General features: G+C 34.2%; 5 protein-coding genes across 5 annotated transcripts; 2 read left to right on the forward strand and 3 right to left on the reverse strand.

Annotated features, from left to right (window-relative positions):
* Positions 1-6,554: 6,554 nt before the first annotated feature.
* On the forward strand, positions 6,555-7,496 carry LOC113191263 (olfactory receptor 52J3-like). Its single transcript, XM_026400936.2, has one exon. It carries the CDS (start codon positions 6,561-6,563, stop codon positions 7,494-7,496), a length of 936 nt encoding a protein of 311 aa, XP_026256721.2. The 5' UTR covers positions 6,555-6,560.
* A 3,506-nt stretch (positions 7,497-11,002) lies between these two features.
* Positions 11,003-12,162, reverse strand: LOC113191264 (olfactory receptor 52A5-like). The gene is made up of 2 exons (XM_026400937.2): positions 11,237-12,162; positions 11,003-11,045 (listed from the first exon to the last, which is right to left on the reverse strand). Exons 1-2 carry the CDS (start codon positions 12,160-12,162, stop codon positions 11,003-11,005), a joined length of 969 nt encoding a protein of 322 aa, XP_026256722.2.
* Positions 12,163-23,927: 11,765 nt separating this feature from the next.
* On the reverse strand, positions 23,928-24,869 carry LOC113191319 (olfactory receptor 52J3-like). The gene has a single exon (XM_026401011.2). The coding sequence runs from the start codon at positions 24,861-24,863 to the stop codon at positions 23,928-23,930; it is 936 nt and encodes a 311-aa protein (XP_026256796.2). The 5' UTR covers positions 24,864-24,869.
* A 6,069-nt stretch (positions 24,870-30,938) lies between these two features.
* Positions 30,939-31,874, reverse strand: LOC113191311 (olfactory receptor 52E2-like). The gene has a single exon (XM_026401004.2). The coding sequence runs from the start codon at positions 31,872-31,874 to the stop codon at positions 30,939-30,941; it is 936 nt and encodes a 311-aa protein (XP_026256789.2).
* Positions 31,875-47,392: 15,518 nt separating this feature from the next.
* LOC144254452 (olfactory receptor 52E1-like) lies at positions 47,393-48,328 on the forward strand. The gene has a single exon (XM_077797609.1). The coding sequence runs from the start codon at positions 47,393-47,395 to the stop codon at positions 48,326-48,328; it is 936 nt and encodes a 311-aa protein (XP_077653735.1).
* Positions 48,329-53,768: the final 5,440 nt, after the last annotated feature.

Raw genomic sequence — 53,768 nt, forward strand, 5'->3', positions numbered from 1 at the left:
TTCTTTTCCTATATGTATCCCTTTAATTTCTTTCATCTGTCTAATTGCTCTGGCCAGTGTTTCAAGCCCCATCTTAAATAAAAGTGGTGAAAAAGGGCATCCCTGTCTTGTTCCAGTTTTTAGAAGGAATGCCTTCAGTTTTTCTCCATTTAATATGATGTTGGCCTGAGGCTTAGCAGAGATAGTCTTTATGATGTTGAGATATCTTCCTGTTATCCCTAGTTTTTCTAGTATTTTGAATATGAAGAGGTGTTTCAAAATCTCTAGCAATTAGAGAAATGCAAATAAAAACTAAAGTAATATTTCATCTCACTCTAGTCAGAATGGCAGCTATTAAGAATACAAACAACAATAAGTGTTGGTGAGGATGTTGGGGGAAAGACAGACTCATACATTGCTGGTGGGACTGCAAACTGGTGCAGCCAATATGGAAAACAATATGGAGATCCCTTGGAAAACTGGGAATGGAACCACCATTTGACCCAGCTATCCCACTCTGCAGTCTATACTCAAAGGACTTGAAAACAGCATACTATAGGGACACAGCCACATCAATGTTTATAGCAGCACAATTCATGATAGCTAAACTATGGAACCATCCTAGTTGCCCTTCAGTAGATGAATTGATAAAGAAAATGTGGTATATATACACAAGGGTATATTATTCAGCATTAAAAGGGAATAAAATCATGGCATTTGCAGATAAGTGATGGAGAATATAATGCTAAGTGAAATTAGCCAATCCCCAAAAACCAAATGCTGAATGATTTCTCTGATTCAAGGATGCTGATCCATATTATGCTGGGTCTGGCGGGGGGTGGGGGGGGTGGGGTGGAGGATTAAGTGAACTGTAGATGGGGCAAAGGGGGAAAGCAGAGGGAAGGTAAAGGTGGGAGCATAGGGGTAGGAAAGACAGTGGAATGCGATGGTCATCATTACCCTAAGTACGTGTATGAAAACACATATACACACACACAAAAAAGAAAGAAAGAAAGAAAGAAAGAAAGAAAGAAAGAAAGAAAGAGCATACAGTTAACCTGTGTAGAAAGAAAAGTTAATTTCTTTAAGCAGAGAATATGAATTATATTCTAGAAAAATTATAAAAAATATTATATGTATTACATTTTTATTTGGCTTATTTCAGTGTATTTACTCTGTGCTTTTATATCAAAATGAATTCATGTATAACTACAAAGAGATGATACACTTAAAAAAAAAAACAGTATGCTGTTACCAAAAAAAAAAAAAAGTTTCATTACAATCTGGCAGATGCAATGTGACCTCTTGTGTCATTCTGATTATTTTCTTATTTACAAAAGCCATTCATTCTTTGACTTGATGTTAACTTCATCCCTTCTATTTCTAACTTCTGATTCATTCAGGGATAGTTTTGTTCTGTATTGCTGTTGTTTTCAAGGTTTCTCATAAAATAAATCAAGTGTAAAAATCTGAAGGGTGCAATTTAATGTTGTCTGGTGATTTTTTGCTCTATAATATTTCTGTTAGATTATTGCATTTTGTGCATAGTGTTGGTTCATTTGTGCTTGCTCTTTTTGTTATTATTTTATTATGTTTTGTCTTATAGCTTCATATATAGTATTTATGAATTCATTCCTTTAATGAGTAAATAAATATACTTACATGTTTTATTGAAGTAGAATATTTAAGTTAGTATTTTCTTTTTACAAATAAAAGCACTATGGATATTTTTGTAAGTGTAGTTTGTTGAACACAATCACTCATTTATTTTCCTCAGAAATTACTAGTCCATAGGGGATGTTTACCTTTAATAGCCTCTTCCTGTTTCTGAACCCAGCAGTGGTTGCTTCATGTCTTTATGAGCAGTTGGGATGAGTGTTCTACTTTGTAGTCATGCTGGGTGGGCTAGAGAGTGTCACCCTGTGGTGTGAATTAGCATTTTCCTGATGAGGAATGGTGATAAAGGTGTTTTATTGTACTCATTGGATATACTTCAAAGTCCTTTAAAGTACTAGATCTTTTTTTTGTTGTTGTTCTTATTCTTATATTAAATTGCCTGTGATTTATTTAGAGATTTGTACTATTAGTACTTAATGTACTATTTTTTATGTGTGATTCATTCAAAAAATTTAATATGTCAATATATTTTTCATAATAATTATATGTCTAGAAAGAAATTATATGATAATGGGCTATGAACATAGAGTATATTTAAAATATAATTAAATCTGGTGTATTTAATGCATATATTATCCCAGTGAGAATCTCTTTGTAATCTTAACAGGAACTTTGGTGAGTAGTGTCCTTGTATTTGATTACAAACAATTTATCAATATTTTAATTTGACATTATTTGTTTTATAACAACTTAAGATGTTTGTCCAAAGGTTGGAGATATTTTACATTGGAGTTCTTTTTTTGCTATTTTAAATTAATCACATATTTTTAAAGAATAAATAGTAATGTCATTTTCACTGTCATTTGAGCTGTTTTGTATTGTATAACTCAGGGGAGGGAAAAAAAATAGAAACCATGGAGTACAAAATAGAAACTTGGGTTTTGAAATCTTAGCATGGGAACATGTTAAACTATTTTTCTAATATTATATAAAAGTTCCTTATAAATTTGATGCCATCCAATGGTAACTCCAAGCTCGTCACTTGGAGAAGGGTATTTGGAAAGATCATGAAGAAAATTTAGATTGCAATGTAATCTACATTATTAAAAAATTCTATGTCTTGTCTTTCAGACTATGCCCTTAGGTGGGGTGTATTCTCTTTTATTTTAAGAACTTAGGAAGAAAGGAGATCCAAGTTTTATTTCCATAACATTTGGAAAAAGAGTAAAACTCCTCTGTAGGTATGACTGCTTTGTGTGAACACAAGGTGTGAAATAGCTTTACAGAGTTCTTTATTGTACCTGCATGATAGGACACTAAAGACAACAAAGATTCTGGGGCAATTTGGTGTGACAAAAGGAGTAGAATTTGTGAACTTCTGAAGCATTGTAATTACATTCTATGTATTAGATCTCAAATTACTATGGAAAATACATAATATCTAAATGAGTTTAGGATGGGAATAGGAACGAAATAGATTGAAGTGATCATTTCCATGGGTTCCATAGGTTGGGGAGAGTAGCGGGAAGGAAATATGGGGAAAGTTTAATTAATGAGAAGTACATTACAGTTAGGAGAAAGAGCTTCTGATATTCTATTGCATAGACTATAGATTATGTAATGTACTATTTGCTTTTTTTTTTTCAAGTTTCAAGAAAAGATTTTGAAAGTTTTCACTGTAAAGAAATGATAAATGTTTGAGGGTATAGGTTTACTCTGAATTGAATATTAAACACCATATACCAGTATCAATATATCACATGCTATCACATTAATATGTATCATTTTTATGGTCTAGTAAAAAATAAAAAAGGACTTAAATTTTTTTTCTTATGAAAATCATCAACAATGAAAAACTACTTTTTCTTAATACTTTAATTTGTTTTAGTAATGCATATTGCTTAAATATATAAGAAAGATTTACACACTTTAAATTTCATAATAGTAACATCACACAAATGTTAATAGAAAATATCACATTGAAGGGTACAGTGGTAGGAACCTTCCCTGATCCCAATCAGTCTAACCTCCAATTCTAGCCCCTGGAAAATATCTACCCTGAAAATGTCTATATGCATATTCTGACATTTAATTCCACAATACTTGATGATGGTTTCATTTAAATATTTAGTGATTCTTTCTTTTCAGACTGGATTCATTGATTACTTGCTATATAGATAAGGATTTTGATTAATATATTAACTCAGACAACCCTACTCTTCTTCTTTCTCTCTTTAAGTAAATATAAATATATATATATATATATATATATATATATGTGTGTGTGTGTGTGTGTGTGTGTGTATACATGTATATGGTATTGCTTAATTTCTGCTTTATTTCTATAAGTAATAGCATTTTATGTTAATTTTAATCAGGGCATAGAAATATTTATTTATTGTCTTGTAAGTTTTGATAATCATACACCTTTTCTTTAATTATAAATTTATTTCACATTAATTTAATTTAAAAAATATGCATATGGGAAGTTCTGTGGATCAAACCCTAGGCCTCACACATTTTAAGTAAGTTCTCTCTCACTGAGAAACACTGCTAGCCTTAAATTTGTTTTCATTAACTTACATTTGAAGCCAATAGATTGCACACTGCATGGAAAAGATATGAATGACTTTATCTTACTTGACTCCCAGAATATACTTTGAAAATTTTTAATGAGTACCAAGACATGGATATATGTTTTCTTTTTTAGGGATGTGTACTAGGCATTGAATTTAGGAGTACTTTGCTACTGAACCGCACTCCTAGCCTTGTAAATCAACTATGCTGGACTTGTGATCCTCTTGCTTAAGCATCCAAGTTTCTGGGATTACAGGAATGGCATTCAACCATCCTTGGGTTAACTTTTTTTAATGTTCTAAGTCGGCATTATTATAGTGTCTTAGAAAATCAAGATGCAAAATTTACCCAAGAAGAGATTCTGTTCACCTCATATAAACCTATTTTAGTAGTATTTTAGTATCTTACTTTGTATTGACAATGTGCATATCCAGGGTAAGTGAGTGGGAGGTGTGTCTGTGCATCTTTCCCTGATGCAGAAAATAGCATCTTCCCCAGGAGACTCTGATGTGTAGTCTTGGTTCATAAACAGATTGGAGTTAGCTTTAATTTCAGATAGGCTGCAAGGGTTATAAGTATGTATATTATAAGACTCTCTTCTCTTTAGTAGATATAAGAGGTCTCTATCCCTGGTTCTGGTCAAGGTGAGCTTCCCATTAAATGTGTGGTAAAGATAAATAGTGATTAGAGAATCGTGTTTAACACTTATAGGTCAGACTACAGCTGAATTTATTAAGTTGACATTGTCTAGCTCACATTTATGTAAATATTTTCTGACTAAAAGAAGCCTTCTTTGAAAAACCTGGAACACTTAATTTTTTCTTTTTTTTTTTAAATTTGTTCTTTTTAGTTATATATGACAGTAGACTATATTCTGACATATTTACACAAACATGGATTCCTTCTTATTCTAATTAGGATGGATCCCACTCTTGTGGTTGCACATTATGCGGAGATTCACTCTGGTGTTTTCATATATGCATATAGGAAAGATTTGTCAGAATTCATTCACTGTCTTTCCTATTCCTGCAGAGGAAAATTAAAGTTGTGGCATAATGAATAGTTTCCATAATGAAGTTAATAAGTAAGACTATCAGAGGATGAAAGTTAAGTGTGGATTCTTGATTCCAGAGAGGGAGACAGAGAAATAAGATTGGACATGGACTTCACATACAGTCTCACAGGATTTACTGCCCTGGGAAATCTCTACATTTAAAATATCATTAATAAAACACTTCTTGAAATTTGGACTTTTCTCTGTGACTTTTCTCTAAACTCATTTATACCTGAGACTTCTTCTCCTTCCTTTCTTTCTTCACTTCACTGGTTTTCTTTCCTACTTTCCTTTCTTTGAATGCTCCTCTGTCTATTTCTTCTGTTTTATATAGTCCTATCTATCACTTCTTTCTGAAAGAACCAAAGAGAGAGGAACAGAAACAGGTAAAGGAAAGAAGGAAAGAAAGAAGGGGAGAGAGGAAGTAACAGAAGTGAGATAAGTCAGTAACACATATTTCTTCCCCTGATGTTGACCACCACTACTGTCTTTATTTCTTTCAAGTGTCCTTTCAACAAAACTTACTTCCTCCATGTAGGGAAGTGTATTGGCTGTCCCAGGATATTTTGGGGAATTTGGCAACAAGTAGAAATTCTTGGCATCTTTATTAATTTCTACCAGGATATGATTAACAAAGAGATGAATTTCTCTGTTGAAGGTGAGTTCCAACAACAACAATATTCCACATATCTGGGCAATAATTTGCATATATGAGACAAAATGCAGTGTATGTGTGGGGATACATGAGTATTCATGGGCAAGATGAGTTATTGAGGCATTATTCTAAATATAGACCATTTAAAATATTGACACTAAATAAAATAATTTAAGCTACTCTACTGCATTTTCTGTTAACCCCTGTGTCCAGGAACACTCATATTGTCGTATATACTGTTATCTTCTGCACATCCTCAGTGCCTTCTGTTTTGATGCATGCAGGTATTAGTTTGCCTTTCTGTGATTTTATATGTTGATACAATTAAATAAGATGTGCTTTGTCTCTGAAGAAGACTGTCATCACACCATAAACATCAATCTCAGTTTTTTAAATATTTTTCTAGGTTTTACATGAGATTTGAGTGAATGAGTATAAAATATGATTGGACAAAGCCTCAGAGGGAGACCCACTATGCAGTCCATGTCCCTTCTGCCTGAAGTATACTTAGTCTGTCCCTATATCTGACTTTGGACTCAATTATCAGCATTAGCTTTTCTGAAAAAGAAGAATCCAGATACAAATTAAGCTTATTGGAGAGGTTTTGAGCTAAGCATTTCTAAATCTTAATTTTCTTTCTAGGAGTGGTCAACCGCTTCTCTTCTCATTGATGGCAAGATGCTCCACACCAACATTACCATTTTCCACCCAGACACCTTTTTTCTTGTAGGCATCCCAGGACTTGAGGCTTTCCACGCATGGATTTCCCTACCTTTTTGCTCTGTTTACTTAATGGCTCTGCTGGGCAATGCTACAATTCTGCTGATCATCTGGTCTGACCATACTCTGAGGGATCCCATGTTCTACTTTCTAGCCATCTTATCAGCCATAGATCTAGCTCTCTCCACATCCTCAGTGCCTCGGATGTTAGGTATCTTCTGGTTTGATGCACATGAAATTGGTTTTGGAGCGTGTGTGGTCCAGATGTTTCTGATACACACCTTCACAGGAATGGAGTCCACAGTACTTCTGGCCATGGCCTTTGACCGCTATGTAGCCATCTGTGTTCCACTTCACTATACAACCATTCTGACACCTCGGGTGCTGGCAGGCATTACTGTGGGAATCATAATGCGTCCAGTTCTGCTCATGCTGCCCATTCTGTACCTAACCTATCGTCTGCCCTTCTGTGAAGCTCGGATTATTGCCCACTCTTACTGTGAGCATATGGGCATTGCCAAATTGGCCTGTGCAAGCATTCGCATCAATGCCATCTATGGCCTGTTTGTGGCTTCTTTCCTCGTCTTGGATTTGGCACTGGTTGGCATCTCCTATGTCCACATTCTCCGTGCTGTTTTCCGCCTCCCATCACGAGATGCCCGCCACAAAGCACTGAGCACTTGTGGCTCACATGTTGGGGTCATGTGTGTTTTCTACACCCCATCCCTCTTCTCCTTTCTTACCCACCGATTTGGCAAAAAAATTCCCCGTTATGTCCACATCCTTGTTGCCAACCTGTATGTGGTTATCCCACCTGCCCTCAACCCCATTATCTATGGTGTGAGGACCAAGCAGATTCGTGAGCATGTAGTCCATGTTTTCACTTCAAAGTAGAGGCTCTCGTTTTTGTAGTTCTATAGTAGAGTGTGACTATAACCCGAGATGCATATTTTTGGCTTTTTTCTAATGATCCTTAAAGCATACAAGCAAAAAATCCACCAGATACTAAAGAAGCAAATTTTGGAGAATGCTTTTGTGTGTTGAATCTCCATATCCGCATTTGAGTGTTTATTCTTTTGCATGTAGGCTTCCATTACAGTGCAGTAATGGAATAGGGATTCCCACGGAAGCACTTTCTGTTTTTAACTATTGAGATCAAGTGAATTCATATGTCTTTCCATTTGAAAATAAGATGATATCCCAGATTGGCACAATTGGTTGATTGCAATTTTCTTGAATTTCTGTGAAGAGAGAAACACGTTCCAATGAAAATTAAGAACAATCTTAAAACAATTCTTAATTACAAATCTAAATGAATTTGATTTTTCTGAGAATATAATGGCAATATTGAGTCTCAGTTTTTAGAAAGTATAATCCTTCTTTTCCATTTTAATGCTTTATTCTTTCCTTTTTATAAAAATCTGTAGGCACCATGTGCCCTCACTGTAAAATACTGGAAAACAGTTCTTTTTGAGGAATGAAAATATTGTTTATAAGAGAAACTTGGATGTACAGAATTCTAACAAGCCAGTTTTCAAGTTAGGGTTAATAAATTTTTTATGTTTGTGTGTGCTCAATATATTTAGCCAACCATCTCTCTATATGGGCAATTCTTCTGCTTTGAAGTCCTTTTATTTGTAGCATGCAACGTATATCCACCCTGTATGGCTTGATATTTTTCTAAAGTAGGTCAGTCCCAGACATGTTCAGGTATAAGATAACATTTTGAAGTCAGGAATTTCCTGATGTTCTTCCAAATATTTTTTGAAGTCTTATCAAGAAACTTTTAGGTTAAAGGCAATTTTTTATTGCTTTGTCTGAATTTGGTACTGGAAAAAAAGAGATATGCATAGAGCAATGAGGAAATATTAGACAAAGATGACTTCTCAGGATATTAGAAACTAATTTTTGAGTGGCACATTCATCATCTGTGGCACAAAAATGACTTTGAGTTTTGTGACATTACTAAATGGACGAATAAAAAGACAAATTAAATGATCAGTAAAAAAAAAACTTCAGAGATCAGAAGTTTGGAAAATAGATTAATTTGCTTTACAGTAAAGATCGTGAACTAGAGATTTCAGTAAAATATTTCTGGAAGGAATTAATGGCAGGAAATACAAGAAATATCTATATATGGTTATCTGAAAGATACATTTCTTATGTTTTTAGGATGTACTCCTTTCTGTCAGAGATAAAAATATTCACAAATTTCTCATGTGTCTTTTTGTTCTGGAATAACAACAGCAACAACAAAAATGTGGAAAAAGAATAAAATTAGAGAATTCTCACTTTTCGGTCTCAAAATTTATTACATTAAGAAGATAGTAGGGTGATGAATAAAGATGGATATATACATTCATGGAAGATAATAGAGTGTCTAAGGTTCCCAGCATGCTTAAGGTGCCAAGAAGCCAGACAGAAAAATTTAATCAACAAATAGTGGTAAGACAACTGAATGTTCACACTCAAAGATTTGTAACCCCAACTATCATATAATCATAAACAAAACAATAAAGAAACAAATTCAAAGTTGGAGAAAATCATAGAATTATGTATAAAAGATAAAAGCTTAAAACTCTCAATAGGAATTATAAGTGTAAATCTTTATGTCTTTGTACTGTGATGATTTTTAAAATATGAAATAAAAAGCAAAATCAATGAAAAAACAAATACATAAAGTACATACATTTAAATTTACATACATTAATTTTGCTGTATCATCAAGAGATAATACAATTTACTGAATGGGAGAACATATTTGCAAATCATAAATCTGAAAGTACAATTATATATTTAGAATTAATAAAGAATTCTTGTGACAATATAATGAAAGTTAATTAACCTAATGAAAGATGGGCAAAGGAAGATAAGTACATGAAAATTTCCTCAACATCATTAGTCATCATGGTAATGCAAATCAAAACTACAGTGATACCATTTTATATCCATAAGAATGACCATAATAACAATTCTTTAAAAAGAAAGAAAATCATAAGCAGTGGTGTGAGGATGTGAAAAAATCGAATCCCTCAGACCTTCCTTGTGTGAGTGTAAAATGAAACAGCAATTTAGGAAAACAGATAGCATTGTGAATGAGGAGCCAAAAGATAAGTTGGTGAATAAAGCTCATGTTTTATTTATTTATTTATTTAAGGGGAGAAAAAAGGATGAGTTGAAAGAGAATATTAAAATGTTGTCCATACAGCTGGGTGTAAAGTGATTCACACCTGTAATCTCAGTGACTGAGGAGCCTGAGGCAGGCAGATTACAAGTCCAAAGCCAGCCTCAGCAACGTAGTTAGACCCTGTCTCTAAATAAAATAAAAAGTTCTAGTGTGGCTCAATAATAAAGGATCATTTAGTTCAACCACCTAGTACCACATACACACAAAAAATGTGTTTGATAGAAACAGGAAAAAATATGTCATTACAAACATTACCTTGATAATGCTTATATAATGTGTGTCCTGGGGCTGTAGTGTGAGCATATATTTACAAATATATTTCTGACCAAAAAGTGTCAATTGTGTTTATCAGTCAATAAAGGCAAATGTGGGTAGTGTTGAAAACTTAAGAAAAAAAATCTTCAAATCAACTTATTGTAATGTACAGAGAGTGCACAAGTGTTGTAGGCTTTGAGAGTGTTGATAAATACATAAGTTAGTATAGAGTAATTAAATTTTCAACCAATTTCATAATCACAGTGAAGCACAGAATACAACCTTGTCTCACATGGAAAAATTTAGTAGGTTAGTGTACCAAGGAAGATTCATGGCCCTTGTCTTTTTTAAAAAAGTTTTTTTTTTTTTTTTTTTTTTTTTTTTTTTTTAGTTGTACATGGACCAATACCTTTATTTTATTTTATGTTGTACTGAGGATCAAACCCAGTGCCTCACATATACAAGACAAGTGCTCTACCACAGAGTCACAACCCCAGCCCCAGCTCTTGTCTTTTGATTACCACACAAAACACAATTCTGCCCACTCTAGAGGTACACTGAGGGACATAAGTGGAAAGCTATTTGTAAAATTTAACGAGCTCTCAGTTTGCAAAATTTCACTTCAAAAAATAGTATTTAATGACTTCATTTTTATTCAGTTCTACTAGTAAATGGTATAAAGTTCTCAGGCACTCTAGGCCCTACTCCCCACCACCATATATATATATATATTCAATCTACCATGTTACATGAAAACATTAATATTTAATAAAGTTTTACTGTATTTAGAGTTTACTAAACACTAAAATATGAACGTTTTATCATGACTCATAGTTTAGAAACTAGTGTTAGAAAGTATGAGAATAACTTGTACCAACATCATTGGATAAAATGTATAAAACATAGGGTAATGTTTTCCAAAATTGATCCTATCCCAAGGTTAGAGAATGTTCAAAAGTTATACAAAATTATAAAAAGCATTATTAGTTTTGATTACATAACTGAAATTTTATCTGAAAATGTGTATATGGATTATCTGTAATTTTATTTGTGAAATCTGTTCCAGCCCATGAAAATTAAAATAACAGAAGGATTATCATAGTATTACCCCACATGACAAGATCACTGTGCAAATTATCATAAACAAAATGAGGAATTGGAGAGCTTGTGAATTTAACCCTTGGGAGTGAACATTTTGATCACTCCCTCTCGGATTTGTTTGGTCTTCACTCCATAGACAATAGGGTTAAGCAGCGGCGGAACAAGCAGGTAAAGGTTGGACAGCAGAATATGCACATAGGGAGCAACATTGAAGCCAAATCTGTGTATGAAGGATGTAAAAAATGTGAGAATATAGAACTGAAGAAAGACAAAGATGTGGGCTGTGCAGGTGTTGAATGCCTTGAATCGTGCCTCCTTCTGTGGCAACTTAAACACAGCCTGGAAGATGAAGGCGTAGGATAAGAAAATGAAGATCACATCAAATCCAAGGACCGAGAAAGCCACAAACAGTCCATATGCTTTGTTGACTCTGACATTTTCTGCCGCCAGCTTTACCACAGCCATATGCTCACAGTAGGAGTGAGAGATGACTGTGGTCCGGAAATGCTTGAGGCGCAACTTAATTAGAAGTGGACACAAGATGATGATGATAGAGGCTCGAAGGGTCACTGCCATTATAATGGTGATTAGTACCTTCTTAGTGAGAATGGCAGAATGCCTTAAGGGCTCACAGATAGCCACATATCTGTCAAAGGCCATGGCCAGGAGAATGCCAGACTCCATGCACTGGAAAGTGTGTGTAAAATACATCTGAATCAGACAGGAGTCAAAGTGAATCTCTCTTGACTGAAGCCAAAAGATGGCCAGCATTTTAGGGGTAATGCAGAAGGTCAGGCCTAGGTCAGTAGCGGCTAATACAGCTAAAAAAATATACATGGGCTCATGGAGACTATGCTCAATGCGAATGATGGTGACGAGCAGAGCATTTCCAAAGGTGGCCAGAATAAAAGAAATGAAGAATGGAATCCCAACCCAGTGTTGCACTGATTCAAGGCCTGGAATTCCAATGAGAGTGAAGACGGATGGCTTGAAGCAGGTGCCATTGGCAAATGGCATGATGGGACAATGATGAAAGAGCCCTCCAATCTTCAGGTCTAATCAGAAATTATGAAATTCATTAACAGCTTTAATGGTGCAGCGTCATCCTGGAAAAGTAATTGGAGAAATAATATAATTTAATGCATTCTTCTATGGCAAACTAGACTTCAACCTGATTTTTTTAAAAGAAAATTGGTGGGTTAATTTTTTGCTTTTTAAAAAGGTTTATATGAATTATTATCTTAAATAAAACTTTTTTACTCCTCAAATGAAGCATATGCATGATGAAAATGAAACAAAACTCACTAATGATACCTCCAAATAATATATATTCCAAACTTGTGTATCTACTCATCTTCTTTAACTTTAAGAGTATTATAAATAAATTACAGATTAATGTGAAGTACAGCTCTGTTTTATTTAGCAAAATATTATAAAAGTTTTTTCAAATATATGAAACTGAGCGTAACATTCTACTGTAATATAAAATAAAATCTCCTAGTAGTATTTTTTCCTTATATGTGATCCTCCCTCCTCCATGTACTTATCTTTTCATACATAAGCTATCTTTTATCCTGCCTTTTTTTAAAATTTATTTTTCCAGTTATTTGTGGCACCCTTGTGATTCTACCACATTCTCTGATCAAAGGCCGATGTTAATAGTACAAGTTATTCTGAAGAATATAGAATTCTATGGACATTTCTTTAAAATTTAGCCTATACTTAAGATATTGTGTGTGTGTGTGTGTGTGTGTGTGTGTGTGAGAGAGAGAGAGAGAGAGAGAGAGAGAGAGAGAGAGAGAGAGAGACTTGCATAGTTTGAAGTTTAACAGAGATAAACAAAATAAATAAAAATCTGTTACTTTTTTAAAATTTGCTAACAGGAAAAGAAGTTCCTGAAAAAATATAATCAAAAGTAAAAAAACAATTGAAAAGATGAATGAAAATTCTCTCTAGTTCAAGGAGGGTAAAACAGAAAATATAAATATTGTTAAAGGGTCTGTTTTACTTCTTTAGCATCATTGTGATCATAATTCTTTAACAGCTACTTTAGGATTTAATTAACTCATAGTATAAACACTAGTGGGTCTTTCTGAGATTATTTTATATTGAAACTCTTCTCTAAGGAAAATATAAGGTAGCAAAGGGCCATGAGATCATGTTAAATCCCCATCCTCCCTGCTTGCACACACATACTTTTAAAGTAATGGCCAAGTGAGTTGGACCTGTGATTGTTAGAGATAATGGGTAAATCACATAATGACCCTTATCTTTGATATGTTATCTGTCAAGTAAAAATAACCAAGAACCTGGCCCACTTGGTATCAGCTTTCACTTCAATGCCATTCTAGGCTTTTCCATACATCCAGATCTTTGATCATGTTATGTTGCCCCTAGGGGTTAGTGTTCCCACAACAGTGGGTTTATTTCCCCTTCAGTCACTGCTACCAGCACTACCCAAGTTGGTACAGTCCACAGGGAGAACCACCAATTTATGCAATTTTTTTTCCTTTTTTAAGCATTTCTTCCATTTATAAAAAGGTATTTTGAGACATAGTCTTCCTAAGTTGTCCAGGTTGATATCCAACTTGAAATCCTCCTGCCTCAGCCTCCTGGATAGTTGGAACTATCCACCATGTGCAGACCTCTCATTTTTAAGGGACACTGAGTAAGGATACAAATAAGGAAAGTAACTACCTGTCTCTTTCTTCACTTGAGATACCTACAACTCTAGAAAGACTAGAGGTGGCCTGTATTTGTGTGCTGGGAGAAAAACGAACAAAAACACATGTATATGTTTGAGTTGAACTGTCTCTGACCTAAGTGCAAGGTGAAAACACCTGAAGATTTATCTCTACTTTTTATATAATTGAATAGATAGAAGATTTGTAGTGAAAAATAAAAACATTTATAGATATTTTTAATTTGCCTGTAGTCTTTCCTACTTTGTATACCTCAGAAGGAATTAAAAGGTGTAATTTGGTATGGTTCAGACATGTGGGAACTGGATAAATAAATTATGCTACATTTATTTGATGAGGACTACTCTGATTATAAAAATATTTTAGTATTCTGAGTAATTTAAACAAATTTTATAATGCCGTCCATGTATAATAAAAATATATATTGTTTAAAAACACCTAAAATGTTTTGGTTATTTACAATGTACCCAATAATGTTCCATATTGCTCCTGATGTTTGTGAACAAAGAGAGGTCAAGTAACTGACACATTGTCTCAGAGCTAGTAAGCAGTGGAGACAGGATAAATGCAAAATTATCTTTAAATTGTTTCTGATATATATTTTAATTCCATTGATGGAAAAATGTTTTTGCAAAAGATAACTGATCAGAATTTCATTGAGTTTTTATTACATAAAATTTAATATTAATGAAAGCGATCTTTGGGTTGTAGAATTTGAGAAATTTCTTCATTTTGACATGTTACAATTTATTGTAAATACATCAACCAGGGACAGGGCACATGCCTGTAATCTCAGGAATTTGGTTGGGGTGGGGGCTAAGGAAGGAGTATCTGAAGTCTAACCTGGGAGCTTAGTGAGACCATGTCTCAAAAAAATAAGTCGGTTAGGGCTGAGGATGTAGCTCAAGGATACAGCACCTGGGGTCAATCCCCATTTTGCAAAAAAATTTAAAAATAAGAAAGAAAGAAAGAAAGAAAGAAAGAAAGAAAGAAAGAAAGAAAGAAAGAAAGAAAGAAAGAAAGAAAGAGAAAGAGAGGAAGGAAGGAAGGAAGGAAGGAAGCAAGGAAGGAAGGAAGGAAGGGAAAGGGAAGGAGAAGGGAGGGGACAAGAGGTGGGGGAAGGGAAAGAAAACACTAAAATGAATACAAACCCAACAAATGTTTTTCTACACTTCAGTGAAACTGGAAATGTCAGTATTTTCAAAAAAACTAATATCACTGAAATGTCTATGAAGTTATTTTCCCCAACATGAGATTGTATGTTAAAAGTAAATAAACAATAAAAATACAGCCTCTAACTTCTAAGAACTCAGGTTTAAAATCAAATAATAAAGATAATGGTTGCAATATAAAAACAAATACAATGGCGTGAGCTAAAGGTAAACAGTCAGAACTGCACTTACTCACAGAGCAGTAAACTTCATCTCTAGTCCTATGACTAGCTCCCTAATCTAAGTTAGCACAATGAATTTTACATTTACTCAACCAAAACCCAAAAAAGTGTTATGCACTTTCTCTGTTGGAGGCACTGCACAAGTGACTAGTACCACACCATGAGCAAATTATAGCAGCCCACAAAGCTCTGCACCCCAGAACATCCATTTCATAATGTGTGCCACTAGATGAGGAAATCAGGTTGCCTTTTTCTGGATCCCAGCACTTGCCTAATGGTTTCAAACTACATTGAAGCTATCATTCTATAGGGCTATATGGGAAATATCAGCAATAACAACATATAGCACCGTTAGGAAACTATGGAGTTAAGGACTTTTCAAGAACCCACATACATTATCTCATGTAATTGTAAGAAACAGTCCATGAACTTTCTTCTCTTTGAAATTAAACACTTAGTCATGAATCTAGAAATTGAAAACAAGGTGTACCTCACACATATGTTTTTTATGGTTAGGAAATGTTACTCAGTTTCTCCTTGCTACCATCTCTTTTGCATTCAAGCTTTGTTCTTCAAAGCCCTTCTTAGCAATGTCAGATGAGGAGAAACAAAAACCAGGACAGATATTCCTCATTGCCTCAGCACAACCATTTATGCTTCGTCCCCTCATTCTCTTCCTTGTGTATCATTACATACTGCTGTCTATACTTTTGGTCTCTTGTAATAATCATCTCTTTCTGTTTCATTGTCTTCTCTGGCAAAATAAGGAACAGACTCCCATCTTTTAATAGCTTGTGAATTCTTAAATGTCCCTTCTAGTTAGTGCTAAAATACTCACATAAATCTGGACTTCAGAAAACAAATGTGTAAGAGCCTGTATTGGGTCACCTGAGTAGTGTGCCTCAGGTCTGTGAGGATGGTGGCTGCCAGTGGGTTGATAACGCTAAGACACTTCCCTTAGGAGTCTGCTGGTACTCTAGAGACAAAGATAATTCTGGCTTTACAAAACCAGACTTCCCATCTCAGACTGATTTTCTCTTTGCATACTTTGCATACTGAACTTCCTTACACACACACACACAAAAAAAAAAAAAAAAAAAAAAGAAAGAAAGAAAGAAAGAAAGAAAGAAAGAAAGAAAGAAGGAAAGAAAAAGAAAAAAACAAGGACAATAAAAACTTAGGGAATATGAAAATAGACAAAGGAGAGGCAAGAACAATACAAAATAAACAATGACAACAAAAAATGTGTCTCTTCAAAAATGTGTCTCCTCAACCATCAATAGCAATGAAAAAAATTATATCTGTTGATACCCATTATTTTCTACATAAATTATGGCTCTCTCCCACATCCCTAATTATATTTTCATGAATCTTGAGAAATTTCTTCATTTTGACACATTACAATTTATTGTAAACACAGCAACCAAGGATAGGGCACATGCCTATAATCCCAGGAATTTGGTGTAGAATAAGTATTTAATAAACATTTGAATATAATATTATCTCACTAAAATATTTAGATTACCACAGATACTTTCCAGTGCAGTAAAATTCAAAAGTCTGTAATAAGAGAATTCTATTATTCATTCATTCATTCATTCATTTAATAAATAATTATTGGCAATAGATGAGTGCTGGGCATGGTTTAGATGTCAGTAAAGTCAAATGTCAAATAAGAAATTGGAAATAACATGAATAGATGGAAATGCATGCTTTGTTCATAGGTTGGAAAACAATTATAAATTTTCCATGCAACCGAAAAGCAATCTACAGATTCAAGGTGATTCCAGTCAAAATCCTTATGTTCATCTTCACAGATACAGAAAAAAGCATTACCATTTTTGTGAAACTACAAATGAGGCCAAATGACAAAAATAATAAAGCTATAGACAGAAAACTACCAATTTAAAAATATATTACAAAGCAATGCTAATTGTTTTAGACAGCTTTTGCATCACTGTGACAAAAGTACCAAACAAGAACAAGTTAGAAGGGGGAAAGTTGGGGTTTATGGTCCAGTCTCAGTCCACACACAGCCAACTCCATTGCTCTGGACCCTAAGTAAGGCCGCATATCATGGGGGAAGACTCCAGCAGAGGAAAGCTGCTCACTTCATGGCCTGGTCAGGAAGGAGAATGAAGTGGGGAGGAGAAGAATCCACAGGGAAGTGTTCACCTTTCCAGTGCAAGCCCCAATGACTCACCTACCTGCCTAAAGTTACCAGGAAGTCAGTCTATTCAAACAAAAATGGATGGACTGATTAGGTTACAGCTCTCATAATCCAAATGCTTTACCTCTGAACATTCTTGCATTAACATGAAAGGTATTAGAGGATACTTCATATCCAAACCATAATACTAATCAAAATAGCATGCTATTGGCATACAAACACAAGTAGACCAAAGGAATAGATTACAGAGCCCAGAAATACACTGACATGTCTACAATCAATTGATTTTTGACAAAAGTGCCAAGAATAAACAATGGGGAAAGGACAGTCTTTACAATAAATGATATTGGGAAAAACTGTATATCTACATGCAGAAGAAAGAAAATGGACCCTTATATCACCTTGTATTAATGAATTAAAAGTGATAGAAGATTTAAATTTAAGACCTAAATCTCTGAAAGTAGTAGATGAGGGGGAAACATTCTATGATATTGGTCTTAGAAATGACCCCAAACAATTGGCAAAACAAGGAAAAATAGATACATGGGATTGTATTAGCCTAAAATGCTTCTGCATATCAAAGGAAATGATCAACATAGTAAAAAGACAGTTTAAAGATAAGAAGAAAATATTTACAAATAATCATTGTAAATACACAAAATATACAAGAAACTCAAACATTAATTATAGATGTTTCTATTTCCTTTGTCAATTGGTTGCTATTTTGCATATACACAATCATACTATCTGTAAATAAATACAATTTGATTTCTTCTTTTCTGATTTTTGTTTTCTTTCTCATCTTGGTGCATTATCGAGGGCTTCCAACATGATGTAAAATACGAATAGAGAGAATTGTTGCAAGTGAGAACTAGTGTTGAGTTTCTCACAACTGCGTGTACTTTAACTGCAGATTTTTATTTACAAATTTTGTATAATGAATTGTGTACAGATTTTCTTTCTTCCTCTATAAAGTATTTATTTTCTTCATTATTTTGTCTTTGCTTCAGTTTAATATAGTGATGAATGTGTGTATGTATGTATGTGAATCTATATACACTTACATATACACATACATATATGTCTTTATGTATACACATATATGTATGTCTATATATTCACACACACACTCATATATATATTATGTATTTAATACACAAAAGTCATAATCTTGAAAGCTCAAAATTATTTTCTTCAGAATTAGGAATGAGCCAGGTTACCTATTTTATTATACATAGGAATGTATGAGTGTGATAAATATAATAAGAGAGAAAGAGAGATGGTTATTACAAGACACTTAATGTCCAGCCAAAAGTATGTAATTGTAACCAGAATTAGACAGGTAGTCAGTGTAGATAGGTAAATAGAGTCAAGTCAGATCAAGGAGGCCAACTTTGAGTGAGGCTGGGAAGTTGGAGAATATCCCCTGAGGGACTGAAATGTTAATTTCTTCAGAGCCTTTTCTCTACCCTTATCAAAAACTTGGCCCTGCTCCAATCTGTTGCCAAGGTAACCTACCTGAGGAACTACCCTGCCCTACGGGGAACTATAAGGTGTGTGTGTGTGTTTGTGTGTATATATATATTTATATAGTAGTGTCCTTGACTACTCTCTCCTACCCTTCCCCCTTTCTCCCACCTGTTTCCCACCTTTTGGCCATCCCACGGAGCATTTCTAGGCCTAGTCACAAATGCAGGAAGGAGAAAGAAAAGGGCGAAAAGGCAAGAGAACAAAGGAAGCCTAGGACCTATAAAAAGGGCAGAACACCCCGCATCTTGGGATACTATGATACCAACTATGGCCCCCTTCTCCCTCCCAGGTGAAGTCTATGTTACCCCTTTTTAAATAAACCCTGCTTCATATGCTTGCCTTGGAGTGTTTCTCTTATGTTCAAACTTCAACATGTGGGGAAGCAGGACTCGTCACCGATAACTGATATGTTAGACCATAATTACGACTGACACTTTTTGAACAGAAACATGTATGCAAATGATGGTCACACTACAGTGTCAGGATGCACATTTTATGTGCATTATCAAGATAATGTTTATAATGTCATATTTTTCCTGTTTTAATGAACAACATTTTTTTGGTGTGTATGTGGTACTAGGGGTTTGAACCAAATGACCTTCTACACTGAGCCACACTAGATCTTTTTATTTTATTTAGAGACAGGGTCTCACTACATTGCTGAGGTTGGCCTTGGACTTGTGATCCTCCTGCCTCAGGCTCCTCATTCACTGGGATTATAGGCATGCACCATGTTACACCCAGTTCTGTGAGCAACATTTTAATATTCTTTTTCAACTCATCTTTTGTGCTTCCCCTTTGGATTTGTTTAAAACATGTACTCTGACCCACAGAGCACAGACAGGCCCAGGTCAGCCCTGCTGCCCCCACACAGTGCACAGGCAGCCCCAACAGAGCTTCACTAATGCCTGTGGATCCAGCACTGGGTCCAAACTGCACCTTTGAACACATCACCCAATGCCACTGCCAGGGGACCCCCCAACCCGACCTGACACTCCATCCCTGAAAGCGGCTGCCTCCATCTTGGTACATCTTCAGTTGTAGCAACTCCCAGTTTGGAACACTAGTTGGGCAGTTATCCATAATCCCCAGATCCCCCCTCTTCCCAGAAGCGGCCACCCCCACACTGTGACTGCCTAATACAAAAACAGCTTCTCAAGACAGGTTTGAAAACCCTGGAGCACAACAAATAATACCTCCCAAGAGAAAGACCCCCAACTAGGAAGTAGAGATGCAGTTTAGAACTAAATTAGAGATCAGGAACTGTGATGTCTACAGGTAACATAAGGAGATAAGACCATGCACCCACACCACACAAGCAGGTCCCAAAGGAGAGCCTTTGGCTGTATCAGGGACCCACTGGTGCCAAACCCCACTTCCAGGCGCTCTGCACCCAAGACCAACCCTCCCACCCTGGTAACCTTCAACATCTTGAGGGTGGAGATGCCAGCTAACAACACACAACCCCACCTATTGGATGAGAAGGGAAGGAGGAAAGATACTGATCTCCAACGAAAACATTCCTTGTTTCTTCTTTCCAGACTTTTTCCCCCTCCTCCTTCCTCTATATTCTCCCACCCTCACATCCCCAATGTTTGTGAAACCAAGTACTTTGCATGAATTAGGATACTGAGGACTGGGATGTCTGAATAGTATATTACAGTTGTGCTGTATATTCTTTTATTTCCCATTTTTTTGCTTTTTTATTTTTCTTAGTATTTATGTGTGTATGTTTTATTTACTCTACTGTCTTCCCACTTATTTGTCTCCTCAAAATCATTTCCTCTGACATCCTCTGTTACTAAGCATTGTCTTTAGATTCCCTTTTCACACTTCCTAAGATCTAATAACTCTATATCCTCACCCCTTATCCCTCAACATCTCATCTTCACCTCACCCCCGGTTCTTTGTCCACCATCAGAAACTGTAAACCCTTTTGCAAACCTACTGTTTACATTGTAGAAATTAATTTAACTCACCATTTCTGTGTATTGTGACAAAACTGTAAATGCCTTAATAGCAACCATTTAGTTTAAGGTTATGTATTGGTTGTATTGGGATCTGCTAACATTGTTCTTCCCCTCAGAGGAAAGGTATTGGAACTCTTCAGCTTAAAGTGTAAAAAATGGTAATGCTGCAGATCCTCAGTGCTAGAGGAAAGACACACAAACAACATGGAAAAAAAAAAAAACAAGGGAAAACACTGCCCCAAACAAATCAAGAAACCACATTATATAGAATCCATGACTAGCACAACAGAAGAAATGACAGAGAAGGAGTCCAGGATGTACATAATTAAAATGTTCTGTGAATTAAAGAATAATATAAGAGAACAAATTCAGGGACCAAATTATCATTTTAATAAAGACCTACATAAGCAAACACAGGAAGTAAAAGATTACTTCAATAAGATGATGGAGGTTCTGAAAAAACAAAACAAACCCAGAAATCCTTGAACTGAAAAAAACAATAAACCAAATTAAAAGTTCAATAGAAAGCATCACCAACAGATTAGACCACTTGGAAAATAGGACCTTAGACAATGAAGACAAAATATATAATCTCGAAAAGAATGTAGATCACACAGTGAAGATGGTTAAGAAACTATGAGCAGAATATTCAAGAAATATGGGATAACATAAAAAGACCAAATTTAAGAGTAATTGGGATAGAGGAAGGCATAGAGTTTCAAACCAAAGGAATGAGCAATCTTTTCAATGAAATAAAACATGTGCTTTACTCACCAACATATCTTTTGGACTCTATTCCCAATTCAATCTGTTTTCCAAAATCATGGTTTCATTTTACATTCACACATGAGAGGTCTGAGGGATTTGATTCTTTCATAGTCTCAACATCATTGCTTATGATTTTTTTCTTTTTAAAGAATTTTTATTATGGTCATTCTGATGGATGCAAAATGATATCACTGTAGTTTTGATTTGTATTTCCATGATGACTAATGATGTTGAGAAAAGTTTCATGTACTTATCTTCCTTTGCCCATTGTTAATTGAATTAATTGAGTTTTCATTATTTTGTCACAGGAGTTCTTTATGTATTCTAAATTTATACTTGCCCTTTCAGATCTATGATTTGCAAATAATTTCTCCCATGCAGTAAATTGTACTATGTCTTGATGATACAGCAAAAGGTTTAAATTTAAATATATACCATTTTATGTATTTGTTTTTTAATTGATTTTGCTTTTTATTTCATATTAAAAAATCATCACAGTACAAAGACACAAAGATTTATATCTATATTTCCTATTGAGACTTTTAAGCTTTTATCTTTTATTCATAATTCTATGGTTCTCTCCAACTTTGAACTTGTTTTTTTATTGTTTGTTTTTCTGCCTATGGTGACAGTTGGGGTTGCAGTTCTTTGAGTATGAACATTCAATTGGCTTACCACTGTTTGTTGATAAAACTTTTCCATCTAGCTTCTTAGCACCCAAAGCATGCTGGGAACCCTAGACACTCAATTATTTCCCATGAATGTATGTATCCATCCTTATTCATCACCCTACTGTCTTCTTAGTATAGTAAATTTTGAAACTGAGAAGTGAGAATTCTCAATTTTGTTCATTTCCCACATTTTGTGGTTATTCTGTGATTAAAAAAAAAAAAAAAAAAAAGGCCCAGAGGAAATTCATGAATGTTGCTATCTCTAATAGAAAGAAGTACATCCTAAAAACATAGGAAATGTATCTTTCAGATAACCATATATAGATAGTTATTATATTTCTTGCCATTGATTCCTTCCAGAAATATTTTACTGGAGTCTCTAGTTTATGATCTTTGTTGCAAAGTGAATTAATCCATTTTCCACACTTTGAATCCCTGAAGAAGTTTTATTTTACTAGTCCATTCAGTAAAGTCACAAAATTTTAAAAACATCAGATGATGAATATGCTACTCAAAAATTAGTTCCTAGCATCCTGAGAAGTCATCTTTATCTAATATTGCATCATTGTTATATGCATATCATTTTTTCAATACTAAATTCAGACAAAGCAATAAAAATGATCCCTTTGAGTTAAGAATTCTCTTGATAAGACTTCAAAAAACATTTGGAAGAACACCAGGAAATTCCTGTTAAATGCCTGAGTTCAAAATTTTATTTTGTACCTGAAGATGTTTTGAACTGTTCTACTTTCATAAAATATCAAGACAAACAGGATGGATGTATGTTGCATTCCACAAATAATAAGACTTCAAAAAGGAAGTATTGCCCACATAGTTACACAGATGGTTTGTTAAATATTTTGAAAAAACATAAACATACGAAAATGATTAAGCATAACTTGAAATCCTGCTTCTTAGAATTCTATACATCCAAGCTCCTGGTATAAACAATGTTTTTATTCCCTAAAACATACTATTTTCTGGTACTTTCACTACATGCTTCTCCAGAAAGGGAGGCAGTGGCACAGTGAGGGCACATAGTACCTACAGATTTTTATGCAAAGTGAAGAAAAAGTCATTAAAATGGAAAATAAATACCATACATTTTAAAAACCTTGACTAAATAATGCCATTAGGTACTCAGAAAAATCAAATCCATTTATATTGTAATTGAGAAATGTATTAAGATGTTATTTTTCATTTGAACATATTTCTCTCTTCACAGAACTTCAAGAAAATTGCAATCAACTGAATGGACCAGTAAAATATCAAGCTGGGATATCATCTTATTTTCAAATGGAAAGATATATGAATTCACTTGATCTCAATGATTAAAAATAGAAAGTGCTTCAGTGGGAATCCCTATTCCATTACCACACTGTAATGGAAGTCTACATTCAAAAGAATAAACACTCAAAGCCAATATAGAGATTCAACACACAAAAGCATACTCCAAAATTTGCTTCTTTAGTATCTGGTGGATTTTTTCCTTGTATGCTTTAAGGATCATTAGAAAAGTGCCAAAATATGCATCTCGGGTTATAGTCACACTCTCAAGAACTACAAAAAGGAGAACCTCTACTTTGAAGTGAAAACATGGACTACATGCTCACGAATCTGCTTGGTCCTCACACCATAGATAATGGGGTTGAGGGCAGGTGGGATAACCACATACAGGTTGGCAACAAGGATGTGGACATAACGGGGAATTTTTTTGCCAAATCGGTGGGTAAGAAAGGAGAAGAGGGATGGGGTGTAGAAAACACACATGACCCCAACATGTGAGCCACAAGTGCTCAGTGCTTTGTGGCGGGCATCTCGTGATGGGAGGCGGAAAACAGCACGGAGAATGTGGGCATAGGAGATGCCAACCAGTGCCAAATCCAAGACGAGGAAAGAAGCCACAAACAAGCCATAGATGGCATTGATGCGAATGCTCGCACAGGCCAACTTGGCAATGCCCATATGCTCACAGTAAGAGTGGGCAATAATTCGAGCTTCACAGAAGGGCAGACGATAGGTTAGGTACAGAATAGGCAGTATGAACAGGACTGGGCACATTATGATTCCCACAGTAATGCCTGCCAGCACCCGAGGTGTCAGAATGGTTGTATAGTGAAGTGGAACACAGATGGCTACATAGCGGTCAAAGGCCATGGCCAGAAGTACTGTGGACTCCATTCCTGTGAAGGTGTGTATCAGAAACATCTGGACCACACACGCTCCAAAACCAATTTCATGTGCATCAAACCAGAAGATACCTAACATCCGAGGCACTGAAGATGTGGAGAGAGCTAGATCTATGGCTGATAAGATGGCTAGAAAATAGAACATGGGATCCTTCAGAGTATGGTCAGACCAGATGATCAGCAGAATTGTAGCATTGCCCAGCAGAGCCATTAAGTAAACAGAGCAAAAAGGTAGGGAAATCCATGCGTGGAAAGCCTCAAGTCCTGGGATGCCTACAAGAAAAAAGGTGTCTGGGTGGAAAATGGTAATGTTGGTGTGGGGCATCTTGCCATCAATGCGAAGAGAAGCAGTTGACCACTCCTAGAAAGAAAATTCAGATTTAGAAATGCTAATTCAAAACCTCTCCAATAAGCTTAATTTGTGTCTGGATTCTTCTTTTTCAGAAAATCAAATGCTAATAGTTGTGTCCAAAGTCAGTTATAGGAATAGACTAAGTATACTTCAGGCAGAAGGGACATGGATTGTATCGTGGGTCTCCTTCTGAGGCTTTGTCCAATAATATTTTATACTCATTCACTCAAATCTAGATTGATGCTTATGTGATTATCTCTTCAGAGACAAAGCACACCTTATTTAAGTGTATCAACATAGAAAATCATAAAAAGGCAAACTAATACCTGCATGCAGAAGATGATAGTATATGCCATGATTTAGATGTTCCCAGATGAGGGGCTAACTTAATCTATCAGAATAGCTTAAATTAATTTGTTTAGTATCAATCTTTTAAATGGTCTATATTTAGAATAATGCCTCAATAACTCATCTTGCCAGTGTTTACTCATGTATCCCCACAGACACCTTGTGTTTTATCTCAGATATGAAAGTCGTTGCACAAATATGTGGAACCCTGTTGCTGGAACTCACCTCCAGCAGAGAAATACATCTCTTTGTTACTCATATCCTGGTAGAAATTAAACTTAATACAGACATCAAGAATTCTATTGGTTCCCAAATTCCACAAAATATCCAGTAATACGCATTGCCCTTCTCAACATGGGGGAAGTAGTATTTGTTGAAAGGACACTTGAAAGAAATAGAGGCAATAATGGTGGTCAATAGCAGGTGAAGAAATATGTGCTACTGACTTACCTTACTTCAGTGTGATCTTTACTTCCTCCCTCCTTTCTTTCTTTTCCTCCTTCCTTCATCTCTCTGTCTGTCCCTCTCTCTTTTATTCTTTCAGAAAGAAGAGATTGGTAGCATTATATATATATATATATATATATATATATATATATATATGGAAGAGACTATAAATATAGGCAGAAAGGGAAGTAGGAAAGAAAATATGTGTAAAGAGAAGAAAGAAAGGAAGGAGAATATTGGAGGAAGGCAAAAAGGATATAAAGTTTCAGGTCTAAAGAAGTCCAGAAAAAAGTCATTGGACAAAGTCCAAATTTCAAGAAGCTTTTTATTAAAGCTATTTTTAAAATAGTGACTACCCCAGGCAGTAAATCCGGTGAGACTATACGTAAAGTCCATGTCCAATCTTCTTTATTTCTCTGGCTCCCTCTCTGGAATCAAGAGTTCACACTTAACTCTTTTCCTTTGATAGTCTTATTTATTTACTTTATTATAGAAATCTATACCCTAACGCACACTTGTTCAAGAGAGTGGAGATTACTGTTTGTGCCACAAGCTTAATTTTCCTCTGCAGGATTAGGAAAGACAGCAAATGAATCTGACAATACTTTCCTATATACGTATATGAATACACCAGAGTGAATCTCCACATCATGTACAACCACAAGACTGTTAGAATAAGAATTAGAATGAGATTAACTCCATGTTTGTATAAATATGTCAAAATATACTCTACTGTCATGTGTAACTAAAATGCACAAATAAATAAGGAGAAAAAAGTAAGTGTCCCTGCTTTTGTAGAGAAGACTTTTTCTTTTCATCTGAAAATATTTGTACAAAATGTTACTTAGTAAATTCAGCTGTTATCTGATTCATTACTGGTGAAAAGAAATCTCTAATCACCATTCATCTTCACTGCAAATTAAATAGGAATCTCACCTTTACCTGAGACAGGGCTAGAAACCCCCTATATCTACTAGAGAAAACACAGTTTTATAATGTCCATACTTACAGCCCTTGGGGCTTGTCTAACTAACTCCAATTCGTTCTATGAACCAAGACAGACACATCATACCCTCTTGGGAAAGATCCTGTTTTCTGCACCAGGGAGAGATTCACAGACACACCTACCACCCACTGACCCGGACATGGACATTGTCAATACAAAGTCAGTGATAACAAAAATAATACTTCCAAAATAGTTTTATATGATGTGAACAAAATCTCTTCTTGGGTAAATTTTTCATCTTGATTTTCCAAATCTCTATAATAATGCAGACTTAGAAAATTAATTACATATATATGTAATTGCATATAAAATTTCATTACATAACATATTACTATATATAATATTTATTATATACAATTATACTATTATATTGTACTATGGTAATTATATTATATATAACAATTCTATTTTGAGTGTCGAGTAAGATAAAGTCTCTCTTTCCTATGCAGTGTTCCAACTACTGTCTTCAAATTTAAGTTAATAAAACCTAATTTAGGGCTAGCAGTGTATCTCAGTGGTAGAAAACTTACTTAGTAGTGTGAGACCCTAGGTTTGATCCCCAGAATCCCCCAACACAAAGATTTTTAAAAATTAACTTAATGTGAAATATATTTACAATGAAAGGAAAGGTGTGTGATTGTCAAAACTTACAATAAATAAGTATGTTTCAATGTCCAAATTAAAATTAACATAAAATGCTTTTACTTATAGAAATAAGGCAATAATCTTAGAGAGAGAGGAAGAAAAAGAAGAGTATCGGAGTCTGAGTTAATATAATTAATCTAAATCCTTATCTATAGAGCAACAAATCAGTAAATCCAGTCTGTAATGAATGAATAACTAGACATTTAAATGAACCCATAATCTAGTGTTGGGATTAGGGAATGTTGATACCACTGTATCCTTTTAATAGTGTGATATTTTCTATTAACATTTATGTGATATTAATATCGTTAAAATTGAAAAGTTAAAGGCGTTCTGATATATTCAAGCAGTATGCATTTCTAAAGCAAAATAAAGTACTAAGTGAATGTAGAATTTTGTTGTTGTTTCACAAGGAAAAAATTCAAGTCATCTTATTTTTTATTAGAACATAAAAATAATGCACATTAATAAAATAATGTGATGTTTTGATATTTGTATATATTGTATGATGTTCAATTCATAGTAAACCTACAGACCCATTTATCATTTCTTAAGGTGAAAACTTTCAAAATCTTTTCTTGGAACTTTAAATAAATCAAACAGTACATTATCATAATCTATAGTTGATGCAGTAGACTATAAGAAGTTTTTTCTCCTAACTGTAACTTAGTTTCTATAATAAACTTTCCCTATCTACCTTCCCACTACTTTCCCTAACGTATAACCTCATTCTGCTCTCAACTTCTATGTGATAAATATTTTTAGATTACATGTATGAATGAGATCATAAAAATTTTTATATTTCAAATCTACAATCCACTGGTATAACAGAAATATTAGCAGCCATTTTAGTTATTCTTTTATTTCTTGATATTGTTTCTGAACTCATCCATAATGCTGACATTTTTTAAAATGCCCATTAGCCAGTTTACTCCCCCCTCATTAGTCTTTCTGAGTTTTGCTGAGCTTGTTGGCTTATTCCCATGGAAATAATCTCTTCAGTCTATATCTCCTCTATTCCATTTCTCAGCCCATTTGGATATTATGTATTTTCTATGGTGATTTTGAGATCTAAGACACGGAGTTTAATTGCAATGTTTCAAAAGTTCATGAATTCCATTCATTTTTTTTCCACACCATGATGCCCCAGAATCTTAGTGTTATGTCACAGAGGTACCAGATTAAACTCTGTAAAGTTATTTTAGACCTTGTGTTTACACAAAAGCAATGGTGCCAGCACAGGAGTTTTATTATTTTTCCAAACTTTATAGAAATAGAAATCTGATCTCCTTTCTTCCTAAGAAGTGAAAATAAAACTCAAAACATATCCGTTCCTAAGAGCATGGTCTGAAAGACTGGACATAAAATACTTTTTAATAATGGAGAATATATTACAATTTAAATTCTCTTCATGATTCTTCTAAATATTATTCCACCACACAATCAGCCTACTCCAAGTAACCATTAGGTGATATCAAATTTATAAAGAACTTTTATCTGAGAAACATACTTTAACATGTTTTCCCATGCTAGGGTTTCAAAACCCAAGTTTCTATTTTATATTTCATGGTTTCTATTTTTATTTCTTCCCTGAGTTACAAAATACAAAATCACCCAATTGACCATGAAAATGGTACCAAATTAAAATTTCTTTGGACTTTGATATTTATGATTTTAAAATATGGGATTAATATAAAATTGCATAAAATGGACTCCAGTATAAAATATTCCTAACCTTTGGACAAACATTTTAAGTTGTTATAAAACAAATAACGTCAAATTAAAATATTGATATCTTGTTTTTAATTAAATACAAGAAAGATACTCACCAAAGTTCTCATTAAGAGCACAAATAGGTTCAGACTGTGATACAATATATGCATTAAATACAGGAGTTTTAATTATACTTTAAATATATCTTGTGTTCATAACACATTAAAATAATCAGATATATCATTGACATATAATTAATGTATATTGATATGTTAAATTTTTTGAATGAATCATGCATAAAAATAGTATATTGAACTTACTACAAATCTCTAAATAAATCACAAGCAACTTAATATAAAAAATAAATCTAGTACTTTAAAGGAGAAGTATATCCAACGAATACAAGAAAATGTTTTCACCACATTTCCGATCAAGAAAACGCTAATGTAAATAACAGTGTGACACTCCCATACCCCACCCAGTGTGGCTCCAAAGTAGAGCACTCATCTTAACTGCTCATAAAGACATGAAGGAATCACTGCTGAGTTTGGAAACAGGAAGAGGCTATTAAAGGTGAGTGTCCCCCATGGACCAATAATTAATCTGATGAAAATATCCAAAAGAAATGAGTGATTGTGTTCAACAGAATACACTTACAAAAATATCCAAGGTGCTTTTATTAATAATAGAGAAATACTAACTTAAATATCCTACTTCAGTAAAACATATATGTTAATTTTATTTGTTCATTAAAGTAGTGTATTCATTACATATTATATGTGAAGCTATAAGGCAAAACATTATAGAATGATAACAAACAAAAAGAGCAAACACAAGTGAACTGACATTACACACAAAATCTAACAAATATTATTGAGCAAAACATAGCCAGACACACATCAAATTGTGCGTTTCATATTTTTGCACTGGATTGATTTCATATGAAATCTTGAAGACAAGAGCAAGACAGAACAAGACTATCTCTGCACGAATCAGAAGTTAGGAATGAGAAAGCATGAGATGAATATTAAGTCAAGGAATTAATGGCATTTGTAAATAAGAAAATAATCAGAATGACACAAAAGGTGACAGAAATGTCAGGAGATAATTATTGCATTGCATTTGCCAGATTATAATGAATCTTTTTTGCTTTTAGTAACAGCATACTGCTTATTTTTAATTTTTTTATTTTATTGGTTCGAAAATAAATAGAACTATGGAGCCAAAAGAAAACAACATCCCTAGGTTGTAAGGGTCTCCTTTACTTACATTTTTTAAAGCCTAGTTTGGATATCACAAACCTAAGTGTACTGGTGACAAATGTTAGACAAAGTGTGTAATAAAGGTTGTGGGTCCCATGACTTACTCACTTTCTTCCATGAACTACATCAGAACTTGATGGCACAATGCAGCAAGCTTCATGACACTCTTGATGGAACTTTATAGTAATTGTGATGGAATGCAAATGACTAATATTTCTGGAAATAGAGGAAAAATGAAATGAAGGAGAGGAGTGAAATGGAAAATAAGTTAAAAATATACAGGGAGGCTTAGATATTAATCAGGGAGAGCAAAATGTGAAAATACCCACAAGAATGATAGTGTATGGTGCCCAAAAAATGATGCACAACTCTAAATCATACTTTTTTTTATCATAGCATCAGTGATAAAAAATAACATGCAAGATTTTTATGGGCTGTCATATACCATAATAATCAGATAACCAAAATTTAGATTAGTATTCCTTCTAAATTCAATAATGCTACTTATAAGAGGAAACAAAGATAATTAAAGCTTTATGTGAAAAATATTTAAATTTAAATAACATTATGAGGTGTTTTATGCTCAATAATTTCATTTGATATGCATTGGGTACTATTCCTAATTCTTTATTTTTGTAATAATATTTTCTTTACATGATTATTGATCTGCTTGGTTCTGACCCCATAGATGACAGGGTTGAGCATTGGTGGCACTACAACATACAGATTGGCCAGGAGTATATGGATATAGCAGGGGACATTTCGACCAAAGCGATGTGTCATGAAGGAAAAGAGGGCAGGTGTATAAAAGGCCAGGATGACACAAACATGAGACCCACATGTGCTGAGGGACTTGAGTCGGGCTTCCCGGGAAGGGAGACGGAAAACAGCACGGAGAATCTGAATGTAAGACAGGGTAATGGCGATAATGTCAAAAACAAGGATTGAAATAGCACCCAGGCCATAGATGATATTGATCTTGATGCTGGCACAAGACAGGCGAGCAAGACCCATGTGCTCACAGTAGGTATGGGGGATGACGTGGTTCCCACAGAAGGGCAGTCGTAGTATGAGAAATACAAATGGAATGACAGAAACAAAGGACCTCACTAGCACGCCAAGACCAACCACAGAAACAATCTTGTTGGTGAGGATGGTGCTGTATCTGAGAGGATTGCAGATGGCCACATAGCGGTCATAAGCCATTGCCAGGAGGACTGCTGACTCCATGCCAGTGAAGTTGTGGATGAAGAACATCTGGGTGAGGCAGGCATCAAATTTGATCTCCTGAAAGCTAAACCAGAAGATCCCAAGCATTTTAGGGATGGTCGCAGTGGAGAGCCCCAAGTCAATGGTAGCCAACATGGCCAGGAAGTAGAACATGGGCTGATGAAGACTGCTCTCAGTCCTGATCACCAAAAGGATGGTAAGGTTCCCTACGAGTGCAATCAGGTATACAGCACAGAAGGGAAAGCCGATCCAGATGTGAAGAGCCTCCAGTCCTGGGATCCCCAGCAACAAGAAGGTAGAGGGATGAGACTGACTATCATTGGAAAGGTACATCCTGTTTGGGAATGCATGAGTCCATGTTTTTTAGATTGGTATTTACATCAAAACTGCAAGTCACCAGTTTTCTGCAGCCTCTGACACCTAAAGATAGTATAAAGAATATTATACCTTTCAATACAGATTCTTCTGAAAATCACACACATTGAAATACACTTTCTACAGAGAACTTCAGATAAGTGACATCCAAGGATAAGTCCCTAAAAATGATTATATATTAAATTTAAATGAAATGTTCTGCATGTGACTTTAAACTGTGCTAGCCTTCTCCTCTTAAATACATTATCAATATCACCAATATTATGAAATAATTTTACCTCTCTATTAATCAGCTACTTTTTCTTATCATCAGTATCATCAGTACCAGAACCCTCCTGAATTTTAATCAACTTAGGTGTCTGCTAGCCTTTGAATACAGTACTGGAAATTAATCCCAGTTGATTGAATGATAACATGCAAGGTGAAATAGAAAATTGGTAACATATACTCAATAAACACCTAAATTTGCCAAAATATATAGCAAAATATTAAAAAGTACTCTAAAGGATTAAAAATTGGTCATTCATTAATTTTTAGTCATATAATTACATAATGAGATAGAGAAAAATAGTAAAAGAGCAACACAAGCCACCAACTGTCCACTATTTATAAAACTTTTTTTTAACTTGGGAAAAAATCATTTTTAGTCCTTACAACAAACATGAAGAATATCAATTTCCATAATTATGTGAGCAATCTAAGACTTTAAGAGACTTCCAGAAGTTTACAATGATCTAATGGAAATTAAACTAGGGAGGAAAGTGGTGAATGGAAATGGAAAGAGAATGGAAAGAAATAAAAGGACAATGTAGACCTTATATATACTATATATCACACACAAATAATCCTCCACATGCAGTAAGCAAATACACAATTGTGTTTAAAGCTCAGAGAATCTATCTGATTAACATAAATTTGTATCTACAGTTAATTGCTCAGACAATGATGGATATTGATGAAATGTTGAAGTAAACACCAGAGAAAGAAGCAAAAGGAACAATGGAAAATTAGATTCATAATAATTCAATCATTTCAAAAGTTAGCTAAATTCCCATTAGCTGTCTACATGTGCCTTGCTTATAACATTTTTAAAGAGATTAAAACATCTCAACCATATGTATAATTATCTTATAGCAAAAAAACTTTCTTCTGACCATTTGAATATTCCAGAGAGCAATACTAATTATGACCTCCTTCTTGGTGAAAAAAAAAATGTTAGGGCATTATCTAGGCATTGGTATAAAGGAAACAAACCAAAGAAAACATGTGACAGAGAGATTGTAGAAGGAGTAATATTCTATGGGTGATAAGCGTGTGAAGAGAAGCAAATCCAGGAGTAGGAGGCACTGGGCAGGTGGTGCTCTGTGGCAGGACCAGGAGGAGGAAAAATTATTTTCATCAGTGATGGGATTGTGATTTTTTTTAAAGGTATGACAGTTGATGGATGGAGGAGTAAAAATATAATTCACTCATGGGGACAAGATTTTCTGTGGATTCCAATGGGTGGAAAATGGTAAAACATCAATAAAAAATTTCTCTTTTCCACTTGTGCATATATGCAGTAATTTCTCAGTAAATAGAAACTTTACTTTTAGTAATAGATGTAGAGCTGATTATTAATGAATAAAAGTAAATTACTTATCTGGCATTTCCAAGGGGGAGGGAAGAAATGGTGTTATATTCTCTGATTGCAAATAAAATTGAATAATTTATGTTTCCTAGGTCATATGATTGTATCCTGAAATGGTGCAAAATCTAAACATTAGGTAGGTAGCCAAATGAGTTATGAATAAATGATGTAGAAGACAACTACAAAAAAAGAAGCAATACACACACACACACACACACATACACACACATGCACACACACACACACAAATATCAAGGGCTGGGAATGTGCTTGTTTAGCATGAACAAAGCCCTATAATAGAATTAGGGAATATAGAAGAGAGGGAAAACCTCTAATTTCTAGGTTATATATATGTTTACACTCCTATTGATATTGATTTAAGAACAAAATTGTTAAGGAACAAAAATGTTGAAACTTCAGAATTATCTAAAATTATATGGGGATGAGACAGCATAGTAAGGGTAGTTTTAGACTTGTTGACAAGAGATTTGAGAATTATCAAGATCACAGGGAGAAAAATGATAAAGGCATGAATGCTTTAAAGGAAGAATTGTTAATTAGAATCTCATCTTCCAAATGAAGGATGCCTGCAGTCTTGTGTTTAAAAACATCTTGCATTTTCACTCTTTTCCACAAGTATCCTGCTTTTTTGTTGTTGCTATAAAAACAACTTGATATTTCTTGCTGGGCCTCCTGTAGACTTGATCCTGTCTTCTTCTGGGTATCCAAAAGTCTTAATACCAACCTCTCTTAATAACAATAATTCATGTCTGCCTGTCTGTGTCTTATTTAAAATGTGGAACACTCAAAAAATGTCCATCAACAATATAAAATTAAATACAATATATTTATAGAGTGAAATGTCATATTTATGAGCAATCTACAATTGTATACAAAAATATGGAAGAATCTTAAAAATGAAGATTAGAGAAATAAATCAGATAAAAAGCAGGAAAAACTGATATATTGCTTAAGAAGTCAAAATCATTATTACCCTGTGGTATATTCCAATAAGTTTAAATGGGAATTCTGAAGTGCTAAAAACATTTGTTGATTTATATACTGGTTATACAGGTGTGATCATTAATCAAGCTGCACATATACAATGTGTGCTTTGTAGATGTGAAAATTCAATAATAAGTTCATAAAATATGAATCCCTTAATGGCAGATGGGATATATTCATTTATTTTTGCACCTCAGGATCACTTATTAGAATTCATTGTTTTAATTCAGAAGTTAATATGAAAATGATGAATGACTATAAAAACTGAATAGGCCAATTACAACTTGTACTCATCTTATTGTTAACAGTTTCATGCATGTGTCCATTAAGTAAATACTTTAAAATTATTTGTTATTTGCAACTATTTTGAGGCAATTTTAAATAGACATTGAAGTCTATGCAATATGACAGCCTTCCCTATATGTTTATATTAGTGTTTATAAAAATAACTCAGTGTCTATAAACAAGAATATTTATAGAAAATATTTCTTAGTATCTGATTTTGATACTTTTCTTCCATTAGTGAAATAAGTTCCACAGCAGTATTCTAATTTATCATAATCTGCTCTAAAATTAATAAAGTGGATGTTCTCAAAAGTAAGACCTTCTGATCCATCCACCCATGGAAATCCTCAATAACATAACCAAGTGCTTCCCCATGAATGTCATTATTGACACATGATGACATTTATAACTATAGAATTATATAATGCGATTTGTAGGCTCTAGAAAGATAAGCCATATACTTTTCCAGTTTTCTTTCTACCTCTCTTAGTTTCGTCTTTTTTATGCTTTCAGTCTTCTTTAAAGATATTTGTCCCTCTGAACATTTATTAAATATACGTCATTCTTCATCTTTGGCCTTAAGTCCAATTTTCCCTCCCTCCTTTGTTATCTCTTTCCTTCAGTGCTTTGATTGTTCCAAAGAAAATTGTCACACACAAAATTAAAGAAGATAACAAAACTTGGAAACATGAAAAAAAATCCACATGGATTTTGCAAGTATCCTAACCTAGGGATAGTGATAAAAATGTAAATAATGTTTTAAAAGTTTATACCTCAGTTCCTTGGCCCATTTGTTGATTGGGTTATTGGGGTTTTTTGTTGTTGTTGTTGTTGTTAAGGTTTTTGAGTGCTTTATATATCCTAGAGATTAGTGCTCTATCTGATGTGCTTGTGGTAAAGATTTTCTCCCATTCTGTAGGCCGTCTATTCACCTCACTGATTGTTTCTTTTGCTGAGAAAAAGCTTTTTAGTTTGAATCCATCAGATGTATTGATTCTTAGTTTTAATTTTGTGCTTTAGGAATCTTATTAAGGAAATTGGGGCCTAATCCGACATGATTGAAATTTCGGTGTACTTTTTCTTCTGTTAGGCACAAGGTTTCTGGTTTAATTCCTAGGTCCTTGATCTATTTTTAGTTGAGTTTTGTGCATGGTGAGAGTTAGAGCTTTAATTTCATTTTGCTACCTATAGATTTACAGTTTTCTCAGCACCATTTGTTGAAGAGGCTATCTTTTTGAGTGTTCCACATTTTAAAAGAATATTCAAAGAATATGCAATCAATCAACAAAGTTTTGAAAAAATGTTCAACATCTCTAGCAATTAGAGAAGTGCAAATAAAAACTACTCTAAGATTTCATCTCACTCCAGTCAGAATGGCAGCTATCAAGAATACAAACAACAATAAATGTTGGTGAGGGTGTGGGGAAAAAGGCACATGTACTGCTGGTGGGACTGCAAATTGGTGCAGACAATATGGAAATCAATATGAAGAGTCCTTGGAAAACTTGGAATGGAACCACCATTTGACCCAGCTATTCCACTCCTTGGATTATACCCAAAGGACTTAAAAACAGCATTCTACAGGGGCACAGCCATATCAATATTTATGGCAGCACAATTCACAATAGCTAAATTATGGAACCAACACAGATGCCCTTCAGTAGATGAATGGATAGAGAAAATTTGGCTTATATACATAATGGAACATTACTCAGCATTTAAAGAGAATAAAATCATGGCATTTGTAGGTGTATGTATGGAGTTGGAGAATATAATGCTAAGTGAAGCAAGCCAATCCCCCAAAACCAAAGGATAAATGCTTTCTTTAATATGAGGATGCTGACTCATAATGGCAGAGCATGGGAGGAATGGAGGAACTTTAGATAGGGCAAAGGAGAAAGAGGGGAAGGGAGGGGGCAAGAGGGTAGGAATGATGGTGGGATGAATTAGACATCATTACCCTAAGTACATGTAGGAAGACACGAATGATGTGAAAATACTTTGTGAACAATCAGTGACTTGAAAAATTGTGCTCTATATGTATAATATAAAATGAATTGCATTTTGTCATTATGTATAATAAATTAGAATAAATAAACAACTAAAAAAATAAAAGATTATATTCTAACTTTAAAAATTTAGCATATTTAATAGATAAAAGAGAGTAAATGACTACTAGAAAAATGTATCTGCATACGAAAATCATCTTCATGAAAAGTGTATAAATGTACAAAACAATTCGAGGCATCATTTTTCTGAATATATGACACCACATAAAATGTTGCTAAGAGATAATCAGGCACTACTTTTTCTGAGAAATAATGTCTACCTATCCAGTTTCACACATGACATCAAGCATTCTTCATTTATTAAAATCTATTCTGAATGATATTGTAAGTACAAGGTCACTAAACTAAATTGTCAGTGAAATATAAAATAGTTCCAGTTTTGGGGAAAAACTTCCTTCTGAGACTCACCTTTGAGAAAGTTACATCTATATGACTTGTTTAAACTCTGTAGAATTACATAGTTCTTTATGAATTATTTTATTGTGAATATCAATGTCTATTTCAAGAAAGGCATACCCCAATCCATGTAAATTGGGAGTAATTAAGGAGATCATCAGGCTGAAATAGTTTTTACTATGGAAAACGAAGAATTGAAGCACAGATTCACTCATTATTTTTCCGTGTGTGTGTGTGTGTGTGAGTGTGTGTGTATAGTACATATACATTAACATACTATCTAGTATATGATAAATACTATATACTGTATGTACTATATATACATATACACTAAAAGATGATTTTGTATGTCTACAAAACACATATACATAGTACAATTTGGGAAAATTGGAATAAGTAGCATTTAAGCACTATGTATCATTTGAACAAAAAGATAATTTTTCTTGTTTATGATGATTAAATATCTAGAGGTCAAGATCATTTTGCTTGATATTTTTAACCTTCATAAAGCCAAATTTAACACTTAAGAATTTATCAAATATGATATCTTTAGTAAAACAGAATATCTAGGATGTTCCCATTTTGTTGCTTTATCTTTAAGTATAATATACTTGCCTATACTTCTTTCCTCTTTATTAAGTAATTTTCACATGGCTTCTGACCAATACTACAATCATATAGACATAGTATATATGTCCATATATAAGGCAGCCCTGATTTTTGCAAAGAGCCATTAATATGTGTATTGGCTAACAACTTGAATACAAAAATATTTCCAATATAGATGGAATAGTCAAATATCAACGTATGGAATTTAAAACATAAAACTGGTTAAAATAGATATTTCAAATATGTAAAATATGAGGACTACATTAATTGATAATAGTACTTGTTGTAGTTCTATATTTAATAAGCAGATTTATGCAACCTCTTCAAAAAACCAGTGATTTCAAAGTTTACATATTTTAGAATTTCTGAAAATTGTATCTTATGTCAAAGAAACTTATTTGCACCCTGAGAGTATAGTTTATATCATATCTTGTATAGGTTTATATCTATATTCTACATAAAATAACCGCTTACTCTATTGCTTTTAATTTAAAAGTTTTATCTACAAACACCCTCTTTGTTATTGTGAAGTACTTCATTTTCATTCAATGTAGTCAATAGGGAAAATCTCATTTACATTCACTGTTTTGATAGCTATCTTTCTAATAAAGACTTCTAAATAAAAGGGTCCATAATATTTATTCAACTAAAACTCAGATTTACATGACTAAATTCTCCTAATTATTTTTACTTTTTTTTTCAAAAATAGTACAAATTAAATATTTTAAAAATTGAATTCCCAACACTGATTCCACCAAATGCCAATTGTCACTTATTTGTACCTTTGCTGCTGTCTAATTCTATGAATACTATTATCATTCAGCAATTTGGTCAATTAAAAAATATAACCATCATCCTTTTCCTTTTTCCACCTCTTTAAAGAAAAATACTATCAATTCCTCTCTTAAAAACCTATCAAAACCAGTACTCTGTCTACATTCTAATTGGAATGGTTCAAATCACCATTTCTTGAAGTCATTACAGTTCAGTGCTTCCCAAGGCTCAAGAACATGAGCTCTGCACTGGATTGATTGAGTTGAAACTTAGCTTTATGACCGAGTCACTCTGGATTTAAATGGAAGTAAATAGTAAGTATTGTTTATTAGTTGTGTGACTTTGCATAAGTAATGTAATATTTCTACAACTCAGTTTCTTAATCTAGGAAACAGAGATAGTAAAGATAAATAACTTAAATCTGTTATTAGTTTTACAACAAATAATTCCTTTAAAACATTGAAGCATGTTCCAAAGAGATCATATTATCCCTCATGCATCAGATATCAAATTTTTTTTTCCAAAAGGCACACCTATTAGATTCAGAATGAAATCTAAATGCTTTTATTAATATTACATAGCCTTTACTTGCCATGAACCTAATCTTTCCCAAAGCTTCATCCTTAGTCTGTTTTCCCCAAACATAACCCTTGTCTCCTGTCATCTCTTCTATGCCTCTTCTTTCCCCTGTGCATCTCTAAGTTGAGAGACAGAGAAGACTCACCAGGCTGAGCATCAAAACAGATTCCTATCTCTGCATTGTCAAAACCTGCTCAGTTTTTATGAGAGCATTGCTTTTTGCCTAGGAGGAACTTTCATTAAAAAATTCCCTAGAGCCAGTTTTTTAAAAGTACACAGGTCTCTGGGGATTCTGGTTTCTAATCTGGGTCATGAAATGCACCATGACTTATAAGAAAATAAAGTCAGGAGAAACAGATTTTTTAATTACCTAGAATATTTCTATGAAACTTTCACTAACTCATTCTGTACTGCAAAAAATAGTAGATGGAGCTCATGCCTTCATTATTCTGGACATCATTTATGGAGAAAATATGCTTTTGTATCAAAAGACAAGGGCTGTCCAGTCAATGCCTCTGCTCTACATATAATATTATAAATTTTCTAAGTAAATTGATATTAGACAGATCATCCACTTCATTTTCTTTTTTATTTCTTCAGTTGCTCCTTTTTAAAAAAAATCACAATCTATTTCTCATTCATAGTTACTGGTATAGGTATGTTCCTACAAAGACATGTCCCCTTTTTCTACCCTGAAATAATAACTAACCTATATATCTTCAAAGCTGAACTCAAAAAGCTTAGGTAATGCCACAGAGGGCTTTATAAGTGTGTGCCCAGGGCAATGCATAGCACTCTACTCTGAAACAGGGCCCAATGCTTGTTTGGGGTTAAATGCCCTGTGATTGCAATCTTGAATTTTAAAAATTTTGTCTTTGATTTTATCTTCTACAACTGAAGTCTCATATGATCATGGAGCAGGTGCTGGAGAGTTGGAGCTCAGCTGAGATACACTCATATCTTTTGCAACCTCTGCATCTCCTCAGGATGATTTCTTAGGCATTTGTTATTCTATTCCTGCCCAGAGACTGCTGCTGTCCTTTGGCCTTGGCAGGTTCCTGACCCTGATCCTATCCACACCTGTGTCCAGAGCACATATTCTCCTGCTCATGTTTATACAACCTTAGTGTTTCCTGTTTGTATGAGCCTTTACCTTATCATTCATTCTCTTGGCTCATCCATAATTCAGCAACCAGCTCTCAATGTGCCCCATGACAGCTTTAATGCCTCTGGGTCTAATGTTTGGCTTACCAGAGACAAGCATCTCTGATTAAATCACAAACAGCTTTTTCTCATTCCCTTTTCCCATTTGTATGAACCTGAGAAAAAATTTCAGAACGATTCCCCAGAAATCAGGCAATCCTTTGCATCTGGTTGTGGCCATCATTGTGCTATGATTCAGTGCTCTTTTCATTATTTCTTAATTTTCTAAGTCTAAAACAACAAACAGAAATCCCCTGCTGCACACTTTTTTAAAATTCCTATAAAATCTGTGTTAGACATATGTTTCTTGCATATCTCTTGAAAACTCGTACCTTTCAATCATTTATGAAATAAACTTACAAATGTGAGTGAATTCCATCTTTCTAGACCAGCTAAATCTTTTATCTATGGTCTTACAAAATTTAGAACAGAGATCAATACATTTAGTCTCCTTTGTATGGTCTGCCCAATATCAATTTAGAGTTGAGTAAAATAGGCAGGGTTTTTGAGGCATTTACGTATATAAGCAAGAGTCCTTGATCTAGTATACTTATATTTGATTTTTTTGGTTTGATTTTTTTTCCCTTAATTTGTTAGAATCCATAAGTAGAAAGACAAGAGAGGGATTAGCAACAAATGGAAGTAAATAAAGAAATGTCTCCCCTCTAAGTGCAAATAAATGTAAAGATGTGACCAAGATTGAAGGGCCAGTGAGAGTAGATGAGAAACTGATGTTTAAGTGCACACATGAAGGAGGTCTATGGTGGACAATTGTGAGAAGATAATAATCCAGACAGAGAGAAATGTTCTAATTAAGGAAGAAATTTGCCAATAGGATACCTTTAAATAATTGTAATTCAGAATATGTTGGTCTATTATTACTTGTGGAGCTGAAAAACAGGGACTGGGACGACATAAGGAAAACCTGTACCTGTAGGGTTTTTCTAGTAGAGTAGAAGACATTAAAAACAAATATTGAAAGTTGTTAACATGCATGTAAAATTAGTGGTAAGAATTTAGGAATCCAACATATCATTTTATTTAGTTTTTTTTTTTTTTATGCCAGGGATTGAAACCAGGGGTATTTAAGCACTGAGTAACAACTCCAGTTATTTTTATTTTATTTTTTACATTTTGAAACAGGAACTTATTAAGTTGCTTAGGGCCTTGCTATGTTGCTGAGATTGGGTTTGAACTTGTGCTTCTCCTGCCTCAGCCTAATTTTATTCTATCTTTGAATATTGAATATACCCCAAATATAATCACATTGAAGTCAACAAAATGTTTGAAGGAATAAGTTATTGCTTATGAGATTAACCATGAGTAAGAAATGGAAAATGGAATAGGAGGAAAATAGATGGAGCAACTGAAAAAATAAAAGGAAAAGGAAAAAAAAGACATGTGGTTTAAGAATTTAACCAATGCAATGTTTTAGTTGATTGAAATAGCTACAACTAGAACAGAGTTGCTCTTCCCAAGAATGTTTTTCCTTGAATAAGCAAGTATGCTTTGTTTTTAAATTAAAGTCAGGGATTATGAAGGAACATGGAACATCAGTTACTGCACTCCAACACAGAGTGAGTAATTTAAGGGTTCATGTAGATTCACAAAGTAATTATTAAATTTCACATTTCTTTTTAAGTTTTGCATTTTATTCTAAGCTTCATACTACCAGTAATATGTTTCTATAACTTCTGCCTTTTTAAACTATACCACTGGGGTTTAATTGATACACCAGAAAAAGTATATTCAATGTATACTGTTGAATGAATTTGGAGGTGAATATGCATCCATGAAACCACAATCTGTGTTCTTCAATGGTCCATTAACTTTCAATGTTTCCTTCAAAGATTTTGTGTTTCCTGTGTCATAATCAGGAAATCCTTGCCTATAAAATGTAAGGGAGGTTTCCACCTAGGTCTTTTTATAGGAGTTTTATGTTGTCATGTCTTAAGTTTTGAATGAATGTTGTTTATGATATATGATAAGGGTACAGTTTTATTTTGCATCTGGATATTCACTTTATTAAAGGGATTATCTTTACCTTATGTGTATCCTTGGAACTCTTTAAGAAAATCAATTGCCATATGTGGATGGATTTATTTCTGGACTCCTGGTCTGTTCCATTAGATTGTATTTCTGTTTTTGTGCCTGTTCCATACTCTTCTGATTACTATAGAATATACAAATATTTTTACATCAGGAAGTGTGAGGTCTCTAATTTTGTTCCTGCTGAACATTTATGTTTTTTTGGCTTTTAATTTGTGATTCATTATGAAGGATTTTTTCTTATTTCTGTAAAAAAAAATAGTATTTGGATTTTTATGGGTTTCACATTGAATCTGTAGTTAGTGTTAGTTAATATGGACATTTTAAGGATAAGAAGTCTTCCAATCCATTAACGTGGAAGGTGTTTTTATTTATTTATGCCTGCTTTGACTTCTTTTGACAGTGTTTTATACTTTTCAGTATAAAAGACTTTTACTTTATTGAAGTTCTAAGAAAACACCTTCTCTATATCTATCAAGATGATGATTTGATCCTTAATTATGTTTACTTACAAAATTTTTAGATATGTTGACACAACCTTGTACTTGTATCCCAGGTGTAAATTCTACTTGGTCATGATATGTGAATATTATATGCTAACAAATTAAGTTTGCTACTATTTTGTTGAGGATTTTGCAGCCATGTTCATCAGAAACATTGACTTAGAGTTTTCTTTCAGTGTCCTTTATATAGGGCTCTCTGTTTCATTTGTGGATTTGGTATCATTTTTAATAGTAGTTATCATAACTTAACACCGCGAATGAGAAGGCATGTAAATACCCTTATGTATTATCAATCAACTTTTTAAAGAGTAGCTATTGATAACCTGACAATGTGTTTATTTCTTCTGCTACCATGCCTTTAAAATTATATTTAAGAATGAAAAAAAAACCCAAGTAATTAGGTTTACCTAAATAACCTTCATGATCTACCCTGATTGCAAGACATTATGAAGATCTCCTTAGGCACTATCCTACTCAGAGACAGCCTATGAAATGTGTCATAGTGGAGGTCTATGGGTTCCTAATTTTGTTGCATCATAGAGACTTTGATTATGTGGAATGTGTTTTCCTGTACCACGCCAAGATACTACAGCTTTCCTTTATGTATTCTGATCTCTCTGCCTAGAATGCTTCTCTTCACCTCCCCTAGATTTTACACAACTTACTTCCTCACCTCCTTCAAACCTTTGTTTAAATGCCATATTCTTAGTGTCAGTTTTCTGATGATCTTAGAACTGCCAACCCTTACCATCACTATCCCCACTCTGCTCTGCATTTTATGTTTCCATATAATTCATATTATCATTCTTATACTAACCTTATTTACTCTATCTGTTGCTCTTCTCTTACTAAAGAAAAAGCATTTTGTAGGTTCTGTTTAATACTAAAACAGTGCCTGAAACAGTGTCAAATGCAAAGTTCATAATTGCTTCATATTTGTTGAATCATAAGAGAGTGAACTATGAAACTTAATATTCTGAGAATCTAACATCAATCCCTGTCACTCAAGGGCAAGCCTTCTAGAACAGAAGACTGAAAATTCAGTTCTATAGATTTTCTCTGACCTTCTCTACTTCTGTCTCCATATCAATTAAGTAGGATAATAAATTCACGTTAATATAAAATAAATTGACCTTTGTTGACAATTTTACTCCTTTTATAAGCTTCAAAACTGAGGTTAAGAGAATAATGAAATTTGTACATGATTTTATATACACAGTCAGTGGGAAAATGACGACAACATTCTGCCCTCTGCATTTTTGTTTCTGGCTTCCATTACTGACAGAAAAATATCTAGTGGAATGGCATGATAGATGCTAGTGTACCCAAAATTGTATACATTTTTAACTTTAAGATAAATGCTAAGTATTGAGTCATTGTAATGGTCATAGTGTGCTTGCTTAATTTTTTTGTAGTAGCACAATTATAAGAAATATGAGTTAATGTGGTAGTTGCACACTATTAAGAAGATAAACCCAGCAGTATTATAGTCATTAGCCAACATATTAAGGGACATGTAAGGGCCCCACACTGCTTGGTGATTTCAGGATAAAGACCTTAGAACAAAATCCAGGCCCCTGTTGGAAAAAATAGTTTAAGAAATTAATAATAATAATAATAATTATTATTATTCCCTGGAATTAAGATAATCCTAGGTTTCAGAATCCAGTGCCAGAATCAAAACATGGATTATCTATTTCTGTATCTCTTAACTTCATGTTAATGGGTTAATTCTGATTTCAGAACTTTATGGTCTCCAGAGTCCCTAGGATCCTCCTAACATCTCACTCTGGAGATTATGAACATAGTATAAAACGCCACCCTCTTAAGCATACAGAAGAATGTTAAGGGAGACAAGATCACTTCTCCAGGTGTCTCTGCTGATAAATAACATTTTAGTATGGATTCTTATCTATGGCTAGCTGAGCACAAAGGAAGAACAGTAGGTGATATAGTAGTGGGAAGAAATTAAAACCTTCTGATCATAGGAAAATGATAAGAGAACTGATGGTAAGAATGTATTGGTAGAATCTTTTCTACACTTGAGCAACAATGGCTTTCATTCTTTCTATGTAGTCTCTACGTGCAATTCATGAATTATTTGACATTTTTGCTAATTTTTCTGTGTATCCTATGTATTTACTGATCTATGAAGGTCCTTTCTCTTCCTATTTTCTGATTATTTCTCCTTGTTATGTTTTCTTTAATCCCTTGTAACATAACTTAAAGGTCTGATAATGACCCTAGCCCAAGCCTGTTTGACAAGAAGGGAGAACTATATTTGATTTATCTGATACCATTCAAAATTTTCCTTCACCCATTGCAGCCATTTAAAACACAACCAAACCACTTGCTACTTTCCCCCTGGTAGTTCTAATCATTTGCAATGATGTAGTCTCTAAGTGTGTAACTCTTATGTGCAGATCACTAAAGATAAGGAAAATCAGTTGCCTTTAACTCTATTAAAATATTTATACACAGATAAAAGAGGATCAAGACTTAATATTTACTAACCACTGCTAGGGATTCCATGACAATCTCTGTCAGTACTAAACTCACTATAGCTTTTTACTTTGTGATATTCTTTAGAATAGCCTTAACTATCCTACTTAGCCAAACCTTAATTACCCGCCCTGCCTTTTTGATGATCCAACTTGTGGACAAAAGAAAAATACTTTTCCCTAATTTCCCCAAAAGGAGTCATAAAACAATGAGCTGAAGAACATGAACACAATCCCCATGTCTATTTCTTAATATTCTACCAGAATCATGCATAAAACTCTGTTAAATTAGCTAAAACAAAGTTAAGAGAAAAAATGTGAGTATAGATGAAGATCAATTACATCTCTTTCCCAAATCCCTTAGTTTACTTCTCTCATATAGTCATCCCTGCTCAAATTAGGGATAGTTTTCTAAACAGTTTTTTTTTTTCTTGGAAAACCTCTTATAGTCTTTGAATCTAGCAGTTTGTTTGCTGTTGACTAATTAACTTAACTCAATTTGTTGTCTCCTTCCAATAGCTGTGATCAAATTCTCCATTATAAGGCTTTTTAAAAATGTTTTGTTTTAGTTGTAGTTGGACACAATACCTTTATTTTATTTTTATGTGGTGCTGAGGATCAAACCCAGTGCCCAGCATGTGGTAGGCGAGTGTTCTACCACTGAGCCACAACCGCAGCCCCTCCATTATAAGGCTTTTAAGGGAATTTTTTGAAGACCAAAGCTGCTATGCATCTTTGCAAGACACACCCATGCACTCATACATGAATACATATGCTGAGAAGTATGTGTAAGAGAGCTCTTTAGTAGTGCTTAATTAATGGGATACATCCTGACAAAAACATGGTATAATAAGAAAATAATAAAATTAGTGTCAAGGGGTGATGTATATAAACTACTTTAAATACCTGATAATTTATAACGTCTTATAAACTTGAACATTAATGCTTTTGTGTATGCAGGCATGTAAATCCATGTTTTTTTCTTGATAGTGTCAACCAGAAGATACCTAAAATCAGCAAAGCCTATCATCACGTCAGAAATGAACAGTGTGTATGTGCATTCTATTAGAAGCAGACCACAGAAACAGAATTGTCCTGAAACATAATTTACTGTGGCTTCAATAGTATTATATCAAGGCAGAGTGTATTGAAGAGATCAGAAGACAACTATGGAATAAGAAATAGTTTCAGAAGCTTAAATAATAGAATGTCTACACATATTCAAATGATTTTAGAAGATTCTAGTTTGCTGCATTGATATTTTCTTTGAAGATCGAATTAGATTTGCACAGCACAAAAACATGGTCTATATACAATCATAATGATTTTTATCATGCTGACTCCATTTTTACTTTTTTTGTTCACAAATATATATTCATAAATGAAATAATTCTTCTAAGAATAGCATAAAAATTCCAGGATATATTTCTGTGTATCTAAAATGGCAAGGATATAATTTTATCTTAATAACATTTTATTAATTTAAATTGCTGACTTGTGTAACTGATAACAACCACTAACACTAACTTTAAATCACTAATACTTTAAATTTCTTGAGGAAAAGAACCTTTCTCTTGTTCATCATTTGCAATAAGTCTTTGCATACAATTCTGCAAGCAAATGTTGGATAATAAGTTTGTTGAACCGAAATGTTGAATTAAACTGAATTGTTGTGATGAAGTGACACCACATTGTACCATTAAGCTTTATGTACTTTCAGCCCTCTATATGCATAAATATGGGTAAATATGATAGAAGTTTCTTTTTCTCTTTCTTTTTTTTTTGTGTGTGTACACTAAATAAGGATGAGACTCACTCAGTGAATGAGAGGAATTTGGCCTTTAATGCATTTTAATATAGAGAGCTCCAAAACATGGCCTCACTTAATACCACCCTATTTCATCCACACTCTTTCCTCCTGCTGGGGATCCCTGGACTGGAAAATATTCATCACTGGATTGGTCTTCCTTTCTTTGCTGTGTTCCTGACTGCTGTACTTGGGAATATAACCATCCTTTATATGATCTGGACTGAACACAGTCTCCATCAGCCCATGTTCTACTTTCTGGCCATTTTGTCATCTATTGACCTGGGCCTGTCCACATCCACCATTCCCAAGATGCTTGGCATCTTCTGGTTCAACCTGAGAGAAATCACGTTTGAGGGCTGTCTCATCCAGATGTTCTTCATCCACCTGTACACTGGCATGGAGTCAGCTGTACTTGTGGCTATGGCCTATGACCGTTACGTGGCCATCTGTAATCCTCTTCGTTACACATTAGTGCTGACTAACAAGGTGGTGTTCATCATTGCGTGGGTAATCCTCCTGAGACCCTTGTGTATTGCCATTCCTTTTGTTCTACTCATCCTGCAGTTACCATTTTGCGGGCACCATGTCATCCCACACACTTATTGTGAACACATGGGCATTGCCCGCCTGGCCTGTGCCAGCATCAAAGTCAACATCATCTATGGCTTGTGTGCCATTTCTATCCTGGTGTGTGACATCATAGCCATTGTCATTTCCTATGTCCAGATCCTTCAGGCTGTATTTCGACTCTCTTCTCAGGATGCCCGGCTCAAAGCACTTAGCACCTGTGGCTCTCATGTGTGTGTCATGCTGACTTTCTACACTCCTGCATTTTTTTCATTCATGACCCATAGGTTTGGCCGGAACATACCACGCTACATCCACATCCTTCTAGCCAATTTCTATGTAGTCATCCCACCTGCTCTCAACCCTGTAATTTATGGAGTCAGAACTAAACAGATTAGAGATCAGGTGCTGAAAATGTTTGCCAAGAAATAAAATAGCCCTGGTGTTTATAAAGAATGTTTTAAGAAAGGAGTGGTGAATTGGGCATGGTGGCACATGCTGGTAAATACCAGGGGCTAAGGAGGCTGAGACAGGAAGACTGCCAAGTTCAAAGCCAGTTTTGGAAACCTACAACAGCCCGTCTTAAGAAAAAGAAAAAGTCTGGGGATGAAGTTCAGTAGCAGAATGTTTCTAGATTCAATTGCTAGTCCCACAAGAAAAAAAGTGGAAGGAAAAAGAGAAACAAAGGAGTGGCAATAATTTCTGATGTTCAAAATGGAAGGAGAACATTAGGAAGGTAGATTGATTATCTCAGAGAAGGCTACCAATAGCAATTCTTTGGCCTGTGAGGTCTCCTTCGTCAACCCAAAAATAAAGCCCAAGTCTTATACATATATAAAGTATTTATAAATTCCCATTGTTTATGAATTATTCAGATTTCTACTGTGGAAGAAAACCAACACTATCCTGCTTCCATTGTGACTGAGCACGTTGTAGTTACAGGAAGCTGAAAGCAAAACCAAGCAAAATCCACATGTGAGCAAACAAAGAAACAAAACAAAACAAAAAAAAAAAAACACCTAAGACTTTCATATTTAAACTAAAGACAAACATAAAGACTTTCATATTTTACCTTTAAAAAAACGTACCAGATCTGTTTGATTAGTGTTGATAGAAAATAGCAAATACTGGAGTATTTTCTATATGCCTGGGATTCAGTGTCAAAAAGAATGTTTTCTTGACTTTGCTATGCTAATGTCAGATGGTAAGAAAGTGATATTGTGAATATCATGATTATGTGAGACAACTGGAAATTTTGTTCTATTTGTTGTCTTTTATTTTTAAAGATCTATTGTTTCCTTGGTGGATGTGTTTACAGAGTCAAACTTACTGATCTCTTTTCAAATAATCTGTTCTCTTCCAGTTTTGTCTATTACCCTTTTTTAATGAACGCTTAGAGGAATTTCATTCTTATGGAATATTCAAGTCCCTGTGATGTTCCAGGTCTGGCACCACCTAAGTGGGTTTTTGTTTATTTCAATTTAGGGAACTCTAGTTCCATACATTATCCCTCAGTGTTATCTAGGTCCCATGTGACATTGTTAACATTTTGTGAATAAAAGATTCAAGATAAAATTTGTGAAATCTTAGAAAAGCCTAAGTTTCTAACACTACTTTTATTTTAGAACCTCAGAGATTTTTTTAAATCACAAATAATCATTTAAAACTTTAAAGTGTGATTGCTAGAGTACTCTATGTAGAATACCCCATGACACTCATATTCTATAGAATGCTTTAAAGAAAAAACAACACCCTTACTATTATTTATTACACTAGAAAATATGATGTCACAAATTCTTAGATGGAATTTGTATCAACATTGAATCCCCAGCTTGAATTCCTTTGGAAATAAATCCATCAGTTATGCTCTGTGGTTTTTCCTGGACTCCTTCAGTGAGACTGAACTCATCTTTTATATCTCTATTTATTTTACTTAGAAAATAACCTCTAAATTTTTTCCCTCATTGTATTCTGAGTGAGTTTTAAAGTGTTCACTTTCTTTCTAAATATTGGATATTTTGTGTAGAATTGATACACAGTCCTTGAAACTTGAATTCCCCAGTGTAGACATCTGAGCTTAGAGTTTTCTGTTAGGTTGCTAACTACACAATCAATTTATTTAATGAGTAAACAACTATTTGATTCATCCATTTCTTCATGCTGCTATTAAAGTCTGTAGTGACTGTAGCCCAGTCTACAGAGGGCCTTTCTGAATGTCCACCCTGCTGTCAGCTTGAGGTGTTCCCTTTGCTCCTGAATCATAGATCTGCCCAGTTCCCAAGTTCTTGAGGCTCCCTCAGCTGATTGCTCCTTCTCCTTCTTATCTGGTGGTGGGAGATGGGGGATATTTTATTATCTTCTAGGATGGGTGAGCTTCAGTCTTAGGCTGGTATAATTTCTGGGTGCTGGAGGTGGAGGCTTCCCAGTGATTGTACCCCTTGCTGGGCTGTAGGAGACTTTGGGTGATCCTACCAGATGTTATGGTTAGAGGGATTGTTGATGCTACTTTCTCTTAGCAGCAATGGGCTTCATCTGTACTATGCCCCAGTAATTTAAACTCTTGCTCCTCTGGGGAAAGAAGGGAGAAGCAATTAGGTAGGTATAGTTCCCACCGTATACATATTTTGCTCTACTATGTCAGACCCATGATGAGTACTTTATCAAGTATCTAGACCTGTTGCCAGTTTTTCTGATGATTACCTGGTAGAATTCTAGGGAGAAAAACCTTATTGGGTTTTCCTAGTTTTAAATACAGCCTTCATCTTAATTAGCAGTTTGACTATAGAAAGTTAACTACTTTCTCTGTGTCTCATTTTCCTTATGTATAAAATAAGCATATTTTGAGAGGAGTTATTGGATTTGAACTCAGGGGCATTCAACCACTGAGCCTTATCCCCAACCCTATTTTGTATTTTATTTATAAACTGAATTCCTTAGCACCTCACTTTCGCTGAGGCTGGCTCTGAATTTGTGATCCTCCTGCCTGAGCCTCCAGAGCCACTTTACAGGGGTGAGCCACTGGGATTGCAGCCATGCACAATTGCACCTATCAAAATAAGCAGATTAAAACTACAAATCTTGTAATGTTTGGTTGAAAAATTGTTGGGTTAGATACATAAAGATTTGAGGAGAGACTGTATCATTATTAGATGTTATTATTTCGACATCATGTCCTTAATCTAAAAAAGAATATTTACATACTTGAATCAATATTTTTTATGTGGCACTGAGGATCAAACCCAAGGCCTTGTGCATGCTAGAAAAGGTATCTACCACTAAGCTAAAACCCCAGCACTATTTGAATCAATTTTTTTCAAACTACTCAACCACTGAGCCACATCTCCAGCTCATTTTTAAAACTTTGAGACAGAGTCTCACAAGTTGCTTAAGACCTTGCTAAGTTGATGAACTTGAAAAATTTGGTAAGACTAAACTGACTACCTTGGAATTTATGCTAAAAATATTAATATCATCATACTATAGTGATACATGCATGCTCATGTTTATAGCAGCACAATTCATAATAGCCAAACTATGGAATGAGTCTAGATGTCAGTCAATGGAGAAATGGATAAAGAAAATATGATGTGTATACACAATAGAGTTTTATTTAACTATTAAGAAGAATGAAACTGTGTTATTTTCAGGAAAATGAATGGAACTTGAGCACATTATGTTATGTTATGGATATGTGTTCTACCCTGAAAGCTCATGTGTGAGACAGGCAAGAATGTTCAGAGGTGAAATGATTAGATTCTGAGACTTGTAACCTAATTGGTGACTTAATCTGCTCATAAGAATTAACTGGATGGTGACTCTGTAGGCATGCAGGGTATGGCCACTGGAGGTGGGCCACTATCGACATGGCTTTGAGGTTTATATTTTGTTCCTGTTGAGTGGAGTTCTCTCTCTGTTTCCTGTTGTCATGTCCTGAGCTGCTTTCCTCTGCCATGCCCTTCTGCCATAATATTCTGCCTCACTTTGGGCCTATTAGCTATGGAGTCAGCTATCCATGGACTGAGACCTCTGAAATCATGAGCCAAAATAAATCTTTTCTCCTTTAAGTTGTTCTTGTCTTTTGGTCACAGTGATGATAAAGCTGACTAAAACAGAGTTAAGAGAAATAAGCCAGGCTCAGAAATTCCAGGGTCTTATGTTTCCTGTCATATGTGGAAATTGAAGAGAAAAAGTAAAAGAAAGTTGGGGTGGGGGTGCTCATGAAAAGTGAAGGTGATTAGTAGAGTAGAGGAAAGGGATCAGGGGTGAAAAGGGAAGAGGAAGAGGGGAAATATTGGGTAATGATATTGGCAAAACTTTATTGTTATATTTTGTGTACATATGAATATGTAATAATGAATTCCACCATTATGTATAGCTATAAAGCACCAATAAAAATATGGGGAAAAAATAAACTGAGTGAGTTTATTTAAGAAGCTTCCCCTTCACTCCTCAGTAAGTTATCTTTCTATAGAAGTTCTGTTTCCCCATGCTCCTCCAAGCAGTAAATCTTGATGTTCCATTTAGGAATACATGTCTACCTCTAGGAATGTTTGAAATGAAATGTTTACTGTCAAAATCAAACAAAAATGTCCACAATAGTCTTCATCAATATGAAAGATACTATTCGGAAAGCACACCTCTCCACTTCTATTTTACCTCCATCTTTTCAGGAATCACAATGGAAAGAAAAGATCTATTTATTGAGTGTACCACAGAAACCCTTACTTTATTACAAACCCAACCTTAGGCGTATCAGTCTTCCCAGTGAATTATGCTCAATAAACATTTGTGAACTACATCTAAACCAAAGTCTGTTATGAAGTATGAAAAGAGTAGTTTCAGCACATGGTTTGTAGAATGCTGTATCTGAAAACCTTATTCAGTGATATTTGGTATATATATATATATATAATATTATTGTGAAATATTATATATATTATATATATAATATTATTGTGAAATTCTAGAAAAATTGTGACTTCTCAGGTAGAAGGACTTCAAATCTTCATTCTTGACTTACTAGTCAGTTAAATATATGAGTATCATTAGGTATCTATGATAATCAAATATAAAAAATATTGTTAAGTAATTATGCACACAAAATACACAACAGAGAGCTTGGAATCCAGCAAGTGGTTAATAAATGTTGATTGTCCTCACATTTTTTGGATTGAGGGGTGAAGTATTTGGTTAAAACATTTTTCTAATGACTTACTAATTTCTCCATGCCTCAATTTAAATAGCTACAGGTCAATTTTTGTAAGCAAAAATACGGTTCTATTGAGTATTTCTCATTACAGAAAAAAAAACACATTACCTTAATAGTCTCAAAAGTAAGGATTTTAGAAAACAATATTTTATTATCATTAAAAATATCAGCACATTATCTCTTGACATGAGAAACAAATAGGGCAAATATAACTAGTCTTCATTTCTTATATGAGAAAGAATGGATGACAAAGTAAAGTCTCTCAAAAGTTAGGTAAGCAGAAATAATATAGGAATAAATAGAAATCTAAACATAATATCCTAGGAAGAAGTAAGAGCGTTGTGATAAAAGCTTAAGAGGTTAGACTGATGAAACTTGTGCAAACTTCCCATGACTCAAGAGACTGGGCAGCATAGTATGACTGCATCTCAAAATCAAGCAAATCAAAGAAGGTGCAGAAAAAGAGAGGTTAGTGGGGTTTTTGTTTTGTTTTGTTTTGTTTTTGTTTTGCATAGACTCCTGCTTTTCTACAAACCCAATTCCTAAATGAATTTCTTATACTGATATTATAGAAGTATTTCTATTAATTGGTACTCTCATATACACCGATGTCAGTCATAGTGACTACATAATAATTATTATTGAGAAGAACAATGATTTCTC

This window comes from Urocitellus parryii, chromosome 4 (assembly GCF_045843805.1).
Source record: "Urocitellus parryii isolate mUroPar1 chromosome 4, mUroPar1.hap1, whole genome shotgun sequence".
In the NCBI taxonomy this organism is placed as follows: domain Eukaryota; kingdom Metazoa; phylum Chordata; class Mammalia; order Rodentia; family Sciuridae; genus Urocitellus; species Urocitellus parryii.

Coding starts and splice junctions, on each gene's coding strand:
- LOC113191263 (XM_026400936.2), top strand. CDS start 6,561: ATGCTCCACACCAACATTACCATTTTCCACCCAGACACCTTTTTTCTT.
- LOC113191264 (XM_026400937.2), bottom strand. CDS start 12,162: ATGCCATTTGCCAATGGCACCTGCTTCAAGCCATCCGTCTTCACTCTC. Junction 11,046..11,236: donor CGAGAGGGAGTGATCAAAAT/GTTCACTCCCAA, acceptor ATAAAATTTCAG/TTATGTAATCAAAACTAATA.
- LOC113191319 (XM_026401011.2), bottom strand. CDS start 24,863: ATGCCCCACACCAACATTACCATTTTCCACCCAGACACCTTTTTTCTT.
- LOC113191311 (XM_026401004.2), bottom strand. CDS start 31,874: ATGTACCTTTCCAATGATAGTCAGTCTCATCCCTCTACCTTCTTGTTG.
- LOC144254452 (XM_077797609.1), top strand. CDS start 47,393: ATGGCCTCACTTAATACCACCCTATTTCATCCACACTCTTTCCTCCTG.